Source organism: Elephas maximus, chromosome 2 (assembly GCF_024166365.1).
Source record: "Elephas maximus indicus isolate mEleMax1 chromosome 2, mEleMax1 primary haplotype, whole genome shotgun sequence".
Taxonomy (NCBI): Eukaryota; Metazoa; Chordata; class Mammalia; order Proboscidea; family Elephantidae; genus Elephas; species Elephas maximus.
The window spans coordinates 233650744-233712939 of NC_064820.1; the positions used below are offsets into that span (position 1 = coordinate 233650744).

General features: G+C 44.0%; 1 protein-coding gene across 3 annotated transcripts; it reads right to left on the minus strand.

Annotated features, from left to right (window-relative positions):
• Window positions 1-10049: 10049 nt before the first annotated feature.
• ZNF496 (zinc finger protein 496) lies at window positions 10050-60589 on the minus strand. Of its 3 annotated transcripts, none has more exons than XM_049875124.1 (10): window positions 60501-60589; window positions 58744-58861; window positions 57952-58331; window positions 57383-57566; window positions 54526-54602; window positions 33822-33875; window positions 21499-21631; window positions 20329-20436; window positions 19217-19327; window positions 10050-14741 (listed from the first exon to the last, which is right to left on the minus strand). In XM_049875124.1, the coding sequence occupies exons 3-10, from the start codon at window positions 58279-58281 to the stop codon at window positions 13972-13974; spliced, it is 1767 nt and encodes a 588-aa protein (XP_049731081.1). In that variant the 5' UTR covers window positions 58282-58331; window positions 58744-58861; window positions 60501-60589; the 3' UTR covers window positions 10050-13971. The 3 variants fall into 3 exon arrangements, with proteins under 3 accessions (XP_049731081.1, XP_049731079.1, XP_049731080.1); XM_049875122.1 differs by having other exon boundaries at window positions 10051-14741; window positions 57952-58378; XM_049875123.1 differs by lacking the exon at window positions 33822-33875 and having other exon boundaries at window positions 10054-14741; window positions 57952-58378.
• Between the last annotated feature and the right edge of the window lie 1607 nt (window positions 60590-62196).

A 62196-nucleotide genomic window follows, 5' to 3' on the forward strand; every position in this document is an offset into this window, starting at 1 on the left:
GTCCGTGGGTCAGGCTGGAGGCTTCTCCTGATTCATGTAGCTGCAGGGGCTGGTGAACCCAAGATCGGCAGACCAGACAGCAGACCTTTGGTTCACAGGCTGCAGGCTCACAGACTGTGGGCACCGATGAATTCCAAGGTTGGCAGGTAAGCTGCTAGCTCAAGTCTCAAGAACTGGAGGTCAGATCAACAGAAGCCAGCTGCAGGACCTAGAGCGAGCAAAAGCCCATGAACCTTCCCACAACTCCACCTATATTAGATGCAAAGAAATTCTCTTTCAACTGATTGCCTATCCAAAACAGACCCCGTCATGGAGGCGATTACATCATTATATGACTGCCAAACTACATCATAACTACCAAACACTGAGACTCATCGCCCAGCCAAGTTGACACACAACCTTAACAATCGCAGTTGGTATGAGAATTCATAAAAATATGGTCAAGTAGAGGCATGTCTGACCTCTGCCTCATAGGAAATCAGCCTTGGGCTGTTGATCTTGATTCTCCTTCCCCCTTGTGAAGTTAGAGGAGGTCAGACACTGCCCCCATGCCATTTTTATACTTCTGCTTCTTAAACACAGCTCAAAAACTTACCTCCCACAAAAAAGAACAAAAAGTCTTGTGTTTAGTGTTCTCAGACTGTCCAGTCCTAGCAGCGAATTATCTGTATCTAATAAATTGATGTCCCAAGGGTGAAGCCACAGAGAGAACAGTGTTAAAAGGGAACCCTCTTTCTTGGGGAATGCAGTGCAATGAATTACTTAATATTACCATTCTAGCCATGGTCGCTATGAGTCAGAATTAACTCGACAGCAACAGGTTTCGTTTTTGGTTTTAGCCATGGTCTTTGTGACTCACACACAATGATTGGGTGATACTATGCAAATAAGTTATATGTAACCTGTGTGTGTCCTGGCAAAGCTCTTTCTCTCTGCATCTGGATCCCTGTCCAGTTCATGACCACCCCAGAAGCCTGCCATTTGACCTGCCGATTCTGGGATGAGCCAACCTTCACAGCCCCTTGGGCCAGCTGCCTGTCGTGGGACCTGGTTCACCAGCTTCCAAAGTCTTGTGAGCCAGCAGCCTGAGGTCTGAAATGCCGGTTTGGGTTCTTCAGCTCCTGCAGCCACGTGGGTTGGGAGAAGCCTACACCTGACCCACGAATTTGGGACTTGCTAGCCTCTACAATCACATGAGCCATTTGCTCTATATGGTTCTTGAGTTCTGTGAGATTTTGCAGCAAATTAGGGAACCCAAAGACAGGAGGGAGAGTATTGAGGGGAGAGGGAGTAGCTGATGTTAGAGATGATGCAGTGGTACTGCAGCTTGGATAAGTTGGACATTTGAGATATTTTAAAACTCTGTCTCATAGGAACCAGCTTTGTGCTGATGTTTATAAAAGAAATTATTCATTTAGGGGACATCTAGCTCAACTGGCATAACACAGTCTATAAAGAAAATGTTCTACATCTGACTGTGGTGAGTAGTGACTGGAGTCTTAAAAGCCTGTGAGCAGCCATCTAAGACACATCTACTGGTCCCATCCTGGCTAGAGCAAAGGAGAATGAAGAAGACCAAAGACACAGGGGAAAGATTAGTCCACAGGACTAATGGACCACAACTACCACAACCTCCACCAGACTAAGCCCAGAGCAACTAGATGGTGCCCAGTTACCACCACTGACTGCTCTAGCAGGGATCACAATACAGAGTCTTGGACAGAGCAAGAGAAAAATGTAGAGCAAAATTCAGACTCATACACATACACACAAAAAGACCAGGCTTGCTGGTCTGACAGAGACTAGAGAAATACCAAGAGTATGGCCCCCAGTTACTCCTTTAACTCAGCACTGACGTCACTCCTGAGGTTCACCCTTTAGCCAAAGATTAGACAGGTCTATTGAGCCAACAATAACACACTTGAGGGATGTGCTACATAGTTCAATCATGTATGTGAGACTAATGGGCACACCAGCCCAAAATCAAAAACATAAAAGCAGGAAGGGACGGAAAAGCTATAGGAATGAAATGAAGGAACCGGGGGTGGGGAGGGGGGAAGGGGAAAGTGTTGACACATCACGGAGTTGGCAACCGATGTGACAAAAACAATTTTGTGTACTATTTAATAAGAAACTAATTTGTCCTGTAAACTTTCACCTAAATCACAATTTAAAAAAAGAAAAAAAGGAAAGCCTCCACTCCTCCACTGCCACACCTGCACCTTGATGCTGCTGCTGACAGCAAGCCTCGAGTATGGGTGTGCTCCCCAGGCCGTTCCTCTGCTTCCTCTTCTACAGTGGAGACGGAGGACATGGTGCTCCCTCAGGTTGAAGAAAATTTAGGATGGCCCTGATTCAGAGTAAGTGCTCAATAAGGTGGAGCCTGTGCCATGACAGGGAGTGAGTGGGTTTGAGAGGTGGGCAGGTGCTGTAGGAAACATGGGCCAAATGGATGGGATGGAGCAGAGAGGGGTAAAAAGCAGGCATCTACTATTTTGACAGTTGAACTCTGGGCAAGGGAAACAGAATTTCAAGTGGGGGTGCTAGAGTGGGAATCTCAGAGCTCTGGGGCTGTGGGGGGCTCTCTGGAATCAGGACATGTATGTGGTTACTGTAGTTCCACCACCAGCTGGGAGGGTCTGAGCAAGCTGCTTAAAGTTCTTTGGGCTTAAGATTCCTCATCTATGAAGAAGGCTAACTCAGACGAATTTAAGGTTTCCTTTAAGTCATCTCCCCCATGTGTCTGTCAGTTTGTTGCACTGTGTGGGCCTGTGTGTTGCTGCGATGCTGGAAGCTATGCCACCTGTATTCAAATACCAGCAGAGTCACCCATGGCGATTGGGTTTCAGCTGAGCTTCCAGACTAAGACAGACTAGGAAGAAGGACCCGGCAGTCTACTTCTGAAAAGAATTAGCCAGTGAAAACCTTATGAACAGCAGTGGAACACTGTCTGATGCAGTGCTGCAGGTGATCCCCTCAGGTTGGAAGGCATTCAAAATACAACTGGGGAAGGGCTGCCCCCTTCAAAGCAGAGTCAACCTTAATGACGTTTAAGTCAAGCTTTTGGAGCCTTCATTTGCTGATGTGGCACAACTCAAAATGGGAAGAAACAGCTGCAAACATCCAAGAATAATCAGAACCTGGGATGTACGAAGTATGAATCTAGGAAAATTGGAAATCATCAAAAAGGAAATGAATGCATAAAAGATCAATATCCTAGGCATTAGTGAGCTAAAGTGGACTGGTATTGCTTATTTTGAATCAGATAATCATATGGCCTACCATGTCGGGAATGACAACTTGAAGAGGAATGGCGTTGCATTCATCGTCCAAAAGAACATTTCAAGATCTATCCTGAAGTACACCACTGTCAGTGATAGGATAATATCCATACAAAGAAGGCCAGTTAATACAACTATTATTCAAATTTATGCACCAAGTACTAAGGCCAAAGATGAAGAAATTGAAGATTTTTGCCAACTTGTGCAGTCTGAAATTGATTGAACATGCAATCAGGCTGCACTGGTAATTACTGCAGATTAGGATGTGGAAGCTGGAAACAAACAAAAAGGGTCGGTAGGTGGAAAATATGGCTTTGGTGACAGAAACCAGGCTGGAGATCGCATGATTGAATTTTGCAAGACTAACAACTTCTTCATTGCAAATACCTTTTTTCACCAACATAAATGGTAACTATACACGTGGACTCGCCAGACGGAATACACAGGAACCAAATTGACTACATCTCTGGAAAGAGATGATGGAAAAGCTCAGTATCATCAGTCAGAACAAGGTCAGGGGCTGACTGTGGAACAGACCATCAATTACTCATATGCAAGTTCAAGATGAAACTGAAGAAAAATAGAACAAGTCCAGGAGAGCCAAAGCATGACCTTAAGTATATCCCACCTGAATGTAGAGACCGTCTCAAGAATAGATTTGAGGTGTTGAACACTAATGACAAAAGATCAGACGAGTTGTGGAATGGTATCAAAGACATCATATATGAAGAAAGCAAGAGGTCATTAAAAAGACAGGAGAGAAAGAAAAGACCTAAATGGATATCAGAAGAGACTCTGAAACTTGCTCTTGAACGTTGAGTAGCTAAAGCAAAAGGAAAACATGATAAAGTAAAAGAGCTGAACAGAAGACTTCAAAGGGCAGCTTCAGAAGACAAAGTAAAGTACTATGATGACATGTACAAAGACCTGGAGATAGAAAACCAAAACGGAAGAAAAGCCTAGAATTTCTCAAGCTGAAAGAACTGAAGGAAACATTCAAGCCTCAGGTTGCAATACTGAAGGATTCTATAGGGAAAATATTAAACGACACAGGAAGCATCAAAACAAGATGGAAGGAACATACAAAGTCACTATACCAAAAAGAATTGGTTGACATTCAAACATTTCAAGAAGTAACATATGATCAGGAACCGATGGTACTGAAGGAAGAAGTCCAAGGTGCACTGAAGGCATTGGTGAAGAACAAGGCTCTGGGAACTGATGGAATACCAACTGATACGTTTCAACAAATGGATGCAGCACTGGAAGTACTCACTCGCCTATGCTAAGAAATTTGGAAGACAGCTACCTGGCCAACTGACTGGAAGAAATCCATATTTATGCTTATTCCCAAGAAAGGTGATCCCACCAAATGCAGAAATTATCACACAATATCATTAATATCATACACAAGCAAAATTTTGCTGAAGATCATTCAAAAGCAGTTGCAGCCGTATATCGTCAGCAGGGAACTGCCAGAAATTCCAACCAGATTTAGAAGAGGATGTGTAACTAGGGATATCATTGCTTATGTGAGATGGATCTCCGCTGAAAGCAGAGAATGCCAGAAAGATGTTTACCTGTGTTTTATTGACTATGCTAAGGCATTCGACTGTGTGGATCATAAAAAATTATGGATAACACTGTGGAGAATGGGAATTCCAGAGTGCTTAATTGTGCCCCTGAAGAATCTGTACTTGGATCAAGAGGCAGCCGTTCACACAGAACAAGGGGATACTGCATGGTTTAAAGTCAGGATAGGTGTGCTTCACGGTTGTATCCTTTCGCCATAACCATTCAATCTTTAAACTGAGCAAATAATCCAAGAAGCTGGAGTATAGGACGAAGAACGAGGCATCAAGATTGGAGGAAGGCTCATTAACAACCTGCGTTATGCAGATGACACAACCTTGCTTCCTGAAAGTGGAGAGGACTTGAAGCACTTACTGATGAAGATCAAAGACCACAGCCTTCAGTACGGATTACACCTCAACATAAAAAAAAAAATCCTCACAACTGGACCGATAAGTAACATCATGAAAAATGGAGAAAATATTGAAGTTGCAAGGATTTCATTTTACCTGGATCCACAATCAACGCCCATGGATGCAGTAGTCAAGAAATCCAAAGACACATTGCACCGGGCAAATCGGCTGCAAAAAACCTCTTTAAGGTGTTGAAAATCAAAAATGTCACCTTGAGGACTAAGGTGTGTCTGACCCAAGCCATGGTATTTTTAATCTCCTTATAGGCATGTGAAAGCTGGACAACGAATAAGGAAGACCCAAGAAGAATTGACACCTTTGAATTATGGTGTTGGCAAAGAATATCGAATATACCATGGACAGCCAAAAGAATGAACAAGTTCTGTCTTGCAAGAAGTGTAGCCAGAGTGCTCCTTAGAAGCAAGGATGGTGAGACTACGTCTCACATACTTTGGACATATTATTAGGAGGAATCAGTTCCTGGAGAAAGGTATCATGCTTGGTAAAATAGAAGGTCAGAGAAAAAGAGGAAGATCCTCAACGAGATAGATTGATATAGTAGCTGCAACAGTGGGCTCAAACGTAGAACAATTGTGAGGACGGCGCAGGACAGGGCAGTGTTTCCTTCTGTTGTGCATAGGGCTGCTATGAGTTGGAACCCACCCGACAGCATCTAACAACAACAGCTTAAATCATCTATAATCTATAGCTATGTGTTTTTTTTTTATGTGTAAGTGAATTAAAGAAAAACGGAGGTACCTGGTCAGATCTGAAATGGCCAGTTTGAGGATTGGGTGTGATTCTTCGTTTGCTGGTTCTGTGTTCACCTCAGCGACAGCCATCTTCCATAACGTTTCTAATAGAGGAATGTCCGTTAATGATGATGGAACTACATGGCAACCCCTCCCTGTCATATATCTGTGTAATTGCTACATTGTAACCAATCTAAGAAAGAGATGTATACGCTTTTAAGCCAATCACCTTACAGAGCTGCCACAGGAAGTCCTGCCTTACAAGTTTCGCTATAGGAATCCTTGCTTCACGGGTTCACACCATAGAAAGCTTTGTTTTACAAATTCCCGCCATAGGAAGTCCTGCCTTAAAATGACCTACTACCAATTGAGTAATGTCTTTTGATGATCTAAGTCTGTAATTACCAATCAAGTAATGTCTTTCAATGATCTAAGTTTGTAAATACCAATCATGTAACGTGTTCCATAGCCTATAAAAGTCACCGCTGAGTTGCCATTTTGAACTACTGGATTCTATTGCATGGAGTTCAGTCTATTCCCAGCTGGAGGAGTGTCTTTTCTTTCAACAAATCTCTCAGTTTTACACTAGTCAGAGTACGGATGGTTACCCCAGATCTGGGAAAACACCTCTGAGCAAATGCTTATAGTGTTGATAACAACTTTCTCGCCTATAAAATGGTGAATTCATTTTGTAGAGTTCCTTCTACTGTTCTCGAATTAAAATGGAGGGCCAGTTATTTGTGAGGAAAAGGGGGGGGGGAATCCTTTATTCTGTGACAGACAACACAAATCACTTGAGTGAAGGACACAGCCCGTCGCCTGAAGAGTGAGATCAAACTGAATCTGCCAACTGACTATTCATTATACAATTATACCAGGAGAAAGACAGCAGGAAAATCCCTATTGGATTCAATTTTGCTTCCTCATGATGAAAAGGCGATTTATCGATACATAGGTTATTTTATAAATAAAGAAACTTCTCAGGATCGGTCGACCCTTTAACTATTGATACTTATGTGCTTAGTGGCTGTGGAAACCCTGGTGACAGTGGTTAAGAACTAAGGCTGCTAACCACATGCAGTGATTGGGTGGGACTATGCAAAAAGGTACATGGAATCCTAATAAGGAGATTGGTCAGTTTTGTAACCCTGCTAGGCTTAAAACAAGCCAACCCAAAGGTGAGAGGAGAAGATCTCACCACCACCAAGAAAGAAGAACAAGAAGTGGAGTGCATCTTTTGGACCTGGAATCTCTGTGCTGAGAAGCTACTGGAACCAGGAGACGGAGACAGAGCAAGCTGTAACACTGAAGATGTGAGAAGAGGCTGCAGAGAAATAGTGGCTAAAAGGGCCATATTAAGTAATTCATTGCACTATATTTCTTCTCAGAAGATGTAGGGCCTGACAGGAGGAACATGGAAGGGAGGATGAGTGGTGATGAGGGTAGAAGGAGTAGGGCTGTGGGGGAAAGGGAACAAAAGAAGAAAACAAAATCCATTGAGCATCTATTTTGCCAGTCAGTGCTAGGCAGTGAGTTATGGGTTCCAATGTGTCGGGTGGGAGCGAGAGAGAACAGAGGGAAGGTATCTCTTTGGGCTTCTTGGGGGAGAGCCATGTGTTGAGTGGCGTAGGTGTAGGGTGGTCTTCTGCACCCAGCCTTCTGGAGCCCAGAGGCCAGATGCCACAAGAGGCATGACCCCCACCTGCCCACTTTATACTGCCTTGAGTATGGGCCCAAAACGCAGCATGGGAGCAGTCCTGGTAAGCAGGGACTCCCCTGGGGCTCCATCCAGAACTCATCTGAAAGAATTCGAGGAGAACCCAGCATTTCTGCAAAGCAGGGGAGATGCTTTGTTGGCCAGAGACAGAGAACAGAGGGGTAAGGAGGCTGGCTGTTTTGCTTCAGTTTTACTCCTCCCTTCTACGCCCTCACCTCTGTAAACAAGAGAAAGTCTCACTGATGCAGCATCTTAGAGCCTCAGTTGGGGTTCACCATCTTGGGTCCCAATTAATTAACAATGCTCTGTAGAGGTTTGTTTATTCTTTCAAAAATCACATCCTGAGAACCTCTTGTGCAGAGTACAAAGATAATAAAGGGTGATATGTGGGGACTCACCTGAGCGGTTCTCACCCCTATCTTCCACAGAGCTGAGGACCTGTTAGAAGTTGGACTGGCTGGTAAGGTCAGTGGGAAGGTGAGATAGAGAGACCCTGGAAGTAGATGGGACCAATGAGCATCCCAGAGACTTGGTGTTCCTGGCCTGAAAGCAGTGTCTGGGGCTGTCTGGGGACCCTGGCGCCAGGAAGCTGTGCTTCGCTATGGCCACCCTGTGCCTAGAGCTGCTTCTGACTCACCCTTGTCTGCCTCTGAAAACACTGGGATCTGTGGAAATTTTGGCACAACAAAACATTTCAAAAGGTGTGGAACAAATCTCTGTCTTGAAAAAGCCATATTTAATTTTACGATGAAGAGCCAACTCTAGGTAGATCATTTGTTAACCTGGTAATAAGGTTTATTTGGAACTTAATTTTTTTACTCACTCAAGACTTTGGCTCACTGATATATTAATTTCCTAGGACTTCCATAACAAATTATCACAAACTACATGGCTTAAAACAACAGAAAGTTATTTTCCCACAGCTTTGCAGCTTTGGAGACCAGAAGTCCAAAATCAAGTGGTTGGCAGGACCATGCTTCCTCTGAACGTTCTAGGGGAGAATTGTTTCTTGACTCTTAACTTCTGGTGGCTTCCAGCAATCCTTGGCATTTCTTTTCTTGTACATGCATTATTCCAATCTCTACCTCCATCTTCACATGGTCTTCTCTCCCTAGTCCCTGTGTCTCAAATCTCCCTCTGCCTTTCTCTTATAAGGACACTTGTCTTTGGATTTATGGTTCATCCTAAATCCAGATGATCTCAAGATTCTTAATTATATGTGCAAAGACTTTTTTCCAAATAAAGATGTGGGTGGGCATATCTTTTGGGGGCCCCCTTTTTTTATTCAAACTACTACAAACAAGTACGCAAGAAACCTAGACTTTGCCTTCTGTTATAGACTAAAATTTTTGCTTACTCTTTCATCAGTTAAAGTGACAATCTGAGGTATCACCCTATCTATTCTCCCAATCTGGCCCCTCACTGCTTTGTGTACACAGGGTCTGGGATTCTGGCTCATGGGTAGAAATCTTTGGTTGAACTCAGTCCTTTGCCCCTGATTATCAGAGCGTTTAACAGCAGCGCCCCCACTTTGTCAAATGAGGGGTTTGGATCAGATTAACTACTCTTGTCTCATTCAGCTTTAACGCTTTGATTTCTTGGCTGAGGAGAACCATTTTTCAGGAGAGCTTCATTTTGCTTTGAGAAACCAGGCATATCAAGGGCAGCTCTGATTTACTGGAGTTATAGAAAACTATTGGTTTTGAAATTCAAGGCCTCATTTGAAAGACCTGGGTGGTGCTTAATCACTGTAGTGTGTTGAATGGTGGCTCCCCAAAAAGGCATGTCCCTGGGAAATGTGACTTTATTTGGGAAAAGTTCCTGGGAAAGTTTTCGGGGCAGGTATCCAGCCCCTCCATATTTTGACAAGGTGTAGCAAGACTTAATTAGACCGGTATAGATGCAAATATACCAAATACGATGAAAAAAGCGTGGTCCCTGCCATTACACTTAGGAGAGAGCCCTTAGTCCTCAAGAGGTTACAAGTCTGACTGTGATAGACTACAGCCAAGATGTGTGGGGTGGGGCTTTGGCTTTGCCATTTGCATTCCTGAACAATCTGCCTTCTCATCCTCTCTCAGAGTTCTGCATCTTCTTCAGAGATTTTCTACTACTTCAATTGTCTTTAATGATTTTATGTATCATGATCATGGTGTCCTGGCTATGGGCTATGGCTTTCAGAAAGGATAAAGTTCCCAATTAGTACTGTGTTGTCATACATAGGTACAGACTCATCCCCAGGGCCCATGGCTCATGGATTATTGGGACTCTGTTGGGCAGACATGAATAGGGTGCCCTGTGGGGCAAGGCAGCAGGAGGGCCCAGGTCACCCAATCTTCCTTCTAGCACTCCATTCCTGGCCAGTCTACTTTCTTAAACATGTCTCCTAATCTATAACATTGTTTGGCATGGAGAACCAGTAGACATTGAGGGTCACTTTTTAGGCTAAATAATATTGACTTTTTTTTACAACAGAAAGCGTACCTGGGTTTGGTTGATAATATTGGTGAGGTGAAATAAATCTAAATCTCCTGTATAATGGTGTAAGCAGAAGCACCCTGTGCTTAGTCCAAGCTCTGCTTCTGGTAGAGGAGGGAAACCATCGCGTGGGTGAAGAGTGACTTTTATCAGGTCTCTGCAAACTTGAACTTTAGTCTTCTCGCCTCTGGTTCAGCTCTCTTCCATTTACTCCATTGTGTGACTGACAAGGGACTATTCCACCTCTGCCTCATCTTTTTAATTTTTTCAGTGAGACCCAGACTTAGGAGAGGGGGAGGATACATAAAAATGGCCAGGGATCAGTTAAACGTTTAACAGTGTTGTCACCACCCCAGGTGTAAGAGAAGTTAGGGCTTCTCTTCTGGGAAAGGGTCGGATCATGTGACGAGAACCGAGCATGGCCCAACAATCTCACAAGATAATGTGTGAAATCGAGGAGCACTTTTCAGCATCCTGTGCCTCAAGTGGAAACCCTAGTAGTGTAGTGGTTAAGCGCTACATCTGCTAACCAAAAGGTTGGCAGTTCAAATCCACCAGGTGCTTCTTGGAAACCCTGTGGGGCAGTTCTACTCACTGAGTCGGAATCAACTCGATGGCATCGGGTTTGGTTTTTGGTTTTGGTGTCTCAAGTTTTCCTTGTCAGGCCAATTTGTCATCTCTCTGCTGTGCTTAATATGCTTTTTTAAGTTAAAATGAAAACTAATACATTAACGCAGTGAGTGAGTTTTATTATACACCCGTGGATTTGTGGAAATAAGGCCAAGGGATTAGAGGAAAAAGGAGAGAGGGATTTTTCTCAGATGTGGGGCCTCTGAACCTCCACGGCAAGGTAGAGATGTCGCTCAGCTGCTGGACCCCACACAGTGATGGAACAGGGAGGGAGGGATCAAGTGGCCAGTCCTGGGCTGAGGCGAGATTGGGGGAGGGGTGTTTGAGTTGGAGCACTTGTGGAACTTTTCCGGAGAAGATAACCCAACCAGTTTATTCTGCTTGTGAAGTAATAGAGATCTGAGCTACATCCCCAGGCAGGTTTCCAAATCCAAAGGAAACATGACCTTCAGAATAGTTTAGGGCTTTTGGCTCGCTTTGGATAAGTGAACTTTGGGTCAGTGAACACAGCACCTCCCTCAGAACATTTGGTGGGGACTCGACTCAAAACTTCTTTGGTTTCTGTTCCTTTACATTCCTTTTGTCCCTTTCTTATTTATAATCTTACTTTAGATGTAAAGGAGCTCTGGTGGCACTGTGGTTAAGAGCTCAGCTGCTAACCAAAAGGTAGGCAGTTCAAATCCACCAGCTGCTCCTTGGAAACCCTATGGGGTTTAGTTTTTGGTTTGGGTTTAGAGCAATGGTCATCCAGTGTCTGAGGCAAGATAGTAAATATCTCCCCCAAGGCTGTGGAGCTACTAAGAGGAGCCCAGACAAGAGCACACAGGTGGGGTCAGTGCAGACGGCCTTGCTTCCATTTAATTGTCTTCCCTCCCTTGGCTTTAAAGTTTCCTCCCTTTTTTAGGCAGATCAATACAAGAGGCAAACGATTTAGAAACTTAGCACCCCAATGGTTTATTTCTTGTTGAAGGAACGACCAAATGGTTTTATTGCGTTTACTGTTTCTGTGCGTGTAGGCAAATACACGCAAGAACAGCAAGGTAGTTATAAAACTCCTTCATTAGGGTTAGGGCAGGGGCTTCTTGAAAATCGAAATCGTAAAAATTCCGTGAAAGAAAAGGAGCACCTCATACTCCATTCCTATCCTTACTGTTCATGGGTGGGATCTGATATACAAATAATACAAAAATACTTGCTTAGTTACTGGCTTTCAAATCCAGCTACAGCTACACACACTACAGCCCAGATGCCTTCTCATTCCTGAGCCTAGCTCAGCATTAATCACTCTCACAGGAACAACTGCTGTTGTTAGTTGCCATCCAGTCGATTCCGACTCATGGCGACCCCACATGTGCAGAGCGGTACTATGCTCCACAGGGTTTTCAAGGCTGCAACCTTTTGGAAGCAGATCACCAGGCCTGTCTTCCAAGATGCCTCTGGGTAGGTTCGAACCGCCAACCTAGCAGTCGAGTGCCCCACAGTTTGTGTCATAGGGTAACTTCCTCCCAGTGACAATGTGCCTCCTTTTTAGCTAATTAGATGAGGTGGCATGACTGCTTAAGGTTTCACTATAAATGGTCATCCCCAGTCCAGAACCATAAACCCTGACCTTTAAAGGGTAAGGTTTAAGAAGATTCTTCCTTGCAGAGCTTGAGCATTGTGTTCTTTTTAGATCTATTTGGGATTCAAGTGAAAACAGTAACTCAAAACGGTAGATAGGAAGCTTAGGGGGCAGTGAGTTTATGTTAACGAGGGAGAAACAACTCAGGAAAGGAGGGTGAGAATGGCTTGGCTGCAGAACCTGAAGAATGTCATCAATGCCACTGAACTGGACATGTAGAAACAGCTGAATTGGTATATGTTTTTCTGTGTATATTCTGAACAACAACAAAAAGACTTCTTCTGTGCAGAGGACATTGGCCCTGTGAGCAGACCCAAGGGCTAAAATCCTGGGTTCCACTTTCGTCATGGACAAGCCAAGGTAGACTTTTGTTGACTCACTGCGAATCAGGGACAACAGTGGCATCTCGGATGTTTTGCCACGTTAAAGTCAGTACCTACGTAAAACGTGACTCCCATAGAAGGTTCTCCTTCCCTCTTTGGGGAGATATGCTCAGCTTACCCTGACCAAATAAACCTTCAGTGGTTGCTGAGCTCCCCATTCTCAGGACAGAGAGAAAGGTGAAGAGGAGGAACTTAAGTGCCTTTTAAATGATGACAGCTCAGTTTCCACTCCATCCGCATTTACCAAGGACCTTCAAAGTACAGAGGAAAGGCATTTTGGGGAGGGTGTGCTACATAAACTTTAAAATGTGAGCTTTGCCCTTGAGGAGCTCATGATCCCTGTGAATAGGCTATCAGGACAAATCAAAAGGTCTCACGTGGTTTCAGCTCTGCAAGGGGCTCTAGTGCCCACAACCAAGGCCTGCCCGCCACGAGTACCACCTGCTACCCGTGGGCACTGTGGGGTGCTTGTGTGGGACAATGCATACCAACACAAAAGGATCGACTGTGACCTGGAGCTCAGACTTCGGATGACACTGCATGGTTTAGCTTGCCCCGCTCTCCCACAGGTCTCCATTCTGCATTAATTACTGCCTTCCTTCTAACCCACCACCCAGGAGGCAACTTCTCACCGTCAAATAGAAAGTGTAGCCACCCTCAAAACCTCATGACCTGAGGGACTCAGACAAGGGAGGGTAGGAGGTAGTGTATCAAGAGTTGGTTGGCAAAGGACAGACACCCAGGGAGGTCACTGTGATGGGGGCCTGCCCAGTCCGCTCCACTAGCTCTGAGTACTTGGAGCGGTCTGTAAGACATAGTTAACACTGGGCTGATCCAGTTGAGAGTCAGCAAAGCTGGTGGTGACATGCCCTCCCTGATTTTTGGCACAAAGGGCAGAACAAATACTCAACTGGCTACTCTCTCATTACTTGGGGGACTGCATCAGGCAAAAGGTGGATGCTACCTGAGAGCAAAGGGCACGAGGGTGGGTGGTCTCCATCCTTGGGGAGCTGTGTCGTGGGGGTGGGGGGACTAAGTCAGTACCAATGTGAGTGAGCCAGATGTGCTGCCCAGGGCTGGGGCACAGGAGGGGGATGCACCGATGGCAGAACCAGAGGGAGGAGTCAGTAGGAGTTCAAAGCCTGCTTAGAGCGCCGCTTCATGTGCAGCCGCTCATGGCGGATGAGGTCGTAATTCTGCAGGAAACTTTTGACGCAGTACCGACACTGAAAGGTGCCGGCCTTATCCTTTGTGTGCGTGTTGCTCTTGTGCCGGGCCAGGAGGTCATGTCGCTGGAAAACCCTCCCGCAGTCACAGCACTTGAACCTCAACTTGCCCTTGCTCTTCTCCAGCAGGGAGTTGGGGCTGCTGCCCTTGTGTTCTGACGGTCCTGGCTCTTTCTCCTCCGTGGGCTCCAGTCTGTCTGGCTGCAGGTGTATCCGCATGTGGGAGACCAGGTGGGAGTTGAGGCGGAAGCTCTTCCCACAGGCACTGCACGTGTAAGGCTTCTGGGTCTCGTGGGTCTCCAGGTGCCCATCCAGGTCCTCGCTATCGCTGAACACCTCCCCGCAGACTGAGCATGCGTGCGGCCGCTCCTGCTCCTTGCGACTCCGCAGGTGCCTGATGAAGTTCACCCTCCAGCGGAAGATCTTCCCACAATTGGGGCAGACGTAGGACTTCTTGGAGGAAGCCTGGACCTCGCCACCCACATCCGTGAAGCCCACGGAGCTGCTCCTATGGGTGGTGGGGAGGACATGCTGCTTCTCCGTGGAAGCCCTCGGCTCGTCAGGGCAGTATGGGCTGTGCTCAGAGTCCTCGTCCCCCGAGCTGGACAAGACGATCTCGATGGACACCTCCTCGTTGAGGCCGTTCTCTGGGGATAGCACGCTGCCACCTAAGGAAAAATCAACACTGAGATTGGTGGTACCAGACTAGGCTACCACCCCCACCCCCTGAGGATTCTACCTAAAAGGATTGGTTTTGGGTCAAGAAACCCACATTGTTAGAATGCTCTCCAGGGGAGTGATGCTCATGGCTAGCTCTGTAGGGACCCTGGTCTAGGCTGAGAAGAAAACCCTCAGCAAGGGCCACAGAATGGTCATCCCAGGCACCTCTTTCTTCTCTCTCCCCCCTTCCCTGCCCCTTTTCCCTAAACCCCCATACCCAATCCTTCGCTCTAGTCACTGAGCCCCCTTTAAGCTCTGAGTCAGTATTTAACTGTGTAAAGCCTTGGCAACTCACATGTCACTTATCGCCAGTTCACTTAATCAGGCACAGGAAATATTCTATCAGGGCCCGCTGAAGAATTTGGGGAGAGGGAGGACTTATTTTATAAAGAGAGCTCCAGAAAGGTTCCAGCTACCATTTCCTGAACACACAAGCTCTCCAGGAACTGTGCTAACCTCTCTACATGCACAGGCCCATTTGCTCCAGGATACAACCCAATGCTCTCTGTTGCATTTTACATATAAGCAAACCAAAGTGATGTGCCCAAGGTCACAGAGTGGAAGTGGGACCTGTTGTGCTGTCCAACGTCAAAGATACTCAACAGTTCCTGAGTGCCCAAGGCCACTGCACGTCCACCAGGATCTCTCCCTCTCAATGCCCCCACATATCTTAGGCCCACTGGTGGCCACCATTGGCCAATGGGTACAGATGTTCTGGATTTTATAGCTTATACTGTCTCTCTTTAGAGGCCACAAAAGGCAACTCCTGCTTACACAGGAGCTGGCTCAATGCATCTCGTGTTTGTGATGTGGGAAAATGGCGCCACAGAGAGGGCACAGGTGGGAAAAAAGGAGACGGACTGACGTCCTAGAGGCAGCCCCAGAGTCCAGCACACAGGCTGTTCAATTTTGAAAGCTGGGACTTAGGTCTTAGTATCAAAATTAAGGACAGGGGGTCATGGTGCTGGGCCCTTTAAGACATTAGGTAGTCACGTGTTTAGTCTGGCTTAATGGTTGAAGGTAGGATCAGACTGGTAAGAAAAGTAGAGGGTGGGCACTGGTTGTCCCTGTGTGATGGAGCAGTCCACAGGGAGGGCAGGGCTGGGAGAAAGAGCAGGACAGGGAAGACCAGAAACTACAGAGGGCAGGAGAGACAAGAGTGGCAGCAGAGCCCGGGAGACCATATATGTCAGTTGGAAGACTAAGGTGGTGGGGGTGGGTGAGAGGTGAGACTCGGGGGTAGGAAGGAAGCCTGCAAAGAAAAAAAAATGTCGCGTACAGGAAAGAAGTCCCTAGGCGTGGGACCTGAGGCTGTGCCTGACGTGCCTCTCTGTTTTCTAATTGCAGGCTCCAGGCAGGTGGCTTCTCTGAGACTCTGCTGCCTCATCTCTGGGATGGGTGTGCTTGTCCCAGCCCAGCCCTCCTCTCCGGGTGGCGGTTGGTGCAAAGAGGGCTTGCCTGTCAGCTAATCTGTGTGATGCGTAGGAGAAACCGGAAGGAGGTATTATTTACATTTTATCAACTCTCAATGACGGGATTTTTGATCGGCAATTTGCTTCTGTTAGCCCTTACTGGATCTGGATGGAGGGAGAAAAAGTGCTATTATGGATGACCAAATTCTCTCTTTTGTTATTTAAGTGAAGAGACAGAATTATAATGCCAGACGGGATGTATAGGACATGGCATCTCCTCACTGACAAAGCAGCAAAAAAATGCCAAAAATAGCTGAAGATTTTTTTTTGAAGGGGGGAGGGGTAAAGCAACAATAGTGCTTCTGTGTGCCATCAACATAACAATGTGAGGAATTCCTTGAAGAGAGAAAGCAGGTGAGAAGAAAACCCCAAAAAAACCAAACCATTGCCCTCCAGTGGATTCCAACTCACAGTGATCATGTAGGACAGAGTAGAACTGCCCCAAAGAGTTTCCAAGGAGTGGCTGGTAGGTTCGAACTGCCAACCTTTTCGTTAGCAGCTGTAGCTCTTGACCACTGCGCCACCAGTGCTCCGGATAAGAAGAGCTACGCCTAAAAGGCCCACAGAAGAACAAACCCAAGGAGCTCTGAGCTCAACATTAATAATTACAGTAGTCCCCGAATGGACTGTTGGGATGATGGGTATGTACCACTGATTGCTAAGTGCTTTTATAACCAAAAACCAAACCAAACCCAGTGCCGTAGAGTCGATTCCGACTCACAGCAGCCCTACAGGACAGAGTAGAACTGTCCCGTAGAGTTTCCAAGGAGTGCCTCGCGGATTCAAACTGCCGACCCTTTGGTTAGCAGCCGTAGCACTTAACCACTATACCACCAGGGTTTCCAAGTGCTTTTATAGCTATTATTAAATCATTAAATCCTCAACAATAACTCTACAAAGCAGCTGTGATTATTATCCTTGTTTTACAGGTGAAACATTTAAAGAAAAGTTATCCAATGTTTTGGAGGAATTGAGCCCAACCAGGGAGGTTAGCACAGCCTTCTCCCAGCAGAACAAGTGGCCGGTGAGGGGCCAGGCTGCTGTCGGCAGGTAAAGGCAAAGGCGCAAGGCAGGCCAGCAGCTAAAGTCTCAAAACTGCGCCCCGTGGGCTGGGAACGATTAGTTCCTCCTGTGTTCAGAGGGCTGAGGCAGGGCGTGGGGCCCGGGAAAGGATCAAGAACTAAATACGAGAACAAAACACAACGATAGAGCCATTAGAGGAAAATACAGAATATTCTTCGGATGGGCTTTCTTAAGGAAGACATAAAACGAAAAAAGAAGAAGATGACAACATTAAACAATGTTAAAAATCATTTATGTGTTGAAAGGCATATACGCTTTTAAAAATGGTAGAAATTAAGTGCAAACATAGGAGGAAACGGGTTAAGATGGATCAGTTTGAGTTTCTACAAATCCACAGAAAAAACAAACCACACCTCGGTAATATGGAGTAATGGAAAAGAGCAAGGGTCCCGGAGCCAGACCACCTGGGTTCTAATTTGGTTTCTGCCCCTTACAGCTTTTAAGTGTGTGACCCTGGGCAAGTGACTTTAGCTCTCTGCACCTCAGTTGCCCCAAATCCAAAATGGACACCTAATAGCACCTACTCACACAGTTGCCATGAAGATGCAATGCATAAAACCATGTAAAGTGCTCGCCCTACTGCAGAGCTTAGGACATAAAGACAGCTTAATAAAAAGAGGCAAAGAAACAGACAAAAAAGGACAGAAGAATATTAACTAGGCAGTTCACAGAGAAAACACAATAAAGACAAAAAAGATACTCCATTGCAGAGGCAGACTCCATAATACCCTCATCAGACAGGCACAAACTGCACAGATTGGGAACATCCCGCAGGGACACAGATGTGCGGAAGCGACCACTCTGCCTGCAGTCAGAGAGCAGACTGGTGAGAACAGCCTCTTTGGAAGGCAATTTGGCAGTAGCAAAAAAACAAAGACCAGGGATGGCTTCATTATTTCTCCCTCTTCTCAGGTAGCAGCCTTTGGCTTCTTGCCATTCCAGAGCCATCTCAATAAAGGAGGACTGAATTGAAAACTTCCCTTTGTCAATGAGCATCCCCCATCTAAAAGCAGGCTGAAGGAGCTAAGAGACATGCAGTCAGAAGCCATAGAGGATTTAAAATGAATCATAAACATCAAGAATTCATCCAAACCTGAGAGCTGGCTAAATGTCACTACTAGCATGCAAAATCAGTCTCCTTTAGAAGCTGAGAGTGAAGTCAGGCTTGTGGGGTAGTAGGGAGAGGGATGATCCTCCTACATGTCCCACCCTGTAAAATCCCCTTTGTCCACCCATTACAGGGGGAAATCACACAGGGCTGGGGGTCTGCATGGAGCTGGGTGGAAGTAACTCACAAGTCTTGCCTTCAAAAGGTATCACCAGTGAAAGAAACAATGTGTGCAGAAGGTCTCCAAAGCTACAGAAAACCACTAGGATACAATGTATTTAATCGAATAACAATCAGAGACCTGGGTTTCCTATTTAGGAGAAATTCAGAACCAGGGCTGTATGTTAGTTTTTGCCTCCAGAGGTGGCAACTTTTGCCAAGACAATTCAGAATGTAAATGTAAACTACTCCCCTGAGGGCAGTAACAGTATACTGGCTCTCTACAAGTCCTTTTCAAGTTTGGCATTCCAGAAATTCTTTAACTCCGGAGACTTATTCTAGGAATCTGACCTTCCAAGGAAAAAAACATACCCAGTGCGACAAGTACAAGGAAAAGGCAAGGCGGGAAAGGTCTCCAGCTGAAAGCTGGCTGGGGCGATGCTAGCAAAACAAACTGTCACAGTTGATAATGCCACAAAAGTGAGCTTTCAGGGGGGTTTTAGGTTGTTGGGGGTGTAAATTCCTAACTGTACCAGCCCCACCGCCATCCCCACTCACTCACTCACACACACACACACTCACTCTCTCTCTCTCACTCTACCTGGGTAGGTGCTTTGAGAAAGAGCCACCTGCTGGCAGGTCTGGAATTCTGGCACCTGTATCTCATTTTTTCTTCTTTCTTCCATCTGGAATGGCTGGAGACTCTGAAAGTCTTTTCAGAGAAAAAAAAAAAGGAAAAAATGATTTGCCCTGCAACTTGGCAGTGGTACCTAGGGGAAGAATCTCCATAGACGCTATGTAGAGATTCGAGGACTGAACAGTGTCCCCAGTGCCTCCTGGCCCATCACTCAGTGAAGTGTGCCAAGTGAATAAGCTCACAGGACATCACGGAGAGAAGCAAACCCAAATCCTGGTTCTGTCATGTCTATCTCTGTGACAGTGGACAAGCAACATCACCATCCCATTTCCACCACCTACATAGCCTCCTGGGGCATTGGTCAACAGGAGCTCCTGTGCTAGGCTCCAGACTGTTAGGCGCACTAGTCGGACATGGCTATTTTCTTCCAGGTCACAGATGGTGTGGCAAAACCTGGTCTTCCGCATGCCGGCTTTCGTTCCCCCAAAGGGAAGGAGGTGTGGGAGTGCTGCCGATCCTGCACCAAGTTATCTCCCCTGAAGGAGCAGACATGTCAAGGCGCGACAGCGCCGTGGCTGCAAACATGAGTTCTGGTTACCGGAAGAGATCTGGGACTGTGGCGGCTGAGCTGTGCGGGGTCAGGTGAGCTCCAGCAGCTCCTGTGTGATGGGTGAGAAGTTCACCCCAGGACGGTACACTCCATGCCCTCAGAGTCGGGAAGGCAATCCCTCCCCCAGCATGGTTCAGTGTATTTGTTTTAACTTATGGAGGAACCACTGGATCCTTAGCATAAACTAGGTGCTATCTGTAGGTAAGTGAGAAAGGTATCCCTATTATTTCCTGGTCCCTGCTTGAGGCTGTAAAACCCCCATCCCTGGCAAAATGAAGCTCTCACATTTTTTCTGCTAGGAGTCAGGGACAAAGCAAGACATGTTCTATCGAGATAGAGCCCGGGTAGCTAGAGGGCCTCTCTTGGCTAGGGAGAGCAGGGAGTGGGCTTGCCGAATGGGCTTGCATGGGCTTGCCTCAGCAAGGGAGCACCCTCCTGCCCACCCAGTTCTGAGAGCCTTACTCACCCAGGTAGGAGACTTGGGGCATGTTTTTTCCTTGGAGGTCCTGCAGCTCTGTAATCCGCGGCTCATTCTGCTCTCCCTGGGAGAGATCTGGCTGGATGCCTGGCTCGCCTGCTCACAGAAGAGGGGAGGACACGCACATATCAACAGTCTTTTCTCATAGGCACCTAGTGTGGGCCGAATGCAGCAACTTCCTGTCAGGTCCCGCAAAGAGAAGGTGGAAGGAGGCCCCACTGGCCATGGCAAAAAGGTGTCCTGCAGGGCTGCGGAGAATTGAACAGGGTGGAGCAAGACAGGGCGGGCTGCAGTGGGCTTGGGGTATCTCTCTAGGGCTGATTAGCTGTAACGCCAGAACTGAAAAGAGACTGCAGGGTAAGAATGACAAACATTTCATGTTTGGTTTTGTGCCAAGGTAAGCCTGATCTAAGTGTGGCTGGTAAGACAATCCACAAAGCACCTGTGGGACCACTGGGCACTTATCTCCTCCATCAGGGTAGGGGGTAGACAACAGCTTGTGGCTGTGGCACCCAGGTCCCTGGTCTTGGGTGAGGGGGAGTTACTGTATTTTTTCACAAGTAATGTGCCCACATACATAACGTGCCCCCCTACACACATATAACACATAGCATAGCTTGCTTATAAAAATAGTAAAGGGGGTTGCATGGCTGGCAAAAAACATATAGCATGTGTCATTTGCATAAAAATATGGTAACTCTTATTCAGAGGCAGTGAGATCCCCTATATCCCTATGGAGGGAAAAATTAACTGTTGCTTGGACTGAGAGACCCCCCCGCCCAATTCCCTGATCTTACATAAAGAGGACTTAACTGTTACTCAGAGGCAGCAAGACACCTTAATTCCCTGATCTCAAAAATCAGGGGAGGGGAAATTCACTTTTCTTTGGAAGTAGCAAGATCCCCTCCCCCAGTTCCTTAGACTTGGGTGAGTGGCAGCCAGGCTTACTCAGAGGCAGCAAGACCCGCCCAGCTCTTTGGGGGATTAACTGTTAGTCAGCAGGAGGGAGACCCTGATCCTGGAGAGGGGAAGTTAACCGCGATTTGGAGAGGGAGGATCCCCTTCAGTTCTCTAATCTTGGAGGGCTGTTACTTGGAGGGATGGAAAGTCCCCCGACTCCAGCTCCCTGGTCTTGGGGGAAAGGTAGTTAACTCTTACTCGGAGGCAGCGAGACCCCACAATCCTCCCCTATGATGAATTCTCCGTAGAAGCCAGTCTGGGCTGGGTCTAGAAGAGACCAGTCCTCTTCAGAGAAGCAGAAGATCATGTCCTTGAATGGAGAAACCCGGTTCTGAAACCACAGGAGAACAACAGGGATGCCTCAGTCCAGTTTTGGTTAGTAGGGGGTGCTACGAACAAAGAGGGGGGCAAGCTGGAGCACTGAGCAGAGCCCTCACTCAGCAGCACACGCCCAGAGGATGAGAAAGCAAATGGCTCTATCCCAGGGCCAGACCTCCAAAGCCCCTGCTGTTTCACCACTTCTGTCCTGTGATCTACCTTGCACCATCTGATCTGGCAGAATCCAAATGGTGGGTGCTCCCCTGGGTGGCTGAGGATGTGGAGAAAACAGGCCCCCCCACACAGTGGCTGCATACCCATACAACTCCCATGGCGGGCAACCGGGCAATACCCAGCAAAATTACCCAGCAAAATTACCAATGTGCTTATCCTTGGATTCAGAAATTCTATTTCTAGGATTTATTTTACACATGTGCAACATGAACATTCTACAAGCTTCTTAATGACAGCAGTTAAAGACTGAACAACCTCTGTGCCCATCAGCAGGTAACCAATTAGTAAACTACTGGACATCCTACTGATGATTATCCTGCTGACCACTGTGCAGCCATGAGAAGGAATGAGAGACTCTCTCTGCACTGAAAAGGAATTTCTCCAAGGTGTGCTGTTAAATGAAAAATACCTGTGCAGAAGTGTGTCTGGTGTGCCCCCATGTGCACAAGAATAACTGGCTGTCTAGAAATGGGGAACAACGGGAGCGTCTCAAGAGAGGAACTAGGAAGACTGAGTTAGGCATACTGCAGAGACTTTTTGTACATTTTGAACCTTGGGCCATCAAATGTATCAAAAATAACTTTTAAAAACTGATGATACAACCACATAATACCAGACAAGCATAAAAACAAAGAAGTCTTTATATAGTTAATTGAAAAGGACTCAGAAATAGAATTTCTGAGGAAAAACGGCAACCTGCAGGACTTTATGTATAAAATACTATCATCTGTGTGGCAAAAAAGAAATAAAAAAAGAAGTTTTTCAAACATGTAAGCCTCTGGAGGAATACCAGTTACTGACACATGGCTGTCTTGGCATCTAGGAGACAAGGTACAAGGTACAGGGACAAGGGTAACAGGATTAGGAAGGAGGATTTTCAATGAATTTCCTCTTGTATCTTCTGGACACACCCCTATGCTCAGCCTCCTCACATGTACACTTTTTAATATTTAAAAATAAACCTAAAGCAAAACGGGTGGAATAGGCAGCTCTCCAAGTTCCAGTCCCCCCACAGAAATATTGAAAAACAAGCACAAACTGTCAGAACCAACTTTGTCAGAATTCTGGAAAATCAAAGGTTTACAGCAACCAAGTAATGCCAAATGAAGAAAAAGTCAGCTTAAAAACAGAAGTAAAGTTTTGTGAGGCTTTTACTCACCCTCACCCCACTCCCTCCAGGCTCAGCAGCTGCTTGGTTCACAGTGTGGGGCACTTGTTCCTGGCTCCAGAGGGAGCAGAGCAGATCTTGTTTGCAAATGGTTGTGTCTGCCAGCTTTAACCTGTCTAGGGGCTACCTGAAGGACTGAAGCAAGGCACCTGCGTCTGTTTCACTGAACTCAGAATTCACTCAGGCTGGAAAAGCAGTGGACAATGCTAAAAAACACTGTAAGGTGCACAAACAAGCCACAGATGCCTGGGGCAAAAGATTAGGGTTGTAACATACAAAATACCATCTGAAGTCTGTGAGGAAAGCTGGGGAGAGTTTCTTTGGGAAATTAGAGCATTCAAAAGCACCTGTGTGTACAGGGGATTCTGAAATCCATGCACCTCTCCAGGGCAGGATGCATGCTCAGAAAAGACTGGAGAGGACTGTGAGCTTTCATTTCAGGCTGGTTCCTGGGCTCAGTGTACGTTTGGCTAAGTGTTAAAGGAGAGTCCCAGCAGAAAGCCAATCTGCAAAGGCTGGGCAAGGTTTTTTTTTTTTTTTAATGCTTCTTTCTTTTCTTCTTTTTTTAATCTCCTGGTGTTCAAGAAAATATTTGTTGAAACACTAGCTGAAAACAAGCTAGAGGAACAGACATCAGTGAACAAACATGATAAGGAATATAATCTTTGCAAAAATATTTTGGAAAATTCACTAAACAAATGGACTACTACTGCCTTCTGCAATCGCAAAAGCAACAAACCCTGGGGAAAGGAGAGAATGTGATTCCAGAATTACCACATTATAATATTCAAATAGCCAGTTTTCAACGACAACAAAAAAATCACAAGGCAGACAAATAAACAGGAAACTATAGTCCAGTCAAAGGAACAAAATAAATGGACAGAAAGTATACCTGAGGAAGCCCACACATAGGGCTTATTAGACAAAGATTTTAAAACAACCATCTGAAATATGCTCAAAGGGCTAAAGGGCAAAAACTAAAGGATATCAGGAAAACACTGTATAAACAAAATGAGAATATTAATAAAGAGACAGAAATTATAAAAAAGGAACCAAACAAAAATTCTGGGGCTGAAAAGTATAATAACTGAAATGAAAATGTCACTAGAGGGGTTCAACAACAGAGCTGAGCAGGCAAAAGAGAGAATCAAGGAGCTCAAAGATAGGACAAGTGAAATATCCACTCTGAGAAGCAGAACAAAAGAGAGCTAAGATAAGTAAACCGCACCTAGGGGATCTGTGGGACATCGTTAAGAAGACCAACACACCTTATGGGAGTGCCAAAGAGAAAAGGGAGGTGGGGATAGAATATTTGAAGAAATAATAGCCAAAGCTTGCCAAATTTGATTAAAAAATGAATCTATATGAATATTTTAAAACATGAATATCCAAGAAGCCCAACAAACTCCAAGCAGGAAAAGCAGAGATCTGCACAGAGATACGTTATAATTAAACTATCGAAAGCCAAAAATACAGAATATGGAAAACAGCAAGAGAAAACTGTCTCATCACATACAAGAAATCCTGAATAAGATCAACAACCAGTTCCTAAGCAGAAACCACAGAGGACAGAAGGTTGTGAGATGACACAGTTAATGAGCTGAAAGGGGGGAAAAAAACTAAAAATAAAAAACCTATCAACCAAGATTCCAATATCCAGCAAAACTGTCCTTTAAAAAATTGAAGAGAAATGAAGACCTTCCCAAATAAACAAAAGCTGAGGGAGTTTGTTACCAAAAGACATGCCCTATGAGAAATGCTAAAGGGAGCCCTTTAGATAAGAGAAAAAAAAAAAGAGTAACTTGAAGCTGTATGAAGAAATAAAGGTCACTGGTAAAGAAAACTATATGGGCAAATTTAAAAGCTAGGTATCATTGCATTTTTCTTTATAACACCAGTTTTTCTTTCTCACATGATTTAAAAGACAAATGCAAAAAAAAATAATTTTGTTTTCTATGTTGTTGCACGCACAATGTATAAAAATGTAATCTGTAACAACAACATAAAAAGAGTGGGACAGAGCTGTACAGGAGCAGAATTTCTGTATGTTTTGAAGTTGAATTGACATCAATTCAAACTAGACTGTTAAGATGTTAAGCGCAATTATCATGGTAACCACAAAGAAAATATCTAAGAAAACATACACACACAACAAGGTATAAGGGATCAAAAAAGTTCACTATACAAATATAAACTAAACACAAGAAAAGGCAGTAAAGAAATAAATGAGGAACAAAAAAGGTAACAAATATACAGAAAACAAACAGCAAAGTGGCAGAAGTAAGTCCTGTATTATCAGTAATTACTTTAAATCTGAATGGATTAAACTCTCCAATCAAAAAACAGAAACTAGCAAAATGGATTTAAAAACATGATCCAACCACATGCTGTCTACAACAGACTCATTTTAAATCAGAAGACACAGTAAAATGAAAGTGATAGGATGGAAAAAGATAATTTTATGCAAATGAACCAAAAGAGAGCTGGAATGGCTATAATAAAAAAAAAATAGTATCAGAAAAAAATAGATGTTAAGTCAAAAACTGCTATAAAAGACAAAGAAGGGCATTTTAGAATGACAAGAGGGTCAATTCATCAAGTAGATATAACAGGCAGAGCCAATAAGGAGGAATAGACAGAAGCTTCCGACAGCCTGCTTTACAACAAACACCTGAAAAAACAAGTGAAACAAATATATTTGTGACAAGCTGAGAGCCCTGAGCATCCAAGGCAAGCTTAGACAATGAACCGAGGGGCAGGGGAAGGAAGAGACCATTCAGAAGTGGAGAGGAGTTACAGGACCTGAATCGTGGGGAGCCCTCAGGCACCATTCCTGGAGCAGCAGCAGCGGGCAGATCCTAGCGATCTGCTGCAGTTTCCTCAGGGAGAAGCAGCAGCCACCCAGCCCACTCACACCTCTGGAACCTGAGGAGAACGGCGTTCTCGGCAAAAGCTAAGTGCTTGCGTATATTTTACCATGCCCCCACCCCCCACCCCCAAGCCAGTTTCAGTGGCTGAATCCCTGGCCCTGAGATAGACCCTGGTGAGCACCTAGAGCCATCCTCCCGGCCTTGGGAAAGGAAAAAATTTGCAACTGGGGGGAGAGGATAATTTGCTAGCTCCATTAACCAGGGGAGCTCAGGACAGAAGCGGCTCCTGTCCAGATATAAACCGTCCGTTGACCTTGAGCACCTTTCCCTTCTGCACGGACCTGTGTGGGCCTATTTCGGGAGAATAGGCCCTTGTTGGCAAACTCCAATCATTTAAGCAGTGTGGCGGAGAGGTGGGTGTTTGTTGTTTGACATTGCTTTGCCTATTAACCAAGGTCCTCAACTACCCACATGAGGAACCTAAGGACTGCTCGCTCCACTCAGGTCACCCAGCCACCCGCGACAGGGGGCCAAAGATAACTGGTATCTCCCAGTCCTTACAACCAAAAACTTTCGGTGCCCATGGTCCCTCTGCAGAACACACCCACCAGCATGCTCTAGGGAACAGAGATGCGTTTTCCTCAGAGACACTTGGGGGTCAGTTCTCAGGCCCCTGCGTTGTTCAGAGCGTGACCCCCTGCTGCAATCAGATACTGGTATATACGCCAATCACCCCTGCCCCTCTAAGACTGTAGGACAGAGCCTGTACCACACACTTGATATCACCTACCTGGAAACCTGAGCTGAATTCATACAAGAAAACTGAATGGACTTCTAGACTGATATACCTGATAACAGCTCTAGCCAGCTGGGAACAGGACACCAGAGCTCCAAAGGTGAAAATAATCAAGCTAGCTCACTCAAGCAACCCATAGGGGTATACCAAAACAAAACAAAGCAAGCAGCTATGACACAGTAAGCAAGCATAAACTAATACAATAACTAATAGATGGCTCGGAGACAACAGTCAACATCAAGTCACATAAAGAAACAGGCCATGATCACCTCAACAGGCTCTCAAAACAAAGAATCCAGGGATCTTCTAGATGAAAGCACATTCCTGGAATTACCAGATGCAGAATACAGAAGTTTAATATACAGAACCCTTCAAGACATCAGGAAGGAAATGAGGCAATACACAGAACAAGCCAAGGAACACATAGATAAAGCAACTGAAGAAATGAGAAAGATTATTCAGGAACATAATGAAAAGTTTAATAAGCTGGAAAAATCCATAGACAGACAGCAATCAGAAATTCAGAAGATTAACAATAAAATTACAGAATTAGATAACTCAATAGAAAGTCAGAGGAGCAGAATTGAGCAAGTAGAAGCTAGAATTTCTGAACTCAAAGATAAATCACTTGGCACTAATATATTTGAGGAAAAATCAGACAAAAGAATAAAAAAAAAGAAGAAAGCTTAAGAATCATGTGGGACTCTATCAAGAGAAATAACATATGAGTGATTGGAGTACCAGAACAGGGAGGGATAACAGAAAATACAGAGAAAATTGTTGAAGATTTGTTGGCAGAAAACTTCCCTGATATTGTGAAAGATGAGAAGATATCTACCCAAGATGCTCATCAAACTCCACATAAGGTAGATCTTAAAAGAAAGTCACCAAGACATATTATAATCAAGCTTGCCAAAACCGAAGATAAAGAGAGAATTATAAGAGCAGCGAGGGATAAACGAAAAGTCCCCTAAAAGGGAGAGCCAATACGAATAAGCTTGGACTACTCAGCAGAAACCATGCAGATGAGAAGGAAATGGGATGACATATTTAAAAAATTGAAGGAAGAAAATTGCCTGCCAAGAATCATATATCCAGCAAAGCTGTCTCTTAAATATGAAGGTGAAATTAAGACATTTTCAGATAAACACAAATTGAGGGAATTCGTAAAAACCAAACCCAAACTACAAGAAATACTAAAGAGAGTTCTTTGGTTAGAAAATCAATAATATCAGGTATCAACCCAAGACTAGAACACTGGGCAGAGTAACCAGAAATCAACCCAGACAAGGAAATGAAAGAAAAACAAAAAAACAAAAAAAAAAACAAAGCAAAATTAAAAAAAAAAAAAAAGCCCAACACAGGGCAACAGCGATGTTATTGTATAAAAGAAGACAACATTAAAATAATAAAGAGGGGCTAAGAAATGTAGTTATACACCTTCCATATGGAGAGGAAGATATGGCAATACAAAGAAATAAAAGTTAGTTTTAAATTTAGAAAAATAGGGGTAAAAAATAAGGTAACCACAAAGGAGACAAACTATCCTACTCATCAAAATAAAATACAAGGGAAAAATAGACTCAGCAGAAACAAAATCAACAACACATATGAGGAAAGGGCAATATATAAAGAAAATCTACTCAGCACATAAAATGAAGTGGGAAAAAGAAACTGTCAACACACAGAAAAAGACATCAAAATGACAGCACCAAATTCATACCTATCCATTAATTACCTTGAATGTAAATGGACTAAATGCACCAATAAAGAGACAGAGAGTGGCAGAATGGATAAAAAAAAAAGATCCGTCTATATGCTGCCTACAAGAGATACATCTTAGACTTAGAGACACAAACAAACTAAAACTCAAAGGATGGAAAAAAATATATCAAGCAAACAACAATCAAAAAAGAGCAGGAGTGGCAATATTAATTTCTGACAAAATAGACTTTAAAGGTAAATCCATCAGAAAGAATAAGGAAGGACACTATATAATGATTAAAGGGACAATACAGCAAGAAGATATAACCATATTGTATATTTATGTACCCAATGACAGGGCTGCAAGATACATAAAACAAACTCTATCAGCATTGAAAAGTGAGATAGACAGCTCCACAATAATAGTAGGAGACTTCAACACACCACTTTCGGTGAAGGACAGGACATCCAGAAAGAAGGTCAATAAAGACACGAAAGATCTAAATGCCACAATCAACCAACTTGACCTCGCAGACATATACAGAACACTCCACCCAACAGCAGCCAGGTATACTTTCTTTTCTAGTGCACCTGGAACATTCTCTAGAACAGACCACATAGTAGGTCATAAAGCAAGTCTTAGCAGAATCCAAAACATCATAATATTACAAAGCATCTTCTCTGACCATAAGGCCATAAAAGTGGAAATCAATAATAGGAAAAGCAGGGAAAAGAAATCAAACACTTGGAAAATTAACAATACCCTGCTCAAAAAAGACTGGATTATAGAAGACATTAAGGATGGAATAAGGACATTCATAGAATGCAATGAGAATGAAAACACTTCCTATCAGAACCTTTCGGACACAGCAAAAGATGTGCTCAGAGGCCAATTTATATCAATAAATGCGCACATCCAAAAAGAAGAAAGGGCCAAAATCAAAAAACTATCCTTACAACTTGAACAAATAGAAAGAGAGCAACAAAAGAAATCCACAGGCACCAGAAGAAAACAAATAAAAATTAAAGCTGAACTAAATGAAATAGAAAACAGAAAAACAATTGAAAGAATTAATAAGACCAAAAGCTGGTTTTTTGAAAAAATCAACAAAATTGATAAAACACTGGCCAAACTGACAAAAGAAAAACAGGAGAGGAAGCAAATACCCTGAATAAGAAATGAGATGCGCGATATTGCAACAGACCCAACTGAAATTAAAAGAATCATATCAGATTACTATGAAAAACTATACTCAAAGAAATTTGAAAACCTATAAGAAATGGATGAATTCCTAGAAACACACTACCTACCTAAACTAACACAAAGGGAGGTAGAACAACTAAATAGACCCATAACAAAAGAAGAGATTGAAAAGGTAACAAAAAACTCGTAACAAAAAAAAAGCCCTGCCCGGCCACAACCGATGACTGCCCTGACAGGGAGCACAACAGAGAACCCCTGAGGGAACAGGAGATCAGTGGGATGCAGACCCCAAATTCTCAGGAAAAGACCAGACTTAATAGTCTGACTGAGACTAGAGGAATCCTGGCGGTCATGGTCCCCAAACCTTCTGTTGGCCCAGGACAGGAACCATTCCCGAAGACAACTCATCAGACATATCAGACATGGAAGGGACTGGACATTGGGTAGGAGAGAGATGCTGATGAAGAGTGAGCTACCTGTATCAGGTGGACAATTGAGACTGTGTTGGCATCTCCTGTCTGGAGAGGAGATAGGAGGGTAGAGAGGGTTAGAAACTGGCAAAATTGTCACGAAAGGAGAGACTGGAAGGGCTGACTCATTAGGGGGAAAGTAAGTGGGAGTATGGAGTAAGTTGTATATAAGCTTATATGTGACAGACTGACTTGATTTGTAAATGTTCACTTAAAGCTCAATAAAAATTATTAAAAAAAAAAAAAGCCCTGGTCCAGATGGCTTCACTGCAGAGTTCTACCAAACTTTCAGGGAACAGTTAACATCACTACTACTAAAGGTTTTTCAGAGCATAGAACAGGACAGAATACTACCAAACTCATTCTATGCAGCCACCATATCCCTGATACAAAAACCAGGTAAAGATACCACAAGAAAAGAAAATTATAGACCTATATCCCTCATGAATGTAGATGCAAAAATCCTCAAAAAAATTCTAGCCAATAGAATTCAACAACATATCAGAAAAATAATTCCCCATGACCAAGTGGGATTCATACCAGGTATGCAGGGATGGTTCAACATTAGAAAAACAATCAATGTAATCCAACACATAAATAAAACAAAAGACAAGAAACACATGATTTTATCAATTGATGCAGAAAAGGCATTTGACAAAGTTCAACACTCATTCATGATAAAAACCTCTCAGCAAAACAGGAATACAAGGAAAATTCCTCAACACAATAAAGGGCATTTATACAAAGCCAACAGCCAACATCATTGTAAATGGAGAGAGCCTGAAAACATTCCCACTGAGATCGGGAACCAGACAAGGATGCCCTTTATCACCACTCTTATTCAATATTGTGCTGGAAGTCCTACCCAGAGCAATTAGACTAGATAAAGAAATAGAGGGCAACCAGACTGGCAAGGAAGAAGTAAAAGTATCTCTATTTGCAGATGACATGATCTTATACACAGAAAACCCTAAGGAATCCTCCAGAAAACTACTGAAACTAATAGAAGAGTTCAGCAGAGAATCAGGATACAGGATAAACATACAAAAATCAGTCGTATTCCTCTACACCAGTAAAAAGAACATTGAAGAGGAAATCACCAAATCAATACCACTTACAGTAGCCCCCAAGAAGATAAAATACTTAGGAATAAATCTTACCAGAGATGTAAAAGACATACAAAGAAAACTACAGTGCACTTCTGCAAGAAACCAAAAGAGACATCAGTGGAAGAACATACCTTGCTCGTGGATAGGAAGACTTAACATTATAAAAATGTCTATTCTAACTAAACCGATCTATACATTTAATGCAATTCCAATCCAAATCCCAAGGACATTTTTTAATGGGATGGAGAAACAAATCACCAATTTCATATGGAAGGGAAAGAGGCCTCGGATACATAAGGCATTATTGAAAAAGAAGAACAAAGTGGGAGGCCTTACTTTACCTGATTTTAGAACCTATTATACTGCCACAGTAGTCAAAACAGCCTGATACTGGTACAACAACAAATACATGGACCAATGGAACAGAATTGAGAATCCGGACATAAATCCATCCACATATGAGCAGTTGATATATGACAAAGGCCCCAAAACAGTTAAATGGGGAAAAGACAGTCTTTTTAACAAATGGTGCTGGCAAAACTGGATATCTATCTGCAAAAAAATGAAACAAGACCCATACCTCACTCCATGCACAAAAACTAACTCAAAATGGATCAAAGACCTAAATATAAAATGTAAAACGATAAAGGTCTTGGAAGAAAAAATAGGGACAACGTTAGGAGCTCTAATATATGGTATAAACAGTATACAAAACATTATTAAGAACAAAAAATAAATGCAGAAGAAAAACTAGATAACTGGGAGCTCCTAAAAACCAAACACCTATGCTCATCCAAAGACTTCACCAAAAGAGTAAAAAGACTACCTATAGACTGGGAAAAAGTTTTTAGCTATGACATTTCTGATCAGCGCCTGACCTCTAAAATCTAGATAAGAGTGCAAAAACTCAACTGCAAAAAGACAAATAACCGAATTAAAAAATGGGCAAAATATATGAATAGAGACTTCACTAAAGAAGACATTCAGGTAGCTAACGGATATATGAGGAAATGTTCACGATCATTAGCCGTTAGAGAAATGCAGATCAAAACTACAATGAGATTTCATCTCACTCCAACAAGGCTAGCGTAATCCAAAAACCACAAGAGAATAAATGTTGGAGAGGCTGTGGAGAGAGTGGAACACTTCTACACTGCTGGTGGGAATGTAAAATGGTACAACCACTTTGGAAATCGATTTGGTGCTTCCTTAAAAACCTGGAAATAGAACTAACGTAAAATCAGCAATCCCACTCCTTGGAATATATCCTAGAGAAATAAGAGCCTTTACGCGAACAGATATATGCACACCCATGTTTATTGCAGCACTGTTTACTATAGCAAAAAGATGGACGCAACCAAGGTGCCCATGAACGGATGAATGGATAAATAAATTATGGTATATTCACACAATGGAATACTACGCATCGATAAAGAACGGTGAGGAATCTGTGAAACATTTCATAACATGGAGGAACCTGGAAGGCATTATGCTGAGTGAAATTAGTCAGTTGCAAAAGCATAAATATTATATAAGACCACCAGTATAAGAACTTGAGAAATAGTTTAAACTGAGAAGAAAACATTCTTTTTTGGTTACGAGAAGGGGGAGGGAGGGAGGGAGGGTGGAAGAGGGGCATTCACTAATTAGATAGTAGATAAAGAACTACTTTAGCTGAAGGGAAAGACAGCACACAATAGAGGGGAGGTCAGCACAATTGGACTAAACCATAAGCAAAGAAGTTTCCTGAATAAACTGAATGCTTCGAAGACCAGCGTAGCAGGGGCAGGGGCCTGGGGACCATGGTTTCAGAGGACATCTAAGTCAATTGGCATAATAAAATCTATTAACAAAACATTCTGCACCCCACTTTGAAGAGTGGCATCTGGGGTCTTAAATGCTAGCAAGCAGCCACCTAAGATGCATCAATTGGTCTCAACCCACCTGGATCAAAGGAGAATGAAGAACACCAAGGACACAAGGTGATTATGAGCCCAAGAGACAGAAAGGGCCACATGAACCAGAGACTACATCAGCCTGAGACCGGAAGAACTAGATGGTGCCCAACTACAACAGATGACTGCCCTGACAGGGAACACAACAGAGAACCCCTGAGGGAGCAGGAGAGCAGTGGGATGCAGACCCCAAATTCTCATAAGACCAGACTTCTAGTCTGACCGAGACTAGAAGGATCCCTGTGGTCATGGCCCCCAGACCTTCTGTTGGCCCAGAACAGGAACCATTCCCGAAGCCAACTCTTCAGACATGGATTGGACTGGACAATGGGTTGGAGAGGGGCACTGGTGAGGAGTGAGCTTCTTGGATCAGGTGGACACTTGAGACTATGTTGGCATCTCCTGCCTGGAGGGGAAATGAGAGGGTGGAGGGGGTTAGAAGCTGGCGAAATGGACACGGAAAGAGAGAGTGAATGGAAAGGGTGGGCTGTCTTATTAGGGGAAAGTAATTGGGAGTGTGTAGCAAGGTTTATATGGGTTTTTGTGTGAGAGACTTACTCGATTCATAAACTTCCACTTAAAGCACAATAAAAATTATTTTAAAAAAGAATACATAACAAGTATAACACATAATGTACCTAACAGTCTCAAAATATATGAAGCAAACAATGACAGAATTGAATGGAAAAATACCTGTACGATAATAGTTAGAGCCTTCAACACCAGGTTTAGAAATGGACAGGATATCTAGACAGAAGAACAATAAGGAAATAAAAAACTTGAACAACACTACAGACCAACTAGACTTAATAAACATATACTGAACATTCTACTCAATTACAGCAGAACACACATTTTTCTCAAGTGCACATGGATCATGCTCCATGAAAAACCGTATGCTAGATCATAAAACAAGTATCAATAAATGTAAACAGATGGAAATTACAAAAAGTATCTTCAGCCATAATGGAAAAAAAAAAAAAAGAAGCTAGAAATCAATAACAGAAGGAAAATGGAAAATTCACAAATACGTGGAAATTAAACAACAGTCTTAACCAATGGGTCAAAGAAAAAGATCACAATGAGCTTAAAAAAAAAACATGAAAGCAAAGCCACAACATACCAAAACTTGTGGCATGTGGTGAAGGCATTACTCAGTGGGAAATCTGTAGCTATAAACATCTACATTATAAACAGAAGGAAGATCTCAACTCAGTAAACCTAATTTTACACTCTGAGGAATTCGAAAAAGAAGAAAAAACTAACCCCAAAGATGTTTGAAGTAAGGAAATAATAAAAATTAGCCAAAAGAATCTTGAAACAGAAGAATATAATTAAAGGACTTAACGCTTTGTGATTTCAGAACTTACAACAAAGCTACAGTAAGCAAAACAGTGTGGCACTGGCCTACGGATAGAAATATAGACCAATGGAACAGGACTGAGAGTCCAAAAATAAAACCGTACATCTATGGCCAACTGATTTTCAGCAAAGATGTCAAGTTCATTCATGGGAAAGAACAGTCTCTTTATCCGATGGTGCTGGCACAACTGGATATCCCCGTGCACAGGAATGAAGTCGGACCTCTACCTCACAACCACATACACAAATTGGCTTCAATGGATCAGCAACCTGAATATAAAAGTTAAAACCATAAAACCCTTAAACGAAAACCTAAGGGTAAACTTCACGACCTGGGATTTGGCGTCGGTTTCTTGGATATGACACCTAAAGTGTGAGCAACAAAAGAAGAATAAATAAATTGGACTTGATCAAAATTTAAAACTTTTGTGTTTTAAAGGACATATCAAGTAGTGAAAAGCTCCAAGAATGACAGAAAATATTTGCAAATCATATATCTGATGAAGGTTTAATACACAGACTATATAAAGAACTCCTACAACTCAACAATAGACAAACAACACAATTAAAAAATCAGACAAAGGACTTGAGTAGACATTTCTTCAAAGAAGATATGCGAATGGCCAATAAGCACATGAAAAGTTGCTCAACATCTTCATTAGGCATGGGGAAATGCAAATTGAAACCACAAAGAGACACCACTTCACCCCACTAGGATGCCTATTATCAGAAAAATAAAAAGTGTTGGCAAGGATATGGAGAAGTTAAAATCCTCTTTCAGGGCATGGTGGAATGTAAAGTTTCTGCAAACAGATTTTGGCAGTTCCTCAAAAAGCTAAACATAGAATTATTTATGACCCAGCAATTCCACTCCTAGGTATATGCCCAGAAGAATTGAAAGCAGGGACTCCAACAGATATTTGTACACCAAAATTCACCGCAACGTTATTCACAATAGCCAAGAGGTGGAAACAATTCGAGCGTCCAACAACGGAGGGATGGATAAAGACAATGTGGGCTATACATAAAAAAAAAATACAGAGGAATATTATTCAGCCACAAAAAGGATTCGAGCTCTGATGCACGCTACATCTTGAATCTTGGAGATATCTTGCTGAATGAAATAAGTCAGACAAAAAAAGGACAAATATTGTAGGATGCCACATTTGAAATATCAAAAATAGGCTATTTAACAGAGACTCAGTAGGTTAGTGCTCACCAGGAAGAAGGGGATTTATTGGTTAATTTATTAATAAGACTTGCTATCTGGGGTGACATAGTTTTTAAAATGTTAGTGATGGTTGCATAATGTGGTGAATGTAATTAATGCCACAGAATTATATACTTAAAAAGGGTTAAAAGGGCTAATTTTGTTATAAATATATTACCACTTAAAAATGATTAAAAAAAAAAAACCTAGAAAAAATAGGAAGATTAATATAACAAACATGTACATATCCTTCAACCAGATTCATTTACTTTACATTTTACCATTTGCATTTTCCTCTTTCTCTCACATACATGTAGGTAGGTATGTTTACTTGTTTCCCCTGGATTCTTATCATTTAATATTTGTAGGCATAAGGGGTCCTAGGTGGTACGAATGATAAGCACTCGACTACTAGTTGAAAGGTTGGCAGTTTGAACCCAAAGAGAGGTGCCTCGTAAGAAAAGCCTGGTGATCTGCTTCCAAAAGGTCACAATCTTGAAAACCCTATGGAGCACGGTTCTACTGAGCTGAAAGACTTGATGCCAACTAACAACAGTTGTAGGCATCATGATGTTTTACCCCAAAATACTTCAGTATATACCTTCTTAAGAAAAAGCTCACTGTCCTACACCACCACAGTACTTTCAGCAGTGGCCCTCAACCAAGAGCGATTGTGCCCCAAAGGACATTTGACGATGTCTGCAGACATTTTTGTTTGTCACCACACTGGGTGGAATGCTATTAGCTTCTAGTGGTAGGCACCCGACATCAACATCTGACGTCCAAACACCCTACGATATACAGGACAGCCCTCCACCATAAGGAATTTTCTGGCCAAATGTCAATAGCACCACAATTAAATCCCTGCAGTATATACCTAAGAAATTTAACATTGGTTTAGTAGTATCACCTAATGTCTTTGGAATTATGAAACAGTATTACTTTTTCAAGGAAAAAAATTATGAGGCGTTCCATAGGTGATTGTGATAAGTGGTTAGGATTCAGAATTGCTGGGTTAGAACTTTTTAATGGGCCCTAGAAATTTTGCTAAACATAAACTGTCTTTCAAGGTTGACCAGTAGGAATAAAAGTGAAATTTAATAGTCTTCCATATGTTTACAAGTTTTTAAATATGAACACATCGAATTAGAAAAGATTAAAAGTGCTCCTTTGGGTAGTTGAGGGTGTGGGAAAACATCCCGAGAACTCAGAGGAATGCCTTGTTCTGGACAGAATTTGGAGCATATCCTGTTATACAGCAGTTCTATTTCTAGGAAATTTTCCTAAGGAATTAATCAGAAACATACCAAAGATGTATATAAAAGAATCTACAACACACTGTTCTTTGTAAGAGCAAACAAACTGGAAATCTAAGTGTCCATCCACACACCACTGTAGCATTATACGTGCGTCTGCAGTCAGGAAACAACTTGGTGAATATGCAGACCCACACGTTAGCAGTGGGCTTCTCTGGCAATGGAGTTACATGTGAGATTTCTTTTCTTCTTGATGCCTTTCTCTCTAGTGTTTGAAGTTTTACCTTGTGCTTGTATCACTTTCATTTTACCATTAAAAATTGAAACGACTAATGGACTGCAACGACCGCAGCCTCCGCCAGACTGAGCCCAGTACAGCTAGATGGTGCCTGGCTACCACTGCTGACTGCTCTGACAGGGATTCCAATAGAGGGTCCCAAACAGAGCTGGAGAAAAATGTAGAACAAAATTCTAATTCACAAAAAAGGACCACACTTACTGGCCTGACAGGGACTGGAAAAGCCCCAGAGAGTATGGCCCCTGGACACATTTTTAGCTCAGGAATGAAGCCACTCCTGACATTCACCCTTCAGCCAAAGATTAGACAGGCCCATAAACAAAAGGAGACTAAAAGGGCACACCAGCCCAGGAGCAAGGACGAGAAGGCAGGAGGGAACAGGAAAGCTGGTAATAGGGAACCCGAGGTCAAGAAGGGAGAATGCTGACATGTCGTTGGGCTGGTAACCAATGTCACAAAACATGCGTACTAATTGTTTAATGAGAAACTAGTTGGTTCTATAAAAGTTCATCAAAAGTACAATAATTAAAAAAAAATTGAAACAAAATGTCCACGTACCCACCACCAAGATTTAAAAAATGTTAACGTGTAAGAGTCTAAGCTTCAGATCTTCTTGGAAAGGGCATTACAAGCAGATTGCTGTCTCCAGAGCTTTTCTGCTTCCAACGCCTCCACCCTCCTCACCACCCTAGAGGGAGTCAGCACTCTGGATTTGGTGTTTAATAATTAGTGTATGCTTTTAAATTCCCACTACTGAATAATATTGCAGTACTATCCCGTGTTTTGGAAACCCTGGTGGCATAGTGGTTAAGTGTCACGGCGGCTAGCCAAAAGGTCAGCAGTTCGAATCCAGCAGGCACTCCTTGGAAACCATATGGGGCAGTTCTACTCTGTCCTATAGGGTCGCTATGAGTCGGAATTGACTCAACAGCAATGGGTTTATTCTGTGTTTTAAAATGTTAAACGTGTCTTCCCACTAACCATCATATTAAGATTCACTCACGCCAATGTACGTAGCTCTAACTCATTGACATATACTGATGTGTATAATGTCATACAGTGTGATTTTACCAGTTCTTCTGATCCTAACTTTGTTTCTAGTATTTTGCTGTTACAAGCAACAGTTCAATGAACACCCTTTCCTATCCCCCTTGTCCATGTGTAAGAGTTTCTCCGGGCTCTATATATGTAGAAGTAGAGTTACTGGACCATAAGGAACTCACATCCTTACTGATATGAAATACTTCCACTTTGTTTTTCAAAGTGCAGTACCAAAAGCACATTCCCACTGACAACTCATCAGCACTCCTGTTTCCCAACACCTTTGCCGACAATGGGTATTATCCAATGTTTCATGTTCCCGTGATGCCCCAGGTGGCAGCTATTCCATGTGTTGTAACTCCCCTTTCTTTGACGAACACCTCTTCGGTGGTTTATTGCCCAATCAGGTTTCATTTTCTTTGAGACGATTGTTTATTTTCTTTATTTTTCTGTTTTCCACAGAGCAGCTTTTCCTATATTTTTAAAATCAGCTTATAGTTTTATATATATATCAAGGATAACATTATTTCAATGTTAAAATATTTTTAAATGCATTTAAATCACTTCATGGTGGTAAAAATAATCAGTAATATTAGGGGTACAGGATGAAATGCAAGAAGGAGTTTAACAAATTAATATGGTAATAATTTTGATAAAGAGGCTTCAAAATCAGCCATGTGGTTTTGGAACAAAGAGACCAATACAGAATAAAGTCCAGAAACAAAACTTGGTACACATACATAAAAATTTAATGTACAAGAAGAGAACACTGATCAATGGGGAAGAGAAAGATGATTTCTATTCAGTGTGCCTGATATACTTGGTTGACTACTCAGAAATAAAAACCTAAATTTTTAAGCTTAATTATAACTAATACAAAAACAAAAAAACTTAAAGTACCAAAAGAAAAAAAGTCTTGCAGAATAAAAATTAGAAACTGTGTGAAAAAATGATTGGCAGATTCTCCATAATAACATAGCAAATATCTACAATAAGAAAGCAGCATGCATGAAATTAAAAGAAAAATAACAAACTGGGAAAAAATGCACACCACTTATGAAAGACAAAGGGTATTTAAAACAAAAAGAGCCCTTACAATTGGAAAAGCCTCCATCCAAATTAAAAAAAAAAAAAAAAAGGACAAGAAAGTAAATATTTAATAAATATGTGAGAAAAAAAAGTTCACCCTCACTAGTACAAGAAAAAAATGTACATAAAATACCATTTTCAAGCATCATTTTGATGAATATTCAAAACGAAAAGTGATGGAATTTCATCAATTATCATTATACATAAAAATGCAGCTTTAGAAACACTTTAAACAACTTTAGCCTAGAGGCCAAAATTTCCATGAGCCAGTCCTAGAAAACTCTCCAGAATCTTTAAAAAAGCTACCATAACTAAGTAAAGTTAACAAGGTCCAGAATACAAGGTCAATAAACAAAAATCAATTGTATTTTTATATATTAGTGACAATGGAAAATGAAGTATATACACACACACACACATATATATAAACATGCCATTTACAATAACATCAAAAAACATGAAATTCTTACGGAAAAGTTTTACAAAACATGTGCAAGACCTGTACACTTAAGAACTAAATAAATGGAAAGTTTTCACATGTTTATGGGATGGAGGACTCCATACTGTTAAGATGTCATTTCTTCCTGAAATGATCTACAGATTCAGTGCAATCCCAAACAAAAATTCCAGAAGGCTTTTTTGTGGTAATTGATAAACTCATTGCAAAATTTAAATGGGCATGCAAAACACCTGGAGTAGCCAAAAGAACTTTAAAAACAAGAGCCAAGTTGCAAAATTTACTAAAAAGTTGCAGTGGTATTGGCATAACGGATCAAAATATAGATCAGTATAACAGATGGAGCACAGAGGTCCAGACATATATGGACAATGGATTTTTAGCAAGGGTGCCAAAGCAATTCAATGGGGAAAGGAACTTCTTTTATTTATTCCTCTTACCAATGAACCCTGCTGGTGCAGTGGTTAAGCACTTGGCTGCTAACCCACAGGTCAGCTGTTTGAACCCACTCGCCACTCCATGGGAGAAAGATGTGGCAGTCTGTTTACATAAAGATTTACAGCCACGGAAACCCTATGTGGCAGTACTGCTCTATCCTATAGGGTCACTATGAGACAAAATTGACTTGACAGCAGTGGCTGATACCTCATACCATATGCAAAAAAAAAATCTGAAATGAATCACAGACCAACTATAAAGCTTCTAGAAAGACATAAACACTGGAGAAAATCTTTGTGACACTGGGGTAGACAAAGATCTGTTAGATAGGACGGGAAGCATAAACCATAAAAGAAAACTTGATAAATTGGACTTCATCAAAATTAAAGACGTCTAACCTTCAAAAGGAGCTCTGGTGGTGAAATGGTTAAGAGCTCACTCAGGCTGCTAACCAAAAAGCTGGTCGGCAGTTTGAATCCATGGAATCCATCAGCCCCTCCTTAGAAATCCTAAGGGGCAGTTCTACTTTGTCTGATAGGGTCACTATGAATTGGAATTGACTCAAGGGCACACAACAACAGCAAATCTTCAAAAGACACAAACAATGAAAAGGCAAGTCATGGACATGCAGAAAATACTTCTAATACACATCTGACGAAGAAATTTTACCCAGAAAATAAATGTATGTTTATGGACACACGTGTGTATCTTGTTGTTGTTGCTGTTCCAACTCATAGTGACCCTATGTACAACAGAAGTAAACACTGCCCAGTTCTGGGCTGTTCTCACAATTGTTGCTATGCTTGAGTCCATTGTTGCAGCCACTGTCAGTCCATCTCATTGAGGGTCTTCCTCTTTTTCGCTGACCCTCTGCTTTACCAAGCATGATGTCCTCCTTCAGGGACTGATCCCTCCAGACAACAGGTCCAATGTGAGACGTAGTCTCACCATCCTTGCTTCCAAAGAGCATTCTGGTTGCCCTTCTTCCAAGACAGATATGTTTGTTCTTTTGGCAGTCCACGGTATATTCAATATTCTTCACCAACACCACAATTTAAAGGTGTCAGTTCTTCTTTGGTCTTCCTTATTCATCATCCAGCTTTCACTTGCGTATGAGGCAACTGAAAACACCATGGCTTGGGTCAGGTGCACCTTAGTCTTCAAGGTGACAGCTCGGCTTTTTAACATTTTCAAGAGATCTCTTGCAGCTAATTTGCCCAATGCAATGCGTCTTTTGATTTCTTGACTGCTGCTTCCACGGGTGTTGATGGTGCATCCAAGTAAAACGAACTCCTTGACAACCCCAATCTTTTCTCCATTTATCATGATGTTGCTCATTGGTCCAGTTGTGAGGATTTTTGTTTTCTTTATGTTGAGGTGCAATCCATACTGAAGGCTGTGGTCTTTGACCTTCATCAGTGAGTGCTCCAAGTCATCTTCACTTTGAGCAAGCGAGGTTATGTCATCTATATGACGCAGGTTGTTAATGAGTCTTCCTCTGATCCTGATGCCCCGTTCTTCATATAGTCTAACTTCTCAGATTAATTGCTCAGTATGGTTTTTTTTTTTTTTATAGATGGAATAGGTATGGTTAAAGGTTACAACCCTGATGCACACCTTTCCTGACTTTAAACCAATCAGTATCCCCCTGTTCTGACCGAACAACTGCCTCTTGATCTACATAAAGGTTCCTCATGAGCACAATTAAGTGTCCTGGAATTCCCGTTCTTCGCAGTGTTATCCGTAATTTGTTATGATCCACACAGTCAAATGCCTTTGCCTAGTCAATAAAACCCAGGTAAACATCCTTCTGGTGTTCTCTGCTTTCAGCCAGGATCCGTCTGACATCAGCAGTGACAGCCCTGGTTCCACGTCCTCTTCTGAACCCGGCCTGAATTTCAGGCAGTGCCCTGTTGACACACTGCTGCAGCTGCTTTTGAATGATCTTCAGCAGAATTTTGCTTGCGTGTGATATTAATGACATTGTTCAATAATTTCTGCATTCGGCTGGATCACCTTTCTTGAGAATAGGCATAAATATGGATCTCCTCTAGTCGGCTGGCCAGGTAGCTGTCTTCCAAATTTCTTGGCACAGACGAGTGAGCACTTTCAGTGCTGCATCTGTTTGTTGAAACATCTCAACTGGTGTTCCATCAATTCCCAGAGATTTGTTCTTCACCGATGCCTTCAGTGCAGCTTGGACTTCTTCCTTCAGTACCATTGGTTCCTGATCATGTTACCTCCTGACATGGTTGAATGTCAACCAACTCTTTTTGGTATGGTGACTCTGTGTATTCCTTCCATCTTCTTTTGATGCTTTCTGAATCATTTAATATTTTCCCCGTAGAATCCTTCAGTATCATAACTCGAGGCTTGAATTTTTTCTTCCATTCTTTCAGCTTGAGAAATGCTGAACACATTCTTCCCTTTTCGTTTTCTATCTCCAGCTCTTTGCACACATCATCATGATACTTCATCTTCTTGAGCCACTTTTTGAAATCTTCTCTTCAGCTCTTTTACTTCATTTTTTTCTTTTGCTTTAGCTACTCGACATTCAAAAGCAAGTTTCAGAGTCTCTTCTGACATCCATTTCAGTCTTTCCTTTCTCTCCTGTGTTTTTAATGACCTCTTGCTTTCTTCATGTATGATGTCCTTGCACAACTCGCCTGGTCTTTGGTCACTGGTGTTCAATGCATCAAATCTATTATTGAGATGGTCTCTAAATTCAGGTGGGATATACTCAAGGCCATTCTTTGGCTCTCATGGACTTGTTCTAATCTTCTTCAGTATCAACTTGAACTTGCATATGAATAACTGATGGTCTGATCTGCAGTCCGCCCCTGGCCTTATTCTGACTGATGATATTGAGATTTTCCATCATCTCTTTCCACACATGTAGTTGATTTGATTCCTGTGTATTCCATCTGGTGAGGTCCATGTGCATAGTCACCATTTATGCTGGTGAAAAAAGGCATTTGCAATGAAGAAGTTGTTGGTCTTGCAAAATTCAATCATGATATTTCTGGCATTGTTTCCATCACCAAGCCCATATTTTCCAACTACCAATCCTTCTTCTTTGTTTCCAACTTTCATATTCCAATCACCAATAATTATCAGTGCATCCTGATTGCACAGTTGATCAATTTCAGACGACAGAAGCTGGTAAAATCTTCAATTTCTTCATCTTTGGCCTTAGTCTTTGGTGTGTAAATTTGAATAAAAGTCATACTAACTGGTCTTCCTTGTAGGCGTATGGATATTATTCTACCACTGACGGCACTGTACTTCTATGTATCTTCTTAGAACACAATAATAAGAATACAAGCAACCCAATAAAGAAATACAGAAAAGAAACTATTTGAACACTTCACAAAAGAAGATGTATAAATGGCCCACATGCACATGAACAATGAACAATTTCATTAGTCAACAGGGAAATGAAAATTAAAACCACAATATCCACTTTAATGGAAAAAACAACAAAAAAGGCAATACCAAGAGTTAGTGAAGATGTGGGACAAGTGGAACACTCACTCACTGCTGGTAGATGTGTAAAGTGATATAACCATTACAGAAACCAGCAGCTTCTCATATAATTAATCATATGACCCAGTAATTCCACTCCTAGGTAACTATCCCAGAGATGTGGAAACATGTGTCCACAAGACTTGTTCATGGAAACTTCATTCATAACGGCCAAAAATGGAGGTAACTCAAAGGCTCATCGACAGATAAATGGATAAACGAATTGTGATATATCTGGACAATGGAATACTACTCAGCATTAAAATGGAAGGAACTACTGATATACACAACTTGAATGAAGCTCAAGTCACTGTGCTAACTAAGAAAAGCCAGCCAGGCACAAAAGACCACATACTGTATGACTGATTCCACGCATATGAAATTCTAGAACAAGAAAAACTAATGTATTCTGACAAAAAAGGAGACCAGTCATTGCCTGGAGCTGGGGGCATGGCTTCCCTGCAAAGGGACATAAGGGAACTTTTGGGGTGACAGAAATGTTCTTTATCGTGATTGAGGTGGTGGTTGCATGAGTGCATACATGTGCCAAAAACTCCCTAAAGTTTGCACTTAAAACTGCTGTTGTTCGTTGTCATCATGCCAATTCTAACTCATGGTGACCCCATGTGTGTAAAATAGAACTGTGCACCACAGAGTTTTCAAGGCTGCGACCCTTTGGAGGCAGATCGCTAGGGCTGTCTTCTGAAGTGCCTCTGCAGGGGTTCAAACCCCCAACCTTCTGGCTAGTAGTTGAGTACCATTTGCACCACCTAGACGTTCCTGCACTTAAAATAGGTATATAGTATTATGTGCAAACTAAAGCTCAAAAGTAGATTTTAATAAATAAAAAATGTAGAGAATTTCATTTTGAAAAAGATTAAAAAGAATGTTAATTTAAAAAATGAAGAGCTACTGAATGATTACACATAAAACCGTCCTGTTAAAAATCATTTTAAAACCTTATCCAATTCATCAAAGCTAACGTGACCAACACTGGAGCATTGAAAAGTAGGGGATTTGGAGGTCTTTTGTACTATTCTTGCAATCTTCTCCAAGCTTGAAATTAATTCCCAATAAAAAGTTAGAAATAAAAATAAATGAACAGACAAAATTCTTCAAATTTCCAAAAGTTAATTTGGGGTTTAGAACAGGGCTTCTCAAACTTGCATGCACATATGACTCACCTAGGCATCTTGTTAAGAAAATTCTGATCTAGTAGGTCTGAGGCGGGGCCTGAGAGTCTGCATTTGCACAAGCCCAAAAATGGCTCTGTGCTCCTATGAAGAGATGGTTGTGAGAGGGAACCCTGTCCTCTCAAGCCAAGCTCCACAGAGGGAACACAAGGGCCTCATGTAGCCACTGGATCTCCTTACAAGGCCTTGCAGGAGAGAAACTGATTTTGCTGAAGACCAGTCTTTTAACGGGGAAAAATCGTAATTACTACTGTTGATAAAGTGTGAAAGAGGCCAGTGTTTTCAGACAGTGCTGTGGGTGGTGTAGTAGGCTTTTGAAGAAAAAAATGGGATACGTATCAAGAGATTTGGATATTTGTTCCCTTTGACCCAGTAACCTTCCTTCTGAGAATCCATTCAAAACTGGAAATAGGAAGAAAGCTTAGGGCACAAAGACAGTCATCACACGGGTGGAAGCAAACCAAACGTCCAACAGTCGGGTAAGTCCCAGTCCCAGTCTCTGATGACCAAATCTGACACAGCCACTTAGCAGGATATCCAGGGAACTTTTATAATTACATGGGAAAATGCTTCCATGTTGGGGGGAAGTAAGATAACAGGATACAATGATACACGGCACGATCCTAGTGATGCACACAAACAAGGCGGCAGAGGAAAAAAGTCGGGAAGGAAGTTTGTTGAAACATTCAGAAGTCTTCTCAGGTGGCTGGGAACAAAGGACACCCTTTTCCTTTCCAAGCTTTGCCAATGTTTTAGAGTTAAGAAGGGACGGGGAAGGAGATAAACAAGTATGTTTAAAATTAGATCTTCAGTCCTAGCCACAGCAATTAGGCTAGACAAAGAAATAAAGGGCATCCGGATTGGCAAAGAGGAAGTAAAATTATCTCTATTTGCAGATAACATGATCTTATACACAGAAAACCCTAAGGAATCCTCCAGAAAACTACTGAAACTAATAGAAGAGTTTGGCAGAGTCTCAGGTTATAAGATAAACATACAAAAATCACTTGGATTCCTCTACATCAACAAAAAAAACATCGAAGAGGAAATAACCAAATCAATAACATTCACAGTAGCCCCCAAGAAGATAAAATATTTAGGAATAAATCTTACCAAAGTTGTAAAAGGCCTATATAAAGAAAACTACAAAGTACTACTACAAGAAACTAAAAAGGACCTACTTAAGTGGAAAAACATACCTTGCTCATGGATAGGAAGACTTAACATATTAAAAATGTCTATTCTACCAAAAGTGATCTATATTTACAATGCACTTCCGATCCAAATTCCAATGACATTTTTAAAAAATGTGATGGAGAAACAAATCACCAACTTCATATGGAAGGGAAAGAAGCCTCGGATAAGTAAAAAAAAAAAAAGTAAAGCATTACTGAAAAAGAAGAAGAAAGTGGGAGGCCTCACTCTACCTGATTTTAGAACATATTATACAGCCACAGTAGTCAAAACAGCCTGGTACTGGTACAATTAACAGGCACATAGACCAATGGAACAGAATTGAGAACCCAGATATAAATTCATGCATACATTAGCAGCTGATATTTGACAAAGGCCCAGTGTCAGTTAATTGGGGAAAAGATAGTCTTTTTAACAAATGGTGCTGGCATAACTGGATATCCATTTGCAAAAGAATGAAACAGGACCCATACCTCACACCACGCACAAAAAACTAATCCAAGTGGATCAAAGACCTAAAGATTAAAACGATAAAGATCATGGAAGAAAAAATAGGGACAATGTTAGGAGCCCTAATACAAGGCATAAACAGAATACAAAACGTTACCAAAAATGATGAAGAGAAACCAGATAACTGGGAGCTCCTAAAAATCAAACACCTATGCTCATCTAAAGACTTCACCAAAAGAGTAAAAAGACCACCTACAGATTGGGAAAGAATTTTCGGCTATGACATCTCCGACCAGCGCCTGATCTCTAAAATCTATAGGAGTTTGTTAAAACTCAACCACAAAAAGACAAACAACCCAATCAAGAAGTGGGCAAAGAATATGAACATGCACTTCACTAAAGAAGATATTCAGGCAGCTAACAGATACATGAGAAAATGCTCTCGATCATTAGCCATTAGAGAAACGCAAATTAAAACTATGATGAGATTCCATCTCACTCCAACAAGGCTGGCATTAATCCAAAAAACATAAAATAATAAATGTTGGAGAGGCTGCGGAGAGATTGGAACTCTTATACACTGCTGGTGGGAATGTAAAATGGTACAACCACTTTGGAAATCTATCTGGCGCTTCCTTAAAAAGTTAGAAATAGAACTACCATACAACCCAGAAATCCCACTCCTCGGAATATACCTTAGAGAAATAAGAGCCTTCACACGAACAGATATATGCACACCCAAGTTTATTGCAGCTCTGTTTACAATAGCAAAAAGCTGGAAGCAACCAAGGTGTCCATCAACGGATGAATGGTTAAATAAATTGTGGTACAGTCACACAATGGAATACTACGCATCGATAAAGAACAGTGACGAATCTGTGAAACATTTCATGACATGAAGGAACCTGGAAGGCATTATGCTGAGCGAAATTAGTCAGAGGCAAAAGGACAAATATTGTATAAGACTACTATTATAAGATCTTGAAAAACAGTATAAACTGAGAACACATACTTTTGTGGTTACGAGGCGGGGAGGGAGAGTGGGAGAGGGTTATTTACTGATTAGTTAGTAGATAAGAACTACTTTAGGTGAAGGGAAGGACAATACTTAATACACGGAAGGTCAGCTCAACTCGACTGGACCAAAAGCAAAGAAGTTTCCGGGATAAAATGAATGCTTCAAAGGTCAGCGGAGCAAGGGCGGGGGTTTGGGGACTTGGCTTAAGGGGACTTCTAAGTCAATTGGCAAAATAATTCTATTATGAAAACATTCTGCATCCCACTTTGAAATGTGGTGTCTGGTGTCCTAAATGCTAACAAGCGGCCATCTAAGATGCATCAATTGGTCTCAACCCACCTGGAGCAAAGGAGAATGAAGAACACCAAGGTCACACGATAACGAAGAGCCCAAGAGACAGAAAGGGCCACATGAACCAGAGACCTACATCATCCTGAGACCAGAAGAACTAGATGGTACCTGGCCACAACCGGTGACTGCCCTGACAGGAAGCACAACAGAGAACCCCTGAGGGAGCAGGAGATCAATGGGATGCAGACCCCAAATTCTCATAAAAAGACCAGACTTAATGGTCTGACTGAGACTAGAAGAATCCCGGCAGTCATGGTCCCCAAACCTTCTGTTGGCCCAGGACGGGAACCATTCCCGAAGAGAACTCATCAGCCATGGAAGGGACTGGACAGTGGGTAGGAGAGAGATGCTGATGAAGAGTGAGCTACCTGTATCAGGTGGACACTTGAGACTGTGTTGGCATCCCCTGTCTGGAGGGGGGATGGGAGGGTAGAGAGGGTTAGAAACTGGCAAAATTGTCACGAAAGGAGAGACTGGAAGGGCTGACTCATTAGGGGAAGAGTAAGTGGGAGTAAGGAGTAAGCTGTATATAAGCTTATATGTGACAGACTGACTTGATTTGTAAACGTTCACTTAAAGCTCAATAAAAATTATTGTAAAAAAAAAAAATCAGATCTTCAGCGGAGACATTGGCTACCAGGAAGATGGAGAAGACACACTTTTCCCTATTTCTCCCATGAAGTACAACTAAAAACCCTGGACATTATAGATAAAACAAACACAAGAACACTGAAAAGGACAGTCAAGAAAGCAGCCGAGCTAGGGAACCAGAGTTTTCTTTTTGCTTAATATCAATACAGACCTTACAGACGTCAAAGGATGGTAGAGGATTACCACAGGTAACTGCACACACATGAATTTGATAACTTTGGTGAAAAGAACGCATTATTTGAAAAACACACACTACCACAACTCAACCACTATGAAACAATTTGAATAGCCCTATAGGCATTAAGGAGCCCTGGTGGCACAATGGTTACAGAGCTTGGCTGCTGACCAGAAGGTCAACAGTTTGAATCCACCACCAGTTCCTTGGAAACCCTATGGGGCAGTTCTACTCTGTCCTATCGGGTCACTATGAGTCAGAATCTACTCGATGGGAATGGGTTTGGTTTGGTGTAGAGCCATTAAGGAAACTGAATTCATAATTAAAATATCACCCCCCTTCCAAATCTCTAGGTTCATATGGTTTCACTAGAGAATTCTACAAAATATTTAAAAAAGAATTAACAACAATTCTATATAATCTCTTTGAGAAAACAAATGAGGAGAGGGCACTTCCCAATGCATTTTACAAAGCTAGTACTACCTTGATACCAAAACTAACAAAGACGGTATAGAGAAAGAAAAACACAGACCAATATCCCTCATTAATATATATGCAAAAATCCTTCCAAAATATTAATAAAAAGGATTTAGCAATATATACATAGCATCTTACACTCTGACAGAGTGGGGCTTATTCCAGGGATGCAAGGCTGATTCAATATGCAAAAAATCAAGTGACATAATGCATCATATTACCTAGCTAGACCAGAAAAATCACATGATCATATCAGCTGATACAGACAAAGCATCTGACAAAATTTAACAACCGTTCATGATAAAAACTCTTCGAAAAATAGGAATACAGGGGAACTCCCTCATTTAGATAAAGAACATCTATTATTAAAACAAAAACCCTACAGCTAACATTTTACTTAGTAGTGAAAGGCTGAATGCTTTCCCCTTATGACTGGGTACAAGACAAGGATGTCTGTTGTCTCCTCTATAACTAAACACAGTATTGGATGTTTCAGTCTGTAAAATGAGACCAGAAAATGAAATAAAAACCTACAGATAGAAAAGGAAGAAATAAAACTTTTTGCAGGCGAACTTTTTGTCATCTAGTTGATTTGGACCTATGGTGACTCCATATATACACGACTGCTAACTGACAGGTTAGAGTTCTGAGTCTACCCAGTGGCTCCTCAGAAGAAAGGCTTGAGGACCTACTTCCAGAAAACATGCTGCTGAGAACTCTGCGGCACACGGCTCTGTTCTGACACACACGAGGTCACCAGGAGTCTGAGAACTCTGTGGTGCACGGCTCTGTTCTGACACACACGAGGTCACCAGGAGTCTGAGAACTCTGTGGCACACGGCTCTGTTCTGACACACAGGGGATCACCAGGAGTCTGAGAACTCTGTGGCGCACGGCTCTGTTCTGACACACACGAGGTCACCAGGAGTCTGAGAACTCTGTGGCGCACGGCTCTGTTCTGACACACACGAGGTCACCAGGAGTCTGAGAACTCTGCGGCACACGGCTCTGTTCTGACACACAGGGGATCACCAGGAGTCTGAGAACTCTGTGGCGCACGGCTCTGTTCTGACACACACGAGGTCACCAGGAGTCAGAACCAACCTGACAGCAACCGTTTATCTGCAGATGTCTACGTAGAAAATCCCAAGAAATCTATTAAAAGAGACTTGTACTAACCTGTGAGGTCAGCGAAGTTGCGTAATACAAAATAAGCACTCAAAATCAATTGTAGGACCAAAAGCAAAGAAGTTTCCGGGATAAACTGAAAGCTTCGAAGGTCAGCGGAGCAAGGGCGGGGGTTTGGGGACTATGGCTTAAGTGGACTTCTACGTCAATTGGCAAAATAATTCTATTATGAAAACATTCTGCATCCCACTTTGAAGTGTTGCGTCTGGAGTCTTAAATGCTAACAAGTGGCCATCTAAGATGCATCAATTGGTCTCAACCCACCTGGAGCAAAGGAGAATGAAGAACACCAAGGTCACACGATAACGAAGAGCCCAAGAGACAGAAAGGGCCACATGAACCAGAGACCTACATCATCCTGAGACCAGAAGAACTGGATGGTGCCTGGCCACAACCGATGACTGCCCTGACAGGGAGCACAACAGAGAACCCCTGAGGGAGCAGGAGATCAGTGGGATGCAGACCCCAAATTCTCATAAAAAGACCATACTTAATGGTCTGACTGAGACTAGAGGAATCCCGGCGGGCATGGTCCCCAAACCTTCTGTTGGCCCAGGATGGGAACCATTCCCGAAGAGAACTCATCAGCCATGGAAGGGACTGGACAGTGGGTAGGAGAGAGATGCTGATGAAGAGTGAGCTACCTGTATCAGGTGGACACTTGAGACTGTGTTGGCATCTCCTGTCTGGAGGGGGGATGGGAGGGTAGAGAGGGTTAGAAACTGGCAAAATTGTCACGAAAGGAGAGACTGGAAGGGCTGACTCATTAGGGGGAGAGTAAGTGGGAGTAAGGAGTAAGGTGTGTATAAGCTTTTATGTGACAGACTGGCTTGATTTGTAAACGTTTACTTAAAGCTCAATAAGAATTATTTTTAAAAATACAAAATAGAAATAGAAATACAATTGTATTTCCATGTACTAGAAATGAACACATTGACGTCAAAATTAAAAAATACAATACCATTTACAACTGCCCAAAGAAATAAAAAACTTAGGAATACATTTAACAAAATATGCACAAGATTTGTAAGCTGAAAATCATCTGGAAGCTGATTTACAAAATCAAAGAAGAAATAAATAAACAGAGAGACATATTGTGTTCACAAATTGAAAGAGTCAGATAGCAAAAATTCCAATTTTCTCCAAATTGACATTCAGGTTTAATAAAATTCCCATGAAAATCCCAGTGAGGCTTTTTGCAGGCTTAGACAAGGTTACTGTAAAATTCATACAGAAAGGCAAAGGGACTAAAACAGCTAAAATAATTTTGAAAGAGAATAAAGTAGGAGGAAGTAGTCTATCCAATTTGAAGACATATATAGCTACAGTAATCAAGACTGCATGGTCTTAGCAGAGGGACAGACAGATGGATCAATGTAACAGAATACAGACCCCACATAAATATGCCCAACTGATTTTTTGACAAAGGTGCAAAAACAATTTAATGGAAGAATGATAGCCTTTTCAACAAATGGTGCTAGAGCAACTGGGCGTCCACAGGCAGAAAAAAAAAAAAAGCAATACAGACCTTATACAAAAATTAACTTAACATGGGTCACAGACTTACATATAAAATATAAAACTTTTAGGAAAAACCATAGTACAGTATCTTCAGTATCTAGGACTAGGCAATGAGTTCTTGGACTTGATATCAAAAGCATGACCCTTATAAGGAAAAAATCTATAAACTAGACTTAATCTAAATTAAAAACTTTTGCTCTTTTGGAGACCCTGTTAAGAGGATGAAAGGACAAGCTACGGACTGGGAGAAAATATCTGGAAACCATATACCGAACAAAGGACAAGTACCTGGAATATATAGAGTTCTTAAAGCTCAACAGTAAAAAGGCATATAGTCCAGTTAGAACATGAGAAAAAAACATGAAGAGACATTTCACCAAACAGGACACACAGGTGGCAAATGAGCCCACACAAGGATGTTCGACATCATTAGCTATCACGTAAATGCTAATTTAAACCAGAATAAGATATCACTGCTTGCCCATCAAAATGGCTAACATAAAAAACAGAGACACTACCAAACGCTTGGGAGGATGCAGAGATTGTGGACCATGCACACACTGCCGGTGGGAACGTACACTGGAACAGCCACCCTGGAAAAGGGTAAGGCAGTTTCCTACAAAGCCTCGTGCTTACCACACAATCCAACAATTGCCCTCCTGGGCATTTATCCCAGGGAAATGAAGACTTGTGTTCACACAAAAACCTTTACAGAAATGTTTATAGCAGCTTTATTCATAAATGCCCCCAAACTGGAAACAACCCAGATGCCCTTCAACGGGCAAATGGTTAAACAAACTAGTACATCCATATCATGGAATACTACTAAACAATAAAAAGGAACAAACTATCGATACATGTTGCAACCTGGATAAATCTCCATACGACTATGCTGAGTGAAAAAAGCCAACCCCCAAAAGTATATACTGTATGAATCCATTTATATAACATTCTTGAAATGATAACATGAGAAGGAAAAAAGATTACTGGTTGCAAGGGAGGGAGTGGGGGCAGGAGAGAAGCGGGTGTAGGCATAAAACGGCCACGATGGAATCCGCTGGTAAGTCAAAGGTATTCTGCATCCTGACCGTATCAATGTCAAAATCCTGGTTGTGACACTATTTTACAAGACGCTACCACCGGAGGAAAGAGGTAAAGAGTATAAGGGATCCCTCTGGATTATTTCTTACAACTGCTTGTGAATCTACAATTATCTAAAAATAAAAAGTTTAATTAAAAAACTAAGAAAAAAACTTGTGAGGGTGACTTCTGCTGCATTGGGAAGAAACTATGTCTTCAGTAGCGTGACAAAGTAGCATTGATTTATGTATGCAATCTCACTCTGTGCACGGCATTTCCTAGGGAGCTGCAAGAATCCACAGACGAAGACCAAACCTCGTAGATGCTAGTGTTACAGTATCCCCTTGCACATTGTACTGGTCAAAGGTCTTAATTTTTAATGAGAAAAAGGAGCATTTCTTCACTTTGGACGTTTGGGTTCAACAACAACCATCACGGTACACACCATTCAGCACACTAGGTGCTGAAACACATGTGTTGTGGGCTAAGGTGCAGGGGTGTGTGCCGGCTTTCCTCTGGCATGGAAGGCAGGGAGCAAGATGCCTCCCACCTCACCTAACAGCTGACTCCTTCCCATGCTTAGTCCTACCCACTTCCCCCAACTTACAGCCATGTCAAATGCCCTGGGCTGAGAGCAAGCTGTTCTTTTTCCTACATTTCTCTGTGCCACGTTTACGGAGAGTCTCCTACGCTTTAGGCAGTTTTCCCTCTGCTGGGCAACAACAATTAACAAGAGTCCAAACCATCATGAAGCCCACATTCTAATGGCAAGAGCTAATGCTTTAGTAACTAAATATCATGCCAGGCAGTGGAAAGTGTTAGGAAGAAGGATCAAGGTGGATATGGTAGGAAACCATGGTCTAAGGCAGCACCTAGAAACAGGTGAGTAAGAGCACCAGCAGGTACGAGCTCACCATCCCCACCAGGACACCAGAACACAGGAAAGTTGCCAAGGAAATTCTCAAGACCCCACCAGTGGTTGTGTGACGACAGTGAAATGGTCTGTTTCATTTTCCCTCTATTTCCCGACATTTCTGAAATACAGTCACAACTAGGATTACTACCAAAAAATGCCCCCGAGGAGTACAAGAGTGAAGAGGGCTCCCTTCTTCACAGGAGGAGAGAGATCCCTGGGATGCAAAGAGGCCAATCCAGAGTGACTCCTGGGCTGTAAAACCAGGATGCAGGCATTTGTTTTCTGCAGTGATTGTCTGCACAAAGCTGAAAAGCGGCCTCGCAGTGAGAAGCTGGGATTAGGCAGTCAGGAGGAGGGACGGGGACATCTCTTCAGCTCACATCCTTCCATTTTTCTGGGCTGGGGTTGGACAGGCTGGGCTCCTGGGAAAACTGCTCTGGCGGGAGGTGCAGGGTTTAGAGGGAGACGAACACGGGGTTATCAAGGGCCCTCGCAGAATGCACTCACCAGAGGCAGCTGGAAGGTGGTCACCTGCTGTGTGTCCCTCAAACTCTCTTCCTGAAGAAGGGCAGGGTCTTGCGAAACTGAAAGATACAGGAAAAGGGTGTTCCAAAGGAGCCAAGTATGGTCCTGGCACTTCTCTAGCTCCCTACGGTCCTCTGAATTTCAGTTTTGTTGGGTGAGGAAAGTCACAAGAGAACAGCCAACAGGCAGCTGTTTCACCAACTTTTCATAGACTCCTAGGTCTTTTCTCACCAATAAAACGGAGATTACGAGACAATGCTTATGAAAAGCGTTTCACAACTCCAAGGAGATTTCTCAGTTTTTCAGACAGGAATATGGGCTTTAAAAGGGACTGTTGTTACTGTCAGTTGCCACCGATCCCAACTCCAGGAGACCTCATGTGTGCAGAGAAGAGCTGCTCCACAGGGTTTTCAAGGATGCGAACTCTCAGAGGCAGATTGCCAAGCCTGTCTTCCGAAACATCTCCATCTCTGGGTGGGTTCCAACTGCCAACGTTCCAGCTAGCAGTCGAGTGCTTAACTATTTGTACCATGCAGCGTTGCTTTAAAATAGAACACCCAGGTCAGTTAGCTATGTGAACATCTGCAGGTCCGGGGACCTGTTTTACCATCTGCAATATGAGAGTTATAAAGTTCCAAACTCTAGTGTCAAAGTGTCAGTAAGGCTTGTCCTCAGTGAGGATTACTGTGAGACCCCAGTGGCACATGAGAGAGCAGTCTGTATATGGCAAAGCTTGATAAAAAAGACTCCTATCACCATTAAGTGCTTCTGGAAGATCACTTGGTCCAGCACCCTAACTACCATGCACAGAACTGTATGGAATGTGGCTTTGGGATCATCTCAACTTCCCTTATTTTTAGCTCCCAAATACACTCTTAAGGGCTTGCAGGACCTCTGCCATGCTATAATACGATCTCTCTCCCCCAAATGGCAATGACTTCTTGCTTGGACAGTAAGTAAGTAATAAGCTAAGTCCCGGGCCAACACTGCAGCCATGTAAGAACGAACCTCGCATTCCAAAAGGTATTCCTTTCACAAAATAAAAGCTGGAAAGCTGCACTACGACCTCTCAGTTTAGAGAAAATTCCAAGGTCACAAGATAAATCAGCGACAAAATGGAGAGGAGAAGCCACCGTCCCTGACCTTTCTGCCCCAGGCACAAAGTCTTCAGGAAATAACAGGTGCCGGAGTAGCTATTTGGAGCCAGGGGCTGGGCCCAGAAGCTGACACAGCTGCAGCGAAGTGCCTGCGGGGGCCATGGGAGGCAACCTCTTCACTCTGCTGCTGCTGGCAGCTCAGGCTGGGGAGGGGGGTTTTAATTATGTCGCCTGATACCTCACCACCTTCTGGGGGTGAACTAGAGTCCCAGCCTACCTTCTGCCAGGATAGATGAATAAAGGAACACTTGGCAGAACACTTTGGCAAGCTTTCAGGCTGTACATGAAACCATTTAAGAATGCTGGCCATTTGCTAGCTTTTTGGGAGGAGACTTTCGAAATCAGAAAAACTACAACTTTTGCTGGTGGTTCATTCCAACAGTGAACCATCCTAACGTTTATGTTCTAACACCTGACCCTTGCCATGCCTATTCTGCCCGTTCATTACTGCTCCTGGAAATTCAAGAGCCTGTGCTTTTGCCCCCAAATCCATTCGTGGCGTCTGGCTTATTTTAGGGTATCACCGAGAAGAGACTGCTCAGGTAGGCTGCTGTGGTTCCCAGAACCACCTTCCTCCCCAGCGCCTTCCCGGATCCCACCACAGGGCCCCTCGCAGCCTGTACTTCCTGTGTAACCCAGGCTGGCTCACCAGCTACCTGCTGACGCTTCGTCTACTTGGGCGATGGGTTGTCTCCCTTATGCCCATTGTGACTTTTAAAGAACAAGAGGCTGAAGACCTCATCCGATCTGTACAGTGGTTAGTCTAGTTTCACACAGAGAGAAACTTAACAAGCACTTTAGTGAGACATGAGAATGCACCGGTAACCTCCCGATCTAGATCTACAGTGCAGTGTGGAAGTCCACCCAAACTAATCCCATGTTAAACCCTTCCTCTGACCTGAGGGCGACCCAATGTCCCATGATAATTACACTGACTAAAAAGTACGGGAAAAAAAAGTATGTACCGCTCAAGTGCTGTGCTAAACACTCATTTCTTTTATCTCACTTAATCCTCAAACACCTGATAAGGGTGACGATTATCTCCATTTGACACACGAGGGGACTGAGGCTCACAGAGGTTAGAAACTAGCCCAGAGATGTACCTAGAGGATGCAAAGCCAAGGCTATTTGGTGGTGAAAGTACCTGCTTGCTGGTAGCCACCAGTGCAGTTCCCATAGATCTTCAAACCACATCCAGGTAGGTGCTCAAGCCCCTTACCCTGGAGAGAACATTGTATGCCCTCTGAAGCATTTTATCTTTTATGTTTGCTTCCTTACGTCACCCAAATAATGCTGAGGGCAGGGCTTGTACAGCTGGGGAAAGCAAGGTTCAGAGAGAAGCAGACATGTCCTTGGCCACGTGGCCACGCTTGGGTGGCCCCCAAGCCAACAATGCACACAGAGGTATGGTTGGTGCACCCTCGGCGATGCCCATTTACAGAAGAGTTCCCTCCTGGGGGACCTAGCACAATCAAGACACCCTGATTCTGATTCAATTGCTCCAGGGTGAAGCCCAGACCTCAAAAACAGTTCAAGTTCCCCAGGAACCAGAGAGAACTAGGGATCCAAACAGTCATCTCCATGAGGTCATTCAGAACGCCACTGCTCCTCTCAGGACTCCGCTGAGAGAGCACAGGGTGCCCCCTAGCTCAATCCTCACCACAGTTCTATGGGTTCAGTACCTGGGTCCTCGCTGAGCTGCCCTGGCGGACGGCTTGGGAGCCCAGCGCCTTCTGCCAGGGTCATGGGCTGGGCATCCTGGTTCTTTGCAAGGTCACCCTGGGGCTCTGTGGGCAGTCGGTCCTGCTCCTGGTCCAGATGGCCATCCCCATCATCGATCACCACAGGGTCTTCAGAGTGCTTGAGCTATAATCCCAGAGAGGGCTTTTCAGGTGGAGAGGTCCCAGGCCAGCGGTAGGACTAGCCCTGCTCTGCAAGCGGCTGGGCACGCTCCCTCCCTTCCCTGGGCCTGCCGACCATCGACCCCATAGCTGACCGCCAGAGGCTAAGCACAAACTGTGGACAGGGATGTAAAGGGAGACGACAAAGTTGGGCACCACATTAGGGCCTCTGGGGAAAGAAACTTGCTTTCTCGGGAAACTGACGTCTAGTCTGGACTTAACAGAGGTACGTCCTGGTTGTAGACAGGACTCCACAACCTCGGCTGGGGAACGGTTATCCCCATCAGCACACCTGTTCTCAGCCCCACTCTCTGTCCCATCTCCCAGCCCAGCCAGCTCCCTCTGCTCACCCACTGCCAGGGTCTGCCCGGTTCCTGCTCCATTGTCTCTACTGCGGCCACAGCCTGCTCGCCATTCTCGGGCTCCTGGGCCCGCACCCAGCTCTGGATCTCCCGGGGCAGGATGGCCAGGAACTGCTCCAGCACCAGCAGCTCCAGGATCTGCTCCTTGGTGTGCCTCTCAGGCCGCAGCCAGCCCCGGCAAAGGTCCCAGAGGCGGTGCAGGGCCTCTTGGGGACCTGCCGCCTCCTGGTAGCGGAAGCGACGGAACAGGCGGCGGGAGGACTCTGGACTGGGGAGCTCTCCTTGGGGGCTAGGTTTCTCTCCAGGTGGGCTCCTCATTTTCCTGGGCTCCTCACTTTCCTTCGGAGCCAAGACTCGGGGGCACAGGGCTGTGGGCATGATGGGATTTGATGGGGGTCAGCAGCAGAAGACGACCCTATTTCCAAACAGAAATCGCTGGCTTCAATGTTCTGGTCTCCTGCGTTAGTTTTAGGGGGTATTGATGGGAAAACTGACAAAGCCCACAGAGATCAGCCCTTTGGAGAAGCCCTGGGATTTCCCAGGTGAGGGGTGTCATTGTGACTGGTCCTTACACACAAGGACAGAAAGAACCCATCCCCATCCCCATCTCCCTCTCAGTACCACTGTGTGTGCATTCCCCAGCTAGATGATCGGGGTAACGAGGCAGTGAGTCCAGGAGAAAAGCGATGGCATTTCCATGTGACCCTGGCCTTCCAAGCATCCCAGAGGACCAAAGGGGCTGCATGCAGGAGGGAGATGTTAATTAAGGCTCTCTGGTACCTTCGGTGGCCAGGTCCTCTTGGAGAGGACCCAAGATGGATGCGTCTGAGCAGGCTGCTATCTTGAGGCTTTGGGGCAGAAGTCACCGTCCTTGGGCTGAAGACCTTTACAAACTGAGCTGGAAAAATACAGGCAGACATGCAAGGGAAGAGCCTTTAAAGCACATCAAGGTTCAGGAAATCCACCCTGCTGACAGCTGAGGGCCAGGCACCTGTGCTCAGAGCTGAGTGCACACAAGAGCCAGAACTGGCCGCCCCCAGTAGAGCCTGCAGGGGAAAAGAGGCAGACGAGAATATGCCCAGACAAGAGATCACAAGAGTCACAAGAGAGCTGCAGACTGCACTTACCAGAGAGAAATGCCACTATATCTTAAAGCATCATTGCTTTCGGACCAGCCTGCCACCCAACTCATTTGAGTGTCTGATAGGAAACTTTAGCATGTACTGAAAGGTGCTCTGACCTTCGACTTTACCTCCACCTCCTTCTCTCCCTTGTCCTCTTCAAACCTTGCTCAAGGCAACTGCACTGCCCTCACAGCCCTTCCTTAGGCCGATTAGGGGAGCAAGGTGCTTAGCAGCACAGCACATAACCCAGCTCTCAGCCCTCCATGAACTGTACCCACATCCACATGGCAGGGGATGGGACCCCTACATCTCCCCAAACAAGGTGACAAGAGAGGCTGTTATCTGTGACATATAGTCACTGACCCAGACTACAGGTGCAGGGTGCCAGAGGAACAAGCTATCGGGTTAAAAAAACGGTTCACAGAGCCCTGTGGACAGCCACGCACCGAAGACTGGGATCCCCCAGGGTGGCAGCACAAGGAAAGACACAAGAAAAGTCAAGGACACATGGAGACACACACAGTCCCTCTCTGCCAGCTTGGTCACTCACCCTCCATGCCCTCACCTCTAAGAGGACCCCAGTGAGCAGAGCAACTTAACATCCAGCCTCTCACACAGCCTTCCTTTCCCAGTCTCCTGGTAGGGGGTGTGACGGACCTCACCCTTTCACAGGAAGACAAGTGAAACCAGAAAAATGGCAAAGTCACTGAGAGGCAATCAGAAAAACCAAGTCTCTGGACCCTCTTGCTTTCCAACCTAAAAACAAGTACAAATTGGCAGAAGGGGACTTGGAGGGCCCCTGACTGAACACATTATCAGCTCAGCCCACCGCTGGATTCCCTCCAGAGTCTCTTCCAGAGTCCAATCTGGTCCCCACCTGGTTCTCCCCACCCTCCTGGCCAAAAGTGGCCCCTCTTCCCCACCCTCCCCTTGGCTCCTCAGGTCTGCCCCCACCCTGGGAGAACCCAGTGCCTACCCTCAGCACCCCAGGCCCCGCTGTGTGGCTGCCCATTCGGTGCTCTGTGGACCTTAGTGGCCCCTCTTCCCCACTCTCCCCTTGGCTCCTCAGGTCTGCCCCCACCCTGGGAGAACCCAGTGCCTACCCTCAGCACCCCAGGCCCCGCTGTGTGGCTGCCCATTCGGTGCTCTGTGGACCTTATCTCTAACCAGACAGCTTGTTCCTCTTTGTCACCCTGCACCTGGCGTGTAGGAGACGCAAAGAACTAAGGTTAGCGGGGGAGGGCTCCTGGATTGGGCGTGTTTAAGCCAGCTCTCGGAGGAGGGACAGACCGGCAACAGCAGAAAGGAAAGGGGAGGGCATTTTAGGCCAAGGAAAGGAGAGAGCTTTTCATTCCATTCTCCCTCACGCTCCCTTCTACACACACACACAGTCACTAACCACACGCTCCTCACCTCACAGCCTGGAACTCCTTCCCAGCGTCTAACTCAAATCCCTCCTGCTGCGGCGGAAGTCCCCGGCGGCACCTCCTCATCCTTCCAGCCCGGTCTCCCAGGTGTCCTTCTTCAGGCGGATTCTCTGCAGGGACCAGACTCCTTCCCTGGCCAGCCACAACGCCCTCTCCTGCTCATCCAGAAAGCCACGGCTTCGTTCGGGAGGAAAGGGGTGGGAGGAAATGGAGGCCCCTGAAAAACAAAATTCTACCGCTTTCTGCCCCCGCCCGCAGACCCCCGGACCCTGCGCTCGGGGCTGGGGGCGGCGCTGGCGCAGGCCTGGGCGCGCGGAAAAGAGGCGCGCGGGTGCGGGGACCGGGGGAGCCGGCTGGGACCCGCACGGCAGCACTCACCGCTGCGGCGCGTCCCCGTTCGCGGGCCGCGCAGGCCAGGCCGTCGCCGGAGCCCGCAGGACGCGGAGGAAAGGAAAGGCCAGAGCCCTCCGACTCCCTCCCCTGGGACACTTCCTGCTCCGCTCTAGGACCGGGGAGGTCTTCGCATCTCAGTGGTTGGCTCCCCCGCCCCCCGGCCGAGGTGTGCGCCGGGGGTGACATCCGACACCCCCGGCCCGGGCCCGCGGTCCGCGCGCCCCGCCCCGCCCCGCGCGCGCCTCTGGCCTCCGCGCCCAGGCGGGGGGCTTTGTCCGCCGGGCAGACCGGCGGCTCGGGGCCTACCCGCTCCCCGGAGCCCGGGTGTGCGAGCGCCGGTGGGGGGCGGGAGGCAGGGGGCGTTGAAGGCGCTGCCAGGGACGACGCATGCGAGCCGGTGGCGGAGTTCGGGTGGCCGGGGGCCGCGGTCAGAAGGAGGGCGCGCGCTGGTGCGGTTTGCTGCGGGAAGGTTCTGCTCCGGCTTCTCTCTCCCTTGTTTCCCTCCTTCTGGTTCTCCAGAGGAACGCGGGAGTGTCGACGTCCGGAAGGGCCGATCCGGGAGCAGCGGCTGGATGCGGAATTGGTGGGAGAGCGGAGGAAGAAGGCTTGTTCTCTCCCTCGGGGGACGCATTTCTGAATCCCTCTCTGCACTCCCCGGACGCCGCTCTGCCACCCCATTCTACCCCAAGTCCCGCAGGCCTAACCCCTTTGCCAGTTAAAACACCTCCTAAAAGCCTGGTCTGCCGCAGCCGAGGAGGGGAGCGGGAATGAAGGAACTCAGATCCCCTCCCCCACTCCCCGCATTCTTCCACCATGAAGACAGAGGCCCAAGGTCTCAACCTGTGTCTTCCTTGGGGTGAACACACTGCTGACATTTGACGTTTGATGGGGTTCACAGTTTACGGAAGGAGCAAGAGATGGTTCTTCTGAGCGTCAGAGAAACCTTGTGGAGTGGGCAGAGGAGCCCACAGTGGGTGGTCAGGGTGCCCATTCCTGGCTTAAGCAGTGAAGGTTACAGATGTTTAAACTGAGGAGGAGGGAGCAAGTCATTATGGGATTTTCCCCTGAAGTCTTGTGGCAGTGAGGGACCAGGAAGAATTAGGGCCTCTGGACCCCTGCTGTAGGCTGCCCTCAAGACTGCATCCAACTCATGGCAACTCCATGCACAATGGCATCCGACCTTTGTGATCCGTAGGGTTTTCACTGGCTGATTTTTGGAAGCAGGTCATGAGGCCTTTCTTCCTAGGCTGGAACCTCTGTGGAAAGCCGTTCAGCATCATAGAAGCACA

What these genes read in the sequence shown, in the direction of transcription:
- ZNF496 (XM_049875122.1), bottom strand. Translation starts at nt 58,341, where the DNA reads ATGCCCACAGCCCTGTGCCCCCGAGTCTTGGCTCCGAAGGAAAGTGAG. An exon ending in GCAGCTCAGCGAGGACCCAG is followed by an intron (nt 54,603 to 57,382) that starts GTACTGAACCCA and finishes TGTATCTTTCAG; the next exon opens with TTTCGCAAGACCCTGCCCTT. An exon ending in CCACCTTCCAGCTGCCTCTG is followed by an intron (nt 33,876 to 54,525) that starts GTGAGTGCATTC and finishes TCTTCTGTCTAG; the next exon opens with ATATCCTGTCCATTTCTAAA.